At 44.7% G+C, this 72,089-nt stretch overlaps 2 protein-coding genes across 2 annotated transcripts; both read right to left on the reverse strand.

Annotated features, from left to right (window-relative positions):
• Positions 1-7,186: 7,186 nt before the first annotated feature.
• LOC137319266 (probable G-protein coupled receptor 139) lies at positions 7,187-36,633 on the reverse strand. The gene is made up of 2 exons (XM_067981559.1): positions 36,504-36,633; positions 7,187-8,097 (listed from the first exon to the last, which is right to left on the reverse strand). Exons 1-2 carry the CDS (start codon positions 36,631-36,633, stop codon positions 7,187-7,189), a joined length of 1,041 nt encoding a protein of 346 aa, XP_067837660.1.
• Positions 36,634-60,844: 24,211 nt separating this feature from the next.
• Positions 60,845-64,048, reverse strand: LOC137319267 (probable G-protein coupled receptor 139). The gene is made up of 2 exons (XM_067981560.1): positions 63,979-64,048; positions 60,845-61,746 (listed from the first exon to the last, which is right to left on the reverse strand). The coding sequence occupies exons 1-2, from the start codon at positions 64,046-64,048 to the stop codon at positions 60,845-60,847; spliced, it is 972 nt and encodes a 323-aa protein (XP_067837661.1).
• Positions 64,049-72,089: the final 8,041 nt, after the last annotated feature.

The following is a 72,089-nucleotide window of genomic DNA, read 5'->3' on the forward strand; positions in this document are numbered from 1 at the left end:
GACCCCACTCAATATCAGTAATAGAGAATCACAGACCCCGCTCAATATCAATTATAGAGAATCACAGACCCCACTCAATATCAATAATAGAGAATCACAGACACCGCTCAATATAAATAATAGAGAATTACAGACCCCACTCAATATCAATAATAGAGAATCACAGACCCCACTCAATATCAATAATAGAGAATCACAGATCCCGCTCAATATCAATAATAGAGAATTACAGACCCCGCTCAATATCAATAATAGAGAATCACAGACCCCACTCAATATCAATAATAGAGAATCACAGACCCCACTCAATATCAATAATAGAGAATCACAGACCCCGCTCAATATCAATAATAGAGAATCACAGACCCCACTCAATATCAATAATAGAGAATCACAGACCCCACTCAATATCAATAATAGAGAATCACAGACCCCGCTCAATATCAATAATAGAGAATCACAGACCCCACTCAATATCAATAATAGAGAATCACAGACCCCACTCAATATCAATAATAGAGAATCACAGACCCCACTCAATATAAATAATAGAGAATCACAGACCCCACTCAATATCAATAATAGAGAATCACAGACACCGCTCAATATCAATAATAGAGAATCACAGACCCCACTCAATATCAATAATAGAGAATCACAGACACCGCTCAATATCAATAATAGAGAATCACAGACCCCAATCAATATCAATAATAGAGAATCACAGACCCCGCTCAATATAAATAATAGAGAATCACAGACCCTGCTCAATATCAATAATAGAGAATCACAGACCCTGCTCAATATCAACAATAGAGAATCACAGACCCCACTCAATATCAATAATAGAGAATCACAGACCCCAATCAATATCAATAATAGAGAATCACAGACCCCGCTCAATATCAATAATAGAGAATCACAGACCCTGCTCAATATCAATAATAGAGAATCACAGACCCTGCTCAATATCAACAATAGAGAATCACAGACACCGCTCAATTGAGTTAGGGACTCACAGACTAGAGAAGGGTATATCTGTGGAAATAGTTAGGGACCCACAGACTAGAGAGGGGTGCAGCCTTTGATCGAGTTGGGGACTCACAGAATAGAGAGGGTTGTCACTGTTTACTGAGTTCGGGACTCACAGACTGGAGAGGGGTGTAACTGTGGACTGAGTTCGAGACACAGACTAGAGAGGGGTGTAACTGTGCACTGAGTTCGTGACTCACAGACTACGGAGTGGTCTAACTGTGAATTGAGTTAGGGACTCAGAGACTCGAGATGGGTGTAACTGTGCACTGAGTTCGGGGTTCACAGACTAGAGAGGGGTGCAACTGTGGATTGAGTTTGGGAATCATAGACGAGAGATGGGTGTAACTGTGGATTGAGTTAGGGACTCACAGACTAGAGAAGGGTATATCTGTGGAAAGAGTTAGGGACCCACAGACTAGAGAGGGGTGCAACTGTTGATTGAGTTTGGGACTCTCAGACTAGAGAGAATTTTAACTGTGCATTGAGTTAGGGACTCACAGACTGTAGAGGGGTGTAACCATGGATTGAGTGAGGGACTCAGACTAGAGAAGGGTGTAACTGTGCATTGAGTTACGGACTCACAGACTGTACGGGTGTGTAACTGTTGATGGATTTAGGTACTGTCAGACGAGAGAGTGGTGTAAATGTGGACTGAGTTAGGGACTCACAGACTGAACAGGGGTGTAACTGTGGATGGTGTTAGGTGCTGACAGACTAGAGAGGGGTGTAACTATGGACTGAGTTAGGAACTCACAGTCTCGAGAATGGTGCAACCGTGGATTGAGTTCGGGACTCACAGACTGGAGAGGGGTGTAACTGCGGACTGAGTTCGGGACTCACAGTCGAGCCAGGGGTGCACCCGTGGATTGAGTTAAGGACTCACAGACTAGAGAGGGGTGTAACTGTGCACTGCGTTCGGGGCTCACAGACTAGGGACTGGTGTAACTGTGGATTGAGTTAGGGACTCACAGACTGGAGAGGGGTTTATCTGTGCATTGAGTTCGTGGCTCACAAACTAGAGAGGGGTTCAACTGGACTGAGTTATGGACTCACAGACTAAAGTGGGGTGTAACTGTGGATTGAGTTAGGGACTCAAAGAGTATTGAGGGGTGCAACTTTGGATTGAGTTAGGGAGTTCGGTGAAGTGGGGGAAGGAGGTGCTGCTTTGCCTTGCTTTTCCAAACTTTTCCTGCAGAGCGGTAGTGAACCTGAGAGTAGAAGACTGAGATTGTGGAATAAAAGCAGCAGCAGACCTGCACCAAGAGACAACAACTGTGCGACATCACAGGGACTTAACTCCTGGACCCAAGATAAATAAGAAGCAAAAAGTAATCCAAGTGGGACGTCACCAAGGATGAGGTAAATGATTGGCTGGTGAGTATTTTCCTGCTGAATTTGTCTAAGGTTAGAGTTTGTGGATTCTCGGGTCTCTGTTGTGTAGTGGGGGACTGCTGTTCAGCAAGGGCTCTTGAGTATACCTTTTAATTGAAGTGAAATTGGTGGGATTCATTTAATTTGAATTAATTAGTTAAAGGGTAAGTCATGTCAGGACAGCCCAGCCCCGTGTTATGCTCTTCCTGCTCTATGTGGGAAATCAGGGACCCTTCCGGTGTCCCTGACGACCATGTGTGCGGGAAATGCATCCAGCTGCAGCTACTGACAAACCGCATTGCGGCACTGGAGCTGCGGATGGATTCATTAAGGAGCATTCGCGATGCTGAGAACGTCGTGGATAGCACGTTTAGTGAGATGGTCACACCGCAGGTAAAGGTTGTACAGGCAGGAAGTAATTGGGTGACTACCAGGCAGAGTAAGAAGAGCAGGCAGGCAGTGCAGGGGTCCCCTGTGGCCGTCCCCCTCTCAAACAAATATACCGCTTTGGATATTGTTGAGGGGGATGACTTATCAGGGGAAGGCAGCAGCAGCCAACTTCCTGGCACCAGGGGTAGCTCTGCTGCACAGGCTGGGAGGAAAAAGAGTGGAAGAGCGATAGTGGTAGGGGATTCTATCGTAAGGGGAACAGACAGGCGTTTCTGTGGCCGTAAACGTGACTCCAGGATGGTTTGTTGCCTCCCTGGTGCCAGGGTCATGGATGTCACTGAGCGGCTACAGGGCATTCTCAAGGGGGAGGGGGAGTAGGCAGAGGTCGTGGTCCACATTGGGACCAACGACATAGGTAGGAAGGGAGATGAGGTCCTGCATCAAGAATTTAGGGAGCTAGGTAGCAGACTAAAGAGCAGGACCTCAAAGGTTGTAATCTCTGGATTACTCCCAGTGCCACGGGCTAGTGAGTATAGAAATAGGAGGATAGAACAGATGAATGCGTGGCTAAAGAGTTGGTGCAGGAGGGAGGGTTTCAGTTTCCTGGATCACTAGGCCTGCTTCTGGGGAAGGTGGGACTTCTACAAGTCGGACGGGTTGCACCTGAACCAGAGCAGGACAAATATCCTTGCGGGGAGGTTTGCTAGCACTGTTGGGGGGGGTTTAAACTAACTTGGCAGGGGGATGGGATACAGAGTGGAGCTACAATAGGGGGTGATGTGCAGCCAAATATAGAGACAAAAACAAGTCAGCTTGGAAGACAGGGCAAATATGTGAGGGCAAGGCTGGATGGCATCTATTTTAATGCAAGGAGTCTTGCGAATAAGGTGGATGAACTGAAGGTGTTGATAAACACGTGGGAGTATGATATTGTTGCTGTCACAGAGACATGGTTGAGGGAGGGGCAAGACTGGCAGCTCAATATTCCGGGGTACAGAATCTTCAGGCGAGACAGAGGGGGAGGTATAAGAGGAGGGGGGGTCGCAATATTAATTAAAGAATCAATTACTGCCATCAGGAGGGATGATATATTAGCAGGTTCCTCTAATGAGGCCATATGGGTGGAGCTTAAAAACAAAAAGGGGGCCAGCACTTTGATGGGAGTGTACTATAGGCCCCCAAACAGTCAGGGGGAGATAGAGGAACAGATATGTAGGCAAATCTCAGAAAATTGTGCAAATAATAGGGTAATAATAGTGGGGGATTTCAACTTCCCCAATATTAACTGGGATACTCAGAGTGCAAAAGGCTTAGAGGGTACAAAATTCTTAACGTGCATCTAGGAGAGCTTTTTGAGCCAGCATGTCCTACAAGAGAGGGGGCGGTACTGGACCTAATTCTAGGGAATGTGGCCGGCCAAGTGGAAGAAGTGCTAGTAGGTGAGCACTTTGGTGACAGTGACCATAATTCGGTGAGATTTAAGGTGGTCATGGAAAAGGATAGGGAGGGGCCGGAAATAAAGGTTCTAAATTGGGGGAAGGCCGATTTTAATAGGATAAGGCAGGATCTGGCCAAAATGGACTGGGATCAACTGCTTGTAGGAAAATCCGCATCGGAGCAATGGGAGTCTTTCAGAAGGGAGATTGAGACCATACAATGGCAACATGTTCCCGTAAAGGTCAAGGGTGGTTCCAAGAACTCCAGGGAACCTTGGATGTCAGGGGATATACGAGAATGGATTAGGAAAAAAAGGAGGGCTTTTGGCAGATACAAAAGGCTAAGGACGGAGGAAGCCCTAGAGGAGTACAAAAAGTGCAGGGGGATACTTAAAAAAGAAATTAGGAGATCAAGGAGGGGCCATGAAATAACACTGGCGAGCAAAATAAAGGAAAATCCTAAGATGTTTTATAAGTATATTAAGGGTAAGAGGATGACTAGGGAAAAATAGGGCCCATTAGGGACAAAAATGGCAATCTGTGTGTGGAGCCGGCAGATGTAGGAGGGGTTCTAAATGAATTTTTTGCATCTGTTTTCACTATGGAGAAGGACGATGAAATACGACAGGGGGACTGTGATATACTCGAACATATTAACATCGAGCGGGAGGAGGTATTGGCGGTTTTAGCAGGCCTAAAAATGGATAAATCCCCAGGCCCGGACGAAATGTATCCCAGGCTACTGTGTGAGGCAAAGGAGGAGATTGCGGGGGCTCTGACACATATATTCAGAACCTCTCTGGCCACAGGGGATGTGCCAGAGGACTGGAGAACCGCTAATGTAGTACCATTGTTCAAAAAGGGGAGTAGGGAAAAACCGGGGAACTACAGGCCAGTGAGCCTAACATCAGTGGTAGGAAAATTATTGGAAAAAATTCTGAAGGACAAAATTAGTCTCCACTTGGATTAATCAGGGATAGTCAACATGGCTTTGTCAAGGGAAGATCATGTCTGACTAATTTGATTGAATTTTTTGAGGGGGTGACTAGGCGTGTGGATGAGGGTAACGCAGTGGATGTGGTATACATGGATTTCAGTAAGGCCTTCGATAAAGTCCCCCACAGGAGACTGGTCAAGAAGGTACGAGACCATGGAATTCAGGGTGCCTTGGCACTTTGGATACAAAACTGGCTTAGTGGCAGAAGGCAGAGGGTGATGGTCGAAGGTTGTTTTTGTGACTGGAAGCCTGTGGCCAGTGGGGTACCACAGGGATCGGTGCTGCGTCCCTTGCTGTTTGTGGTCTACATTAATGACTTGGATATGAATGTAAAAGGTATGATCAGTAAGTTCGCTGATGATACAAAAATTGGTAGGGTGGTAAATAGCGAGTAGGATAGCCTCAGTCTGCAGGACGATATAGATGGGTTGGTCAGATGGGCGGAACAGTGGCAAATGGAATTTAACCCGGAAAAGTGCGAGGTGATGCACTTTGGAGGGACTAACAAGGCAAGGGAATACACAATGAATGGGAGGACCCTAGGCAAGACAGAGGGTCAGAGGGATCTTGGTGTGCAAGTTCACAGATCCCTGAAGGCGGCGGAACAGGTCGATAAGGTGGTAAAGAAGACATATGGGATACTTGCCTTTATTAGCCGAGGCATAGAATATAAGAGCAAGGAGGTTATGATGGAGCTGTATAAAACACTGGTTAGGCCACAGCTGGAGTACTGTGTGCAGTTCTGGTCGCCACACTACAGGAAGGATGTGATCGCTTTGGAGAGGGTGCAGAGGAGATTCACCGGGATGTTACCAGGGCTGGAGCGCTTCAGCTATGAAGAGAGACTGGGAAGATTGGGTTTGTTTTCCTTGGAGCAGAGGAGGCTGAGGGGGGACATGATTGAGGTGTACAAAATTATGAGGGGCACAGATAGGATGGATACTAAGGAGCTTTTTCCCTTCGTTGAGGGTTCTATAACAAGGGGACATAGATTCAAGGTAAAAGGCGGGAGGTTTAGAGGGGATTTGAGAAAGAACTTTTTCACCCAGAGGGTGGTTGGAGTCTGGAACTCACTGCCTGAAAGGGTTGTGGAGGCAGGAACCCTCACAACATTCAAGAAGCATTTGGATGAGCACTTGAAATGCCATAGCATACAAGGCTACGGACCAAATGCTGGAATATGGGATTAGAGTAGACAGGGCTTGATGGCCGGCGCGGACACGATGGGCCGAAGGGCCTCTATCCATGCTGCATAACTCTATGACTCTATGAGAGTGGTGTAACTGTGGATTGAGTTAGGTACCCACAGTCTAAAGTGGGGTGTAACTGTTGACTGTGTTCGGGACTCAGACAAGAGAAGGGTGTAACTGTGCACTGAGTTCGCGACTCACAGACTAGAGAGGAGTGTAACTCTGGACTGAGTTCGGGACTCACAGACTGGAGAGGGGTGTAACTGTGGATTGAGTTCGCGACTCACAGACTAGATAGGGGTGGTACTGTGGACTGAGGTAGGGACTTACAGACTTGAGAGGGGTGTAACAGTGGACTGAGTTAGGGACTCACAGACTAGAGTGGGGTGTAACTTTGGACTGAGTTCAGGTCTCACAGACTAGGGATGGGTGTAACTGTGGATAATGTTCGCATACCGCAAACGAGAGTGTCTGAGGGTGAGGTCGAGACCTTGATTTGGTGCAATGAACAATATCTCTTTGCTGAATTCTTATGTAAACATTTTAACTTCGATTTATTTCATTTTGATTTTTTCGTCAAATAAAGAAACCGAGTCAAGAACCTTCAATAATAATTATTTAAGATGTTGAGCTTGCATGGTAAAGAGGTGGAATAAAATGGCCCCTGATTATTAACTGTTTCCGAATTTACATTGCCTCTCCCCTTCCAAAAGCTGTGGACAGTGTATTGAGAAATGTGCTCGAATCCTTTCCAATACTGAAATTGTTCAGCTGTTTCTATTATTTACGAATTTAATAATTACATTGAGTGGGTATTTCACCCCGTTCTTCAGCTCCTCTCTGAATTTATTCTGGGTCAGGACATAAATACACGTGTTTGTGCAGGAACTGAGAAGCTGCAGCATCACTCCGGCCCTTTCAGTGATATATGGAGGGTCGTTGCTGGAATAATCATAAGTGTTTGTAATCCGCTGATACGTATAAAATACAATTTCTGTTACCCAAAGCAGTATAAAACTTCCTGATATACTGAAGAGTAAAATGATGGATTTCCTTCGGTTTTCCATCTCTAAATCCTTATGATCCTCTCCGTTACTATGGCCCCGGAGTCCCCTGCGGACTCTACTGGCCGCTAAAATATGCCTGGCAGTGAGAACATTGAACAGTAAAACAAAAACAAAAGGGAGGCACGGAGTTACAAGATAAAAAGTTAATTCAAATGCTGCCCATGTGGCTGAGGTATAAAAGCTCGGTTTTCGCGTGCAACCCCATGGCACACTTCCAATTATATGCTGAGGTTCGTATGTGAAGTACCAGGGTATACATTTTAAAGAGCCCAGCACACTCACTGTTCCTATAACCACGGCCGCAGTTCTCTCGGTGCAATATTTTGCTTTCAGCTTCTCACAGCTGATGGCCACAAATCGATCAAAGGTGAATGTGACTGTGAGCCAGACAGAAATCACTGTCGTTGCAAAAACGAACACGACATTCAGAGAACACATTGGAGCGATGGAGAGGAAAGTCTGTGGGAAAAATATTTCTGCCATCCGCCACATTAACACCTCAGTGATGATGACCAGGAGATCGGCCACTGCCATCGCCACCAGGTAGCGACTGATGCATTTAGAGAGACCGCACTTTCCTCGGGACAGGATCACAATCGCCACCAAGTTAACTGTAAGAGACAGAAAAATAAAACGGAAATTACTGATCAGACACGCAACAGAATCATCAGATTGATGAGCTTGTATGTGCAATTCAGAGTCTAATTGTGACACCAAATGTAGTAAACTAATCCCTTTGTGGGACCGGCGCTTTCACAAGTGCAGGCAATTAGATCAAAGACACATTCCATCCCATTCTCCCAGAATCTCCTACATGACCAATAATGGGAGACTGAGGGGCAAATAGCGACAGGGATAGGTGGGAGACCAATGCAGACTCAGTAAGTTCAGGGGATCAATAAAGAATGAGGCGAGTGAAGGGACCAATGCAGATAGGAGAGGGTGAGGGGATCAATGAAGAAAGAGGAGGATGGGGGTCCAGGGAAGGGTGACAGAGTGACGCAACAGTGGAAGTGGGGATGCAGTGCAAACCAGGGGAAGGTGTCAGTCGGCGGGAAAATCCTGGAATCCATTATTAAGGAAGTGGTAACAGGGTACTTAGAAAATCGTAATATGATTAGGCAGAGTCAACATGGTTTTATGAAAGGGAAATCGTGTTTGATAAACTTATTAGAGTTTTTTGAGGATGTAACTAGCAGGGTTGATAAAGGGGAACCAGTAGGTGTAGTATATTTGAATTTTCAAAATGCATTCGATGCATAAAAGGTAAGGGCTAATGGGATTGGGGGTAATATGTTAGGATGGATAGAGGATTGTTAAAGGACAGAAAACAGAGAGTAGGGATAAACGGTTCATTCTCAGGCTGTAACTGGTGGGGTGCCACAGGATCAGTGTTTAGGCCTCAGTTAATTACAATCCATATTAATGACTAAGATGAAGGGACCGAGTGTAATGTATCCAAGTTTGCTAATGACATAACGCTAGGTGGGAAAGTAAGTTTTAAGGAGGACACAAACAGCCTGCAAAGGGATCTCGGCAGGTTAAGTGAGTGGGCAAGATGGCAGGTGGAGTATAATAGGGGAAGTGTAAGGTTTTTCGTTTTGGTAGGAACAATAGAAAAACAGAATATTTTTTAAATGGTGAGAAACTATTAAATGTTAGTATTCAGAGAGACATGGATGTCCTCGTACAAGAAACACAAAAAGTTAGTTTGCATGTACAGCAAGCAATTAGGAAAGCAAATGGCATGTTGGCCTTTATTCCAAGGAGGTTGGAGTAGAAGACTAAGGAAGTCTAACTACAATTATACAGGGCTTTAGTGACACCTTACTTGGAGTACTGCGTACAGTTTTGGTCTCTTATCTAAGGAAGGATATACTTGTCTTAGAGTGGGTGCAACGAAGGTTCACTAGATTAATTCCTGGGATGAGAGGGTTGTCCTATGAGGAGAGATTGAGTGGAATGTGCCTATACTCTCTGCAGTTTAGAAGAATGAGAGGTGACCTCATTGAAACATATAAGATTCTGAGGGGGCTTGAGAGGGTAGATGCTGAGAGGTTGTTTCCCCCGGCTGGAGAGTCTAGAACTAGGGGGCATAGTCTCAAGATATGGGGTCGGCCATTCAAGACTGAGATGAGGAGGAATTTCTTCACGCAGGAGTTTGTAAATCTTTGGAATTCTCTACCCCAGAGGGCTGTAGATGCTCAGTCATTGAATATATTCAAGGCTGTGATCAATAGATTTTTTTGACTCTAGGGGAATCAATGGATATGGGAATTGGGTGGGAAAGGTGAGTTGAGGTCGAAGATCAGCCATGATCTTATTGAATGGCGGAACAGGCTCGAGGGGGCTATTTCTTATGTTCTTATGTGATGGACTAATACAGAGGGTGGAGAGCGGGGGACCAATGCAGACCGGGGGAGAGTGGACGATCAATATAGTCCAGCGAGGAAGAAGGACAAATGCAGACCTGGAGAATTCTAATTTTGCAATGGGTAAAAAAGCAGGTTGGAAGTTTATGTGGCGCTGATGTCTCAGTACTTGTCCTTCACTGGTCCTCCGCCCCGACATGTTGTAAGGACTGTAGCAGGCAGTTAGAGACGGAAATGTTCAGAGCGAATCACAGCAACAAGCGGGGTAAGGAGCAGAAGATGTTTCCAGCGCCCCAGTCGGGTAGACAAGAGAACTGGAGATATGTGACAGAAAAATTAAAATCGACGAAAGGTGTTAAAGATTAGGAGCAGAAAGGAAAGTGACTACAACTGACAAGGTGATAATATCAGTGAACTGAAAGAAACTGGGCGTTAGCAGCTGTACAATAACATTGTACAAGTTAAAAATTAATGGGATCAGCTACAGAAATGTAATGGACGTAATTGATTTCTGAATAAATTCACTGCATTAATTCTTTAAATTTGGCAATACTTAATAATTAAAAGTAATCAAAAATGATTTCATTATTAAATCCATTCAGGGACTTAATTAGAAAGTTTCTGTATCGCACAGGTTTACTGAAAGTATGATCAGAAAATTAAGTATTTGGTGAAATCTGTAAGTGAAAGTCCAATTGATTTTCAGGCCGGATCATAAGCCCAAATGTTAAGTGTATAACATTATTGCTTTTATAACTTCCAGTAAAGAAGTAATTGGCACTTATACAGCACTTTTCACAACCATAAGATGTCCCAAAGTATTTCATAGAAAATGAAGCATTTCTGAAGTATAATCACTGTTTTAAAATAGGGAAAAGCTGCAGGAATTTTTCACACAGCCAGGTGACTTAAACTGCAATAAAATAAACACCCAGATAATCTGTTATTGGTGGTGTTGGTTGAGATGAATGTTGGCCAGGACATTGGTAGAAGTCCGAATTAATCAGTTTATCCCATGAAATAGTAATACTACTAATTGGAGTTTTCAGAAACAAAGCACAGAAAATACATGCTGAAATATGTCTTGCAGGTGAAGTCCAAATATCTCTGCTCGTCATTCGCTCATTCTTTACACAATATCATAAAGCGATTCAGAATGTAATATTACCAAAGTGTAAATCAGAAAATGTACCAACAAACCAGTAACGGTGCCCCTCATCACCTGCAAATCAGAACATGTACCAACACCACAGTGACAGTGCCCCTCAACACCCGTAAATCAGAACATGCACCAACACCACAGTGACGGTATGCCTCATCACCTGTAAATCAGAACATGCACCAACACCACAGTGACAGTATCCCCCATCATCTGTAAATGAGAACATGTACAAACACCACAGTGAAAGTGCCCCTCATCACCGAAAATCAGACCATGTAACAACACCAAAATAACAGTGCCCCTCATCACCTGTAAATCAGAACATACATCAAAACTACAGCGACAGTGCCCGCATCACCTGTAAATCAGAACATGTACCAACACCACAGTGACAGTGCCCCTAATCACCTGTAAATCACACAATGTATCAAGAGTACAGTGACAGTGTCCCTCATCACCTGTAAATCACAAAATGTATCAACACCACAGAGACAGTATCCCTCATCACCTGTAAATCAGAACACGCACCAACACCACAGTGACAATGCCTCTCATCACCTGTAAATGACAACATGAAGAAGTCCTGTTCGAACTTGTGCATGAAAATTTTGGCGTATTGGGGTGCAGATACATCGACGACATTTTCTTCCTATGGACCCACGGTGAAGAATCACTGAAGAGACTACACGATAACATCAACAAGTTCCATCCAACCATCAAGCTCACCATGGACTACTCCTCTGAATCGGTTTCTTTCTTGGACCCACGAATCTCCATTAAAGACGGGCACCTCAGCACCTCACTCTACCGCAAGCCCACGGACAACCTCAAGATGCTCTACTTTTCCAGCTTCCACCCTAACCACGTCAAAGAGGCCATCCCCTATGGACAGGCCCTGCGAATACACAGGATCTGCTCAGACGAGGAGGAATGCGATGGACACCTACAGACGCTGAAAGACGCCCTCGTAAGAACAGGATATGACGCTCGACTCGTCGATCGACAGTTCCGACGGGCCACAGCGAAAAATCGCATAGACCTCCTCAGAAGACAAACACGGGACACAACCAACAGAGTACCCTTTGTCGTCCAGTACTTCCCCGGAGCCTTCAACATGTCATCGATGACGAAGAACACCTCGCTAAGGCCATCCCCACACCTCCACTACTCGCCTTCAAACAGCCACCCAACCTCAAACAGACCATCGTTCACAGCAAATTACCCAGCTTTCAGGAGAACAGCGTCCACGACACTACACAACCCTGCCACGGCAACCTCTGAAAGACATGCCAGATCATCGACACAGATACCACCATCACACGAGAGGACACCACCCACCAGGTACATGGTTCATACTCCTGTGACTCGGCCAACGTTGTCTACCTCATACTTGCAGGAAAGGTTGCCCCGGAGCATGGTACATTGGCGAGACCATGCAGACACTGCGACAACGGATGAACGGACACCGCGCAACAATCGCCAGACAGGAGGGTTCCCTCCCAGTCGGGGAACACTTCAGCAGTCAAGGACATTCAGCCACCGACCTTCGGGTAAGCGTTCTCCAAGGCGGCCTTCGAGAAACACGACAACGCAAAATCGTCGAGCAGAAATTGATAGGCAAGTTCCACACCCATGAGGACGGCCTCAACCGGGATCTTGGGTTCATGTCACGCTACACGTAACCCCACCAGCGAAAAAAAGTTATCTGTTTTTAATAAAACGGGTCATTCTCTCTCTTTCTCTTCCTTTCCGATGTTTCTATCTCTCTGCCTTTTGTTCTGGCCGTTAGTATATTCGGTGGTCCTGTATGTAACATCTCTCTGTCTGAACACTTTGATTGCCTTGACAACGGGCAGTTGGAAAGATTATCTGTAATCACCGGGTATTGTTCTCTGACTATAAGTGCGGTAACCTTCAGGGAATCCCACACTTCACCTGACGAAGGAGAAAGCCTCCGAAAGCTTGTGATTTTCAAATAAAACTGGTGGACCATAACCTGGTGTTGTAAGATTCCTTACATTTATCAACCCCAGTCCATCACCGGCATCTCCACATCATGGAGGTAGAGACAATAATCCACTAACACTGCAACTATACTGGAGATAGATGGACAGTAACCCGGTAACACTGCTTCTATACTGGAGATACAGAGACAGTAATCAACGAACACTGATCCTATACTGCAGATAGAGAGACAGTAATCTACTCCTATACTGGAGATACAAAGACAGTAATCTGCTTACACTGCTCCTATACTAGAGATAGAGAGAAAGTAATCAACTCAAAGTGCTTTTATACTGGAGATACAGAGATATTAATCCAATAAGACTGATCATATGCTGGAGATAGAGAGACAGTAATCCACCAACAATGTTTCTATGCTGGAGATAGAGAGAAAGTAATCCACTGACACACCTCTTATTCTGCAGAAACAGAGACACTAATCAACTAACACTGCTCCTATACTGGAGATAGAGGGACAATAATCCGGTAACACTGCTCCTATACTGGAGATACAGAGACAGTAATCCACTAACAATGCTCCCAAACTGGAGAAACAGAGACAGTAATTCTCTAACACTGCTCCTATGCTGGTGATAGAGGGACAGTAATCCGCTATCTCTGCTCCTATACTGGAGATAGAGAGACAGTAATCCACTAACAATGCTCCCAAACTGGAGAAACAGAGACAGTAATCCACTAACACTACTCCTATTCTGGAGAGAGAGCGACATTAATCCACTAATACCGCTCCGAGACTGGAGATAGACAGACAGTAATCCACAAACACTGCTCCGAGACTGGAGATAGAGAGACAGTAATTCACTAACACATCTCCTACACTAGAGATAGAGAGACAGTAATACGCTAACACTGCTCCTCCACTGGAGATAGAGAGACAGTAATGAACTAACAGTGCTCTGACACTGGAGATACTGGGACAGGAATCCACTACCACTGCTCCTATACTGGAGATAGAGATACAGTAATCCGCTCAGTCTGCTCTAATACTAGAGATAGAGAGACAAAAATCGACAAACACTTCTTATACTTGAGATAGAGAGAGAGTAATCCTCTAACACTTCTCCTATACTGGAGATAGAGGGACGGTCATCCGCTAACACTGCTCCTATACTGGAGATACAGAGCCAGTAATCCATTAACACTGTTCCTATACTGGAGTTAGAGAGACAGAATTCCACTAAAACTGCTGCTATACTGGAGAGAGAGAGACAGTAATCCGTTAACATTGCTCCTATACTGGAGATAGAGATACAGTAATCCGCTCAGTCTGCTCAAATGCTGGAGATAGAGAGACAAAAATCGACTAACACTGTTCTTATACTTGAGCTAGAGAGAGAGTAATCCTCTAACACTTCTCCTATACTGGAGATAGAGGCACAGTAAACCGCTAATACTGCTCCTGTACTGGAGATACAGATACAGTAATCCATTAACACTGTTCCTATACTGGAGATAGAGAGACAGTATTCCACTAACACTGCTGCTACACTGGAGATAGAGAGACAGTATTCCACTAACACACCTCCTGTACTGCAGATACTCAGACAGTAATCCCCGAACATTGCTCCTAAACTGGAGATAGAGAGACAGTAATCCACTAACACTGCTTGAATACTGGAGAAACCGAGACAGTAATCGACTAACACTGCTCTTTTACTGGAGGTAGAGAGACAGTAGTCCACTAACAATACTCCTACACTAGAGATAGAGAGGGAGTAATCCACAAAAACTGCTCCTTTACAGGAGATAAAGAGACAGTAATCCACTAACACTTCTCCAATACTGGAGATAGAGAGACAGTAATACGCTAACACTGCTCCTCTACTGCAGACAGAGAGACAGCAATTAACTAACAGTGCTCTTATACTGGAGATACTGGGACAGGAATCCATTACCACTGCTCCTATACTGCAGATAGAGAGACAGTGATATGCTCATTCTGCTCTTACACTGGAGAGAGAGAGACAAAAATCGACTAACACTGTTCTTATACCGAGGATAGAGATAGAGTAATCCACTAAAACTTCTCCTTTACTGGAGATAGAGGGACAGTAATCCACTAACACTGCTCGTATATTGGAGATGGAGACACAGTAATCCACTAACACTGATCCTATACTGGAGATCGAGAGACAGTAATCCCCTAAAACTGCTCCTATACTGGAGGTAGAGAGACAGTGATCCGCTAACACTGCTCCTTACTGAAGAAAGAGACAGAAATCCACCAACTGTGCTCCTCCACCGGAGATACAGAGAGAGTAATCCACTAACACTGCCGCTATACTGGAGATACAGAGAATAATCCACAACACTGCTCCTAAACTGGAGATACAGATACAGTAATCCGCTAACACAGATCCTTTAGTGGAGATGAATAGACAGTAATCCAATAACACTGCTGCTATACTGGAGAAAGAGACAGTAATCTACGAACAGTGCACCTCGACGAGAGATAAAGTGAGAATAATCCACTAACACTACTCCTATTCTGGAGATAGAGAGACAGTAATCAGTTTACACGGCTTCTATACTGGAGATAGAGAGACAGTAATCCGCTAGCACTGCTCCTAACCTGGAGATAGAGAGACAGTAACCCACTAACACTGCTCCTATCCAGGAGATAGAGAGACAGTAACCCACTAACACTGCTCCTATACTGGAGGTAGAGAGACAGTATTCCGCCAACACTGCTCTTATATTTGAGATAGAGAGACAGTAACGCAATAACAGTGCTCTTATACTGGAGATAGAGATACAGTAACCCACTAACACTCCTCCTATACTGGTGATAGAGAGACAATAATCGGCTGACAGTGCTCCTATACTGGAGATAGAGAGACAGTGATCCGCTAACACTGCTCCTACACTGGCGAAAGAGACAGCAGTCCACGAACAGTGCTCCTCCACTGGAGATACAGAGAGAGTGATCCATTAACACTGCTCCTATTCTGGAGATAGAGAGACAGTAATCCACTAACACTGCTGCTATACTGGAGATAGAGAGACAGTAATCCGCTAACACTGCTCCTGTACTGGAGATAGATAGACGGTAATCCACTAACACTGCCGCTACACTGGAGACAGAGAGAGAGAAACACACTAACACTGCTCCTATACTGGAGATGTAGAGACAGTAATCCACGAACACTGATCATTTACTGGAGATGAATAGACAGTAATCCACTAACACTGCTGCTATACTGGAGAAAGAGACAGTAATCTCCGAACAGTGCTCCTCTAATAGAGATAAAGAGAGAATAATCCGCTAACACTGCTCCGATACTGGAGATAGAGAGACAGTAATCCCCTAAAACTGCTCCTATACTGGAGATAGACAGTAATCCGCTAATACTGCTCCTATACAGGAGATAGACATAAATCTGCTAACATGTTCCAACATGTGTGGTGTCGTGGACGCTGTTCTCCTGAAGGCTACGTAATTTGCTGCGAACGATGGTCTGTTTGAGGATGGGTGGCTGTTTAAAGGCGAGTAGTGGAGGTGTGGGGATGGCCATAGCGAGGTGTTTGTCCTCATTGATGACATGTTGAAGGCTGCGGAGAACATGGCGTAGTTTCTCCGCTCCGGGGAAGTACTGGACGACAAAGGGTACTCTGTTGGTTGCGTCCCGTGTTAGTCTTCCGAGGGGGTCTATGCGATTTTTCGCTGTGGCCCGTCGGAACTGTCGATCGATGAGTCGAGCGTCAAATCCCGTTCTTACGAGGGCGTCTTTCAGCGTCTGTAGGTGTCCATCGCGTTCCTCCTCGTCTGAGCAGACCCTGTGTATTCGCAGGGCCTGTCCATAGGGGATGGCCTCTTTGACGTGGTTAGGGTGGAAGCTGGAAAAGTGGAGCATCGTGAGGTTGTCCGTGGGCTTGCGGTAGAGTGAGGTGCTGAGGTGCCCGTCTTTGATGGAGATTCGTGTGTCCAAGAAAGAAACTGATTCTGAGGAGTAGTCCATGGTGAGCTTGATGGTGGGATGGAACTTGTTGATGTTATCGTGTAGTCTCTTTAGTGATTCTTCGCCGTGGGTCCATAGAAAGAAAATGTCGTCGATGTATCTGGTGTATAGTGTTGGTTGGAGGTCCTGTGCAGTGAAGAAGTCCTGCTCGAACTTGTGCATGAAAATGTTGGCGTATTGGGGTGCGAATTTGGTCCCCATGGCTGTTCCGTGTGTTTGGGTAAAGAACTGGTTATTGAAGGTGAAGACAGTGTGATCCAGGATGAAGCGGATGAGTTGCAGGATGGCGTCTGGAGATTGGCTGTTGTTGGTGTTGAGTATTGATGCTGTCGCAGCGATGCCGTCATCGTGGGGGATACTGGTGTATAGTGCCGAGACGTCCATCGTGGTGAGAAGTGTTCCTGGTTCAACTGGTCCGTGGGTACTGAGTTTTTGTAGGAAGTCTGTAGTGTCGCGACAGAAGCTGGGGGTTCCCTGTACGATGGGTTTCAGGATGCCCTCGATGTATCCAGAGAGGTTCTCACACAGGGTTCCGTTGCCTGATACGATAGGACGTCCGGATGTGTTGGCTTTGTGTATCTTTGGGAGGCAGTAGAATTCTCCCACGCGGGGAGTACGTGGGATGAGAGCGCGTAGGATGCATTGAAGGTCTGGATCGAAGGTCTTGATCAGTTTGTTGAGCTGGTGGGTGTGTTCTTTGGTCGGATCTGCGGGTAACCGTCTGTAGTGTTCCTGGTTGTCTAGTTGTCGGTATGCTTCTTTGCAATAGTCCCTTCTGTTCTGAATGACGATGGCTCCTCCTTTGATGGTTTGATGACGATGTTGCGGTTGGTCTTGAGAGCGTTGATGGTGTTGCGTTGTGCTCGGGTGACATTCTGGACTGTCTTCTGAGTGCGGCTGATGAATCTGGCATTGATGCATTTCCTGACAGCTTGGGCATACATGTCAAGCTGAGGGCAGCGACCCTCCGGAGGAGTCCAGTGAGACTCTTTCCTCTTCGGTTGCTGTTCCGGATCGTTGATTGTCTCATTGGGTTCGCTGCTGAAATCTTGGGGTTTGTGGAAGAATTCCCGGAGCCTCATTCTCCTGATGAATTCCTCTGTGTCCGCCGCGAGACTAGTGGGGTCCATTTTGGTAGTGGGGCAGAAATTGAGCCCTCAGCTGAGAACTTCGATTTCGTCTGGTTGAAGGGTGTGGTCGGACAAATTGACGATAGACTTCCCTGTGGTTGCAACCGTGGTACCAGGGGAAGCTTGGTCGATGCTGGAGGTGATGACGAGTTTCTCAAGCTTCCTGCTCTTGGTTTTCATATAGGCAGCGTAGTTCCGTTGCCTCGTCTGTTTGGCGGTATCTCGTAGCTGGTCTGCTGTGTCCTGAGTACAGGTTGAGAGTATGGACTCTATCTTAGTTTCGAGGTTGCGGCGTCTGCTGTAGAGTTGGTGTATGAGATGGTTGCGGAGTGTGCGAGAGGTACGACAGCAGAGTCTCTCAGCGTAATCCGAGTTGTATGTGGACTTGAGTGGGTCCGTGATCTGTAGTCCTTTCGGGATCTTGTCTGCTTTCTTGCAGCTCTGAAAAAACTTGATGTCTGTGTCTATATGCATGATCTTCTTGGATATCCTTTCCACTGTGAGCCGGCCGTTTGTGGTGTCGATGGTAGCCATGATGTGGAGATGCCGGTGATGGACTGGGGTTGACAATTGTAAATAATTTTACAACACCAAGTTATCGTCCAACAATTTTATTTGAAAATCACAAGCATTCAGAGGCTTCCTCCTTCCTCGGGTGAATATGGAAATGAAATCCTCGAACCTTTCGCATTTAAAAATCACAGAATAATACCATAGAGAGACAGTGATCCGCTAACACTGCTCCTATACTGGCGAAAGAGACAGCAATCCACGAACAGTGCTCCTCCACTGGAGATACAGAGAGAGTAATCCATTAACACTGCTCCGATTCTGGAGATAGAGAGACAGTAATCCGCTAACACAGCGCCTGTACTGGAGATGGAGAGACAGTAATACCTTAACACTGCTCCTCTACTGGAGATAAAGAGACAGTAATCCGCAAACACTGCTCGTATATTGGAGATGAGAGACAGTAATCCACTAACACTGCTCCGATACTGGAGATGCAAAAATGGTAATCCGCTCACTCTACTCCTATATTGGAGATGGAGAGACAGTAATCCCCTAACGCTGCCCCTATACTGGAAATGGAGAGACAGTAATCCGCAAACACGGCTCCTTTACTGGAGATAGAGAGACTGTAATCTGCAAACACTGCTCGTATATTGGAGATGGAGAGACAGTAATCCACTAACACTGATCCTATACTGGAGATCGAGAGACAGTAATCCGCTAACACGGCTCCTTTACTGGAGATACAGAGACAGTAATCCGCTAACACTGCTCCTGTACTGGAGATAGAGGGACAGTAATCCGCAAACACTGATTCCATACTGGAGATAGACACAGTAATCCGCGAACACTGCTCCTATACTGGAGATAGAGAGACAGTTATCCGCTCACACTGCTCCTATACTGGAGATAGAGAGAAATCTGCTCACATGTTCCAACACGACAGATAGAGAAACATTAAACTGCTAACATTGCTCCTATACTGGAGATAGAGGGACAGTAATCCGTTAACACTGCTCCTATACTGGTGATAGAGAGACAGTAATCCGCTAACAGTGCTCCAATCCTCGAGATAGAGAGACAGTAATCCGCTAACACTGCTCCTATACTGACGAAAAAGACAGTAATCTACGAACAGTGCTACTCGACTGGAGATACAGAGAGAGTAATTCATCAACACTGTTCCTTTTCTGGAGATAGAGAGACAGTAATCCGCTAACACGGCGCCTCTACTGGAGATAGAGAGACAGTAATCCGCTAAAACTGCTCCGACACTGGAGATAGAGAGACAGTAACCCAATAACATGCTCTTGTACTGGAGATAGAGAGACAGTAACCCAATAAAACTGCTCCTATACTGCAGATAGAGAGTCAGTAATCCGCTAACACTGCTCCTATACTGGAGATACATAGACAGCAATCTGGTAACACTGCTTCTATACTGGAGATACAAGAGACATCAATCCAACAACAGTGCTCCGATACTGGAGATGTAGACAGTAATCCACTAACACTGCTCCTATACTGGAGATAGAGAGAGAGTAATCCGCTAACACTACTCCTATATTGGAGATAGAGAGACAGTAATCCGCTAACACTCTTATTCTGGAGACAGAGAGACAGTAACCCAATAACGGTGCTCTTTTACTGGAGATAGAATGACAGTAACCCACTAAAACTGCTCCTATACTGAAGATAGAGAGACAGCAATCCGCTAACACTGCTCCTATACTGGAGATAGAGAGACAGTGCTCCGCTAACACTGCTCCTATACTGGAGATACATAGACAGTAATCCGCTAACAATGCTCCTATACTGGATACAGAGACAGTAATCCACAAACACTGCTCCGATACTGAAGATAGAGAGACAGCAATCCACTAACACTGCTGCTATACTGGAAATAGAGAGACAGTAATCCACGAACACTTATCCTTCACTGGAGATGGATAGACAGTAATCCACTAACACTGATCATTTACTGGAGATGAATAGACAGTAATCCACTAACACTGCTGCTATACTGGAGAAAGAGACAGTAATCTCCGAACAGTGCTCCTCTAATAGAGATAAAGAGAGAATAATCCACTAACACTGCTCACATTCTGGAGATACAGAGACAGTAATCCACTAACAATGCTCCCAAACTGGAGAAACAGAGACAGTAATCCTCTAACACTGCTCCTATGCTGGTGCTAGAGGGACAGTAATCCTCTATCTCTGCTCCTATACTGGAGATAGAGAGACAGTAATCCACTAAAAATGCTCCCAAACTGGAGAAACAGAGACAGTAATCCACTAACACTACTCCTATTCTGGAGAGAGAACGACATTAATCCACTAATACCGCTCCGAGACTGGAGATAGACAGACAGTAATCTACAAACACTGCTCCGAGACTGGAGATAGAGAGACAGTAATTCACTAACACATCTCCTACACTAGAGATAGAGAGACAGTAATACGCTAACACAGCTCCTCCACTGGAGATAGAGAGACAGCAATGAACTAACAGTGCTCTTATACTGGAGATACTGGGACAGGAATCCACTACCTGCTCCTATACTGGAGATAGAGATACAGTAATCCGCTCAGTCTGCTCTAATACTAGAGATAGAGAGACAGAAATCGACAAACACTGTTCTTATACTTGAGATAGAGAGAGAGTAATCCTCTAACACTTCTCATATACTGGAGATAGAGGGACGGTCATCCGCTAACACTGCTCCTATACTGGAGATACAGAGACAGTAATCCATTAACACTGTTCCTATACTGGAGATAGAGAGACAGAACTCCACTAAAACCGCTGCTATACTGGAGAGAGAGAGACAGTAATCCACTAACACTGCTCCTATACTGGAGATAGATGGACAGTAATCCATTAACACTGCTCCTATACTGGAGATAGAGAGACAGTATTCCACTAACACACCTCCTATACTGGAGATAGAGAGACAGTAATACGCTAACACTGCTCCTCCACTGGAGATAGAGAGACAGTAATTAACTAACAGTGCTCTTACACTGGAGATACTGGGACTGGAATCCACTACCAATTCTCCTATACTGGAGATAGAGAGACAGTAATCCGCTAACACTGCTCCTGTACTGGAGATACAGAGACAGTAATCCATTAACACTGTTCCTATACTGGAGATAGGGAGACAGTATTCCACTAACACTGCTGCTACACTGGAGATAGAGAGACAGTATTCCACTAACACACCTCCTATACTGCAGATACTCAGACAGTAATCCCCGAACATTGCACTTATACTGGAGATAGAGAGACAGTAATCCACTAACACTGCTTGAATACTGGAGAAACCGAGACAGTAATCGACTAACACTGCTCCTGTACTGGAGGTAGAGACAATAATCCACTGACACTGCAACTATACTGGAGATAGATGGACAGTATTCCACTAACACTGATCCTATACTGGAGATAGAGAGACAGTAATCCACGACCACTACTCCTATACTGGAGATAGAGAGACAGTAATCCACCAACAATGTTTCCATACTAGAGATAGAGAGACAGTAATCCACTCACAGTGCTTTTATACTGGAGATAGAGGGACAGTAATCAACTAACACTGCTTGTACACTGGAGAAACAGAGACAGTAATCCACTAACGCTGCTCCTATACTGGAGATAGAGAGAATAATCCACTAACACTGCAACTATACTGGAGATAGAGGGAGAGGAATCCGGTAAAACTGCTCCTATACTGGAGATACAGAGACAGTAATCCACTAACACTGCTCCTATACTGGAGAAACAGCGACAGTAATGCACGAACACTGCTCCTATGCTGGAGATACAGGGACAGTAATCCGCTATCTCTGCTCCTATACTGGATAAAGAGAGACAGTAATCCATTAACACTACTCCTATTCTGGAGAGAGAGCGACATTAATCCACTAACACTGCACCTATATTGGAGACAGACAAACAGTAATCCACTAACATTGCTTCTATACTGGAGAAAGGGAGACAGTAATCCACGACCACAACTCCTACACTGGAGATGCAAAGACAGTAACCTGCTTACACTGCTCCTATACTAGAGATAGAGAGGCAGTAATCCACTAACAATTCTCCTACACGAGAGATAGAGAGAGAGTAATCCACAAAAACTGCTCCCTAAAGGTTCTAAATTGGGGGAAGGCCGATTTTAATAGGATAAGGCAGGATCTGGCCAAAATGGACTGGGATCAGCTGCTTGTAGGAAAATCCGCATCGGAGCAATGGGAGTCTTTCAGAAGGGAGATTGAGACCATACAATGGCAACATGTTCCCGTAAAGGTCAAGGGTGGTTCCAAGAACTCCAGGGAACCTTGGATGTCAGGGGATATACGAGAATGGATTAGGAAAAAAAGGAGGGCTTTTGGCAGATACAAAAGGCTAAAGACGGAGGAAGCCCTAGAGGAGTACAAAAAGTGCAGGGGGATACTTAAAAAAGAAATTAGGAGATCAAGGAGGGGCCATGAAAAAACACTGGCGAGCAAAATAAAGGAAAATCCTAAGATGTTTTATAAGTATATTAAGGGTAAGAGGATAACTAGGGAAAAAATAGGGCCCATTAGGGACAAAAATGGCAATCTGTGTGTGGAGCCGGCAGATGTAGGAGGGGTTCTGAATGAATTTTTTGCATCTGTTTTCACCATGGAGAAGGACGACGTGGACAGAGAAATACGACAGGGGGACTGTGATATACTCGAACATATTAACATCGAGCGGGAGGAGGTATTGGCGGTTTTAGCAGGCCAAAAAATGGATAAATCCCCAGGCCTGGACGAAATGTATCCCAGGCTACTGTGTGAGGCAAAGGAGGAGATTGCGGGGGCTCTAACACATATATTCAGAACCTCTCTGGCCACAGGGGATGTGCCAGAGGACTGGAGAACCGCTAATGTAGTACCATTATTCAAGAAGGGGAGTAGGGAAAAACCGGGGAACTACAGGCCAGTGAGCCTAACATCAGTGGTAGGAAAATTATTGGAAAAAATTCTGAAGGACAAAATTAGTCTCCACTTGGAGAAGCAAGGATTAATCAGGGATAGTCAACATGGCTTTGTCAAGGGAAGATCATGTCTGACTAATTTGATTGAATTTTTTGAGGGGGTGACCAGGCGTGTGGATGAGGGTAACGCAGTGGATGTGGTATAAATGGATTTCAGTAAGGCCTTCGATAAAGTCCCGCACAGGAGACTGGTCAAGAAGGTACGAGCCCATGGAGTCCAGGGTGCCTTGGCACTTTGGATACAAAACTGGCTTAGTGGCAGAAGGCAGAGGGTGATGGTCGAAGGTTGTTTTTGTGACTGGAAGCCTGTGGCCAGTGGGGTACCACAGGGATCTGTGCTGGGGCCCTTGCTGTTTGTGGTCTACATTAACGACTTGGATATGAATGTAAAAGGTATGATCAGTAAGTTCGCTGATGATACAAAAATTGGTAGGGTGGTAAATAGCGAGGAGGATAGCCTCAGTCTGCAGGACGATATAGATGGGTTGGTCAGGTGGGCGGAACAGTGGCAAATGGAATTTAACCCGGAAAAGTGCGAGGTGATGCACTTTGGAGGGACTAACAAGGCAAGGGAATACACAATGAATGGGAAGACCCTAGGCAAGACAAAGGGTCAGAGGGATCTTGGTGTGCAAGTTCACCAAGTTCACAGATCCCTGAAGGCGGCGGAACAGGTAGATAAGGTGGTAAAGAAGGCATATGGGATACTTGCCTTTATTAGCCGAGGCATAGAATATAAGAGCAAGGAGGTTATGATGGAGCTGTATAAAACACTGGTTAGGCCACAGCTGGAGTACTGTGTCCAGTTCTGGTCGCCGCACTACAGGAAGGATGTGATTGCTTTGGAGAGGGTGCAGAGGAGATTCACCAGGATGTTACCAGGGCTGGAGCGCTTCAGCTATGAAGAGCGACTGGGAAGATTGGGTTTGTTTTCCTTGGAGCAGAGGAGGCTGAGGGGGGACATGATTGAGGTGTACAAAATTATGAGGGGCACAGATAGGATGGATACTAAGGAGCTTTTTCCCTTCGTTGAGGGTTCTATAACAAGGGGGCATAGATTCAAGGTAAATGGCGGGAGGTTTAGAGGGGATTTGAGAAAGAACTTTTTCACCCAGAGGGTGGTTGGAGTCTGGAACTCACTGCCTGAGAGGGTTGTGGAGGCAGGAACCCTCACAACATTCAAGAAGCATTTGGATGAGCACTTGAAATGCCATAGCATACATGGCTACGGATCAAATGCTGGAATATGGGATTAGATTAGACTGGGCTTGATGGCCGGCGCGGACACGATAGGCCGAAGGGCCTCTATCCGTGCTGTATAACTCTATGACTCTATGACTCTAGATAAAGAGACAGTAATCCACTAACACTTCTCCAATACTGGAGAGAGAGAGACAGTAATTAACTAACGGTGCTCTTATACTAGAGATACTGGGACAGGAATCCATTACCACTGCTCCTATACTGCAGATAGAGAGACAGTGATATGCTCATTCTGCTCTTATACTGGAGAGAGAGAGACAAAAATCGACTAACACTGTTCTTGTACCGGTGATAGAGAGAGAGTAATCCACTAACACTTCTCCTTTACTGGAGATAGAGGGACAGTAATCCACTAACACTGCTCGTATATTGGAGATGGAGAGACAGTAATCCACTAACATTGCTCCTACACTCGAGCTACAGAGACAGTAATCCACTAACACTGCGACTATACTGGAGATAGAGACACTGCAATCCACTAACGTTGCTCCTATACTGGAGATGAAGAGACAGTGATCCATTAACACTGCTGCTTTACTGGAGACAGAGAGTTAGTGATGCCCAGCACTGTTCCTTTACTGGAGACAGAGAGACAGCAATCCGCCAACACTGTTCCTATACTGGAGATAGAGACATTAATCAACTAACAGTGCTCCTAAACTGGAGATAGAGAGACAGTAATCAACTAAAACTGCTCCTATACTGGAGATAGAGAGACAGTAATTCGGTAACACTGCACCTATACTGGAGATACAGAGACATTAATCCGCTAACAATGCTCCAAAATGGAGAAAGAGACAGTAGTTCACTAACACTGCTCCTATACTGGAGATAGAGAGACAGCAATTCACTATCATTGCTCCAATAATGGAGATAAAGAGACAGTAATCCGCTAACACTGCTCCAATACTGGAGATAAAGAGACAGTAATCCGCTAACACAGCTCCTGTACTGGAGATAGGGAGACAGTAATTCGCTAACACTGCACCTATACTGGAGAAAGAGACAGTAATCCACTAACACTGCTCCTATACTGGAGATACAGAGAGAGTATCCATTAACACTGCTCCAATACTGGAGATAAAGAGATAGAGATGCACTAACACTGCTCCTTTACTGGAGATGAAGATACCGTATCCACTAACACTGCTGCTTTACTGGAGATAGTCATTGATCACCAGCACTGTTCCGATACTGGAGATAGAGAGACAGTGATCAGCTAACAATGCTCCGAAACTGGAGATAGAGACATTAAACCACTAACTGTGCTCCTCTTCTGGAGATAGAGAGACAGTAATTTGATAACACTGCTCCTAAACTGGAGATACAGAGACAGTAATCCGCTAAGACTGCTCTTATACTGGAGATAGACAGTAATCCGCTAACAATGCTCCTGTAATGGAGAAAGAGACAGTAATCCACTAACAGTGCGCCTGGACTGGATATAGAGAGACAGTAATCCGCGAACACTGCTCCTTTTCTGGAGATAGAGAGACAGTAATCCACTAACACAGCTCCTGTACTGGAGATAGGGAGACAGTAATCCACTAACACTGCTAGTTTACTGGAGATAGAGAGACAGTAATTCGGTAACACTGCTCCTATACTGGAGATGGAGAGACAGTAATCCGCTTACACTGCTCCTATACCGGATACAGAGACAGTAATCCATTAACACTGCTCCTATACTGCAGATAGAGAGACAGTAATCCGCTTACACTGCTCCTATACTGGAGATAGAGAGACAGTAATCCACTAACACTGCTAGTTTACTGGAGATAGAGAGACAGTAATTCGGTAACACTGCTCCTATGCTGGAGATGGAGAGACAGTAATCCGCTAACACTGCTCCTATACTGGATACAGAGACAGTAATTCACTCTCACTGCTCCTATTCTGGAGATAGAGAGGCAGTAATCCGCTAACACTGCTCCTTTACCGGAGATACAGCGACAGTAATCCGCTAACTCTGCTCCTATACTGGAGATAGAGAGACAGTAATCCACTCTCACTGCTCCTATTCTGGAGATAGAGAGGCAGTAATCCGCTAACACTGCTCCTTTACCGGAGATACAGCGACAGTAATCCGCTAACACTGCTCCTATACTGGAGATAGAGAGACAGTAATCAACTGACACTGCTCCTATACTGGAGATACAGAGACATTAATCCGCGAACAATGCTCCAAAATGGATACAGAGTCAGTAGTTCACTAACACTGCTCCTATACTGGAGATAGAGAGACAGCAATTCACTATCATTGCTCCAATACTGGATATAAAGAGACAGTAATCCGCTAACACTGCTCTCATACTGGAGATAAAGAGACAGTAATCCACTAACAGTGCTCCTATACTGGAGATACAGAGAGAGTATCCATTAACACTGCTCCAATACTGGAGATAAAGAGATAGAAATCCACTGACACTGCTCCTTTACTGGAGATGAAGATACCGTAATCCACTAACACTGCTGCTTTACTGGAGATAGTCATTGATCACCAGCACTGTTCCGATACTGGAGATAGAGAGACAGTGATCAGCTAACAATGCTCCGAAACTGGAGATAGAGACATTAAACCACTAACAGTGCTCCTCTTCTGGAGATAGAGAGACAGTAATTTGATAACACTGCTCCTAAACTGGAGATACAGAGACAGTAATCCGCTAAGACTGCTCTTATACTGGAGATAGACAGTAATCCGCTAACAATGCTCCTGTAATGGAGAAAGAGACAGTAATCCACTAACAGTGCGCCTGGACTGGATATAGAGAGACAGTAATCCGCGAACACTGCTCCTTTTCTGGAGATAGAGAGACAGTATTCCGCTAACTCTGTCCCTATCATGGAGATAGAGAGACAGTAATCCATTCACAATGCTCCCATACTGGATACAGAGACAGTAATCCATTAACACTGCTCCTATACTGCAGATAGAGATACAGTAATTCGGTAACACTGTTCCTATACTGGAGATGGAGAGACAGTAATCAGCTAACACTGCTCCTATACTGGAGATAGAGAGACTGCAATCCACTATCACTGCTCCGATACTGGAGATACAGAGACAGTAATCCGCTAACACTGCTCCGATACTGGAGATACAGAGACAGTAATCAGCTAACACTGCTCCTATACTGGAGATAGAGAGACTGCAATCCACTATCACTGCTCCGATACTGGAGATACAGAGACAGTAATCAGCTAACACTGCTCCGATACTGGAGATACAGAGACAGTAATCCGCTAACACTGCTCCGATACTGGAGATACAGAGACAGTAATCCGCTAACACTGCTCCTATACTGGAGATAGAGAGACAGTCATTCGGTAACACTGCTCCTATACTGGAGATACAGAGACAGTAATCCGCTAACAATGCTCCAAAATGGATTCAGAGACAGTAATTCACTAACACTGCTCCTATACTGGAGATAGAGAGACAGCAATCCACTATCATTGCTCCAATACTGGAGATAGGGAGACAGTAATCCGCTAACACTGCTCCGATACTGGAGATAGAGGGACAGTGATCCGCTAACACTGATCCTATACTGGAGAAAGAGACAGTAATCCACCAACAGTGCTCCTATACTGGAGATACAGAGAGAGTATCCATTAACACTGCTGCAATACTGGAGATGAAGAGATAAAAATCCACTGACACTGCTCCTATGCTGGAGATGAAGAGACAGAGATGCACTAACACTGCTCCTTTACTGGAGACGAAGAATCCGTAATCCACTAACACTGCTGCTTTACTGGAGATAGAGAGTCATTGATCACCAGCACTGTTCCGATACTGGAGATAGAGAGACAGTGATCAGCTAACAATGCTCCTCTTCTGGAGATAGAGAGACAGTAATTTGATAACACTGCTCCTATATTGGAGACGCAGAGAGAGTAATCCGCTAAGACTGCGCTTATACTGGAGAAAGACAGTAATCCGCTAACAATGCTCCTATAATGGAGAAAGAGACAGTAATCCACTAACAGTGCTGCTATACTGGAGATAGAGAGACAGTAATCCGCTAACACTGCTCCTTTTCTGGAGATAGAGAGACAGTATTCCGCTAACTCTGTCCCTATCATGGAGATAGAGAGACAGTAATCCACTAACACAACTCCTGTACTGGAGATAGGGAGACAGTAATCCGCTGACAATGCTCCTATACCGGATACAGAGACAGTAATCCATTAACACTGCTCCTATACTGCAGATAGAGAGACAGTAATCCGCTTACACTGCTCCTATACTGGAGATAGAGAGACAGTAATCCACTAACACTGCTCCTATACTGGATACAGAGACAGTAATTCACTAACACTGCTCCTTTTCTGGAGATAGAGAGACAGTAATCCGCTAACATTGCTCTTATACTGGAGATAGAGAGACAGTAATCAGCTAACACTACTCCTATCCTGTAGATACAGTGGCAGTAATCCGCTGACACTGCTCCTATACTAGTGATACAGAGAAATTAATCCGCTGACACTGCTCCTAAACTGGAGGTACAGACAGAGTAATGCACAACACTGTTCCTATGCTTGAGATACAGAGATATGAATCCAATAACACTGCTTCTATACTGGAGATGCAGAGAGACAGTAATCCGCTAACACTGCTCCTATACTGGAGATAGATGGACAGTAATCCACTGACACTGCTCCTATACTGGAGATACAGAGACAGTAATCCACTAACACTGCTCCTATGCTGGAGATAGAGACATTAATCAACTAACAGTGCTCCTAAACTGGAGATAGAGAGACAGTAATCCACAAACACTGCTCCTATACTGGAGATAGAGAGACAGTAATCCACTCTCACTGCTCCTATTCTGGAGATAGAGAGGCAGTAATCCGCTAACACTGCTCTTGTACTGGAGAAAGAGAGAGTAATCCGCAAACAGTGCTCCTATACTGGAGATACAGAGACAGTAATCCACTATCACTGCTCCTATTCTGGAGATAGAGAGGCAGTAATCCGCTAACACTGCTCCTATACTGGAGATAGAGAGACAATAATCCACTAACACTGCTCCTATACTTGAGATAGAGAGACAGAAATCCACTGACACTGCTCCTATACTTGAGATAGAGGGACAGTAATCCACTGACACTGCTCCTATACTTGAGATTGAGACAGTAATCCACTGACACTGCTCCTATACTGGAGATACAGAGACAGTAATCCACTAACACTGCTCCTATACAGGAGATACAGAGACATTAATGTGTAAAGTTTCAATGACTAAATGTATTTTAATAAATCATGAAAATTCATAAAAATCATAAAAATTCGGAAGCGATTGTTTGAGAAGCATGGCAGGAAACCTTGCTCCATCATTGGACATGCACCACCACTTATTCACACAACTAACAACTACCAAAAACGTACCGACAACTCCAAAGATGCTGAGAACAGGGTAGTAAATGGACTCTGTGAGGCGAACAGTGATAAATATTTGATCCATTTTCTTTGAGAAGTGATGGCTTGTTCTGATTCTGACTCTCACTTTCACATTCACTGTGAGGCAATACATTGAGAGGAGTTCTGATTTATGCAGTGAGAAATGTCCGCTGAGACACTGAGCTTGCACCATCTGTTCATTAGCAGCAGGCGTTCAATAAATTTACTTTGCACATTCAATTAAAAGTAAGCTAAAATGTATTAATTAAATTGGCTTTGTTCTTTATTGAATTAAGCTGATACACAATTTTTAGAATACAGTATCTTAATCATTCATTACGGTCAAAAAATGTTTGATTCTATTAATTATTAGATTTCAATTCTGTTTATTTATTCACACATTAAATAAGAAAAAAGGAACATTCACATGAACAGACTAACGACTCGAGTGCAATAAAACTCTCACATTCTGACAACATTCTAATAACACTTTCAAGTCACATTTCCTCTTCATAATTGTACTGTAAATTTCAGCAGTTCATTCAGATGAGTTATTCACCCCACTGCTGCTCTTTCTCTCTATCTATCTTTCTTTCTCTCGTTCCTTCTCCCCTTTCTCTCGTTTTCCTTCTCAGTCTCTTTCTCTATCGCTCCTCTTTATCTCTCTACTCTCCACTCTCTTTTTCAATGCCCCTTTTCACATCCGAGTAAACCCTAACATCGTGCACCTGCATTCTATTCACCTGCCTGGTGTTCCAACGATCCTATTCTTCGTGTAAGTTTGTCAAATGCTGAAGTCTGTATGAATAGTTTAATGTTTCTACAGATTATCCAAGTCTCCAACTGTACACCTACACTGTTCACTTCATCGACATGCATGAAATAGACAGAATCCAATAATTGAAAATCCTTCTCCTCCAATTATCAAGTTATATGGCGGCATTTTTCAATTAACAAAAATGCAACATCACCGCTGTTACTTATGCTGGCTGGTGAGATGGTGCAAGAGGGAGGGCTTTAGATTCCTGGGACATTGGGACCAGTTCTGGGGGAGGTGGGATCTGTACAGGACGGACATGTTGCACCTCAACAGGGCCAGGACCAATATCCTCACGGGGAGGTTCGCCAGCGCTGTTGGACGGAGGGTTTAAATTAGCTTGGCAGGGAGATGAGAACCTGAATGTAGATTCAGATGGGACAGAATGACAACTGGAGATAGAACGCAGAAAATTAGTAAATTAGTTTGGAAGGCAGAGGAAACAAAGGTTCGAAAATAAACAACAAGGGAGTTTGGCACCGCTTAAAGCAAGGACCTCAATTCAGGGAGTCTAATGAATAAGGCGGATGAGCTGAGGGCACAAATAGACACGTGGAAGTCGCGGGTTTGGGAGGTGCTGTCGAAGAAGCTTTGGCGAGTTGCTGCAGTGCATCCTGTGGTGGTGAAGGGAGTGAATGGTTAGTGTGGTGGATGGGGTGCCAATCAAGCGGGCTGCTTTGTCCTGGATGGTGTCGAACTTCTTGAGTGTTGTTGGAGCTGCAGTCATCCAGACAAGTGGAGAGTATTCCATCACACTCCTGACTTGTGCCTTGTAGATAGCAGAAAGTCTTTGGGAAGACAAGAGGTGAGTCACTCGCCGCAGAATACCCAGCCTCTGACCTGCTCTTGCAGCCACAGTTAAGTTTCTGGTCAATGGTGACACCCAGGATGTTGATGGTGGGGGATTCGGCGATGGTAATGCAGTTGAATGTCAAGGGGAGGTGGTTAGACTCTCTCTTGTTGGAGATGGTCATTGCCTGGCACTTGTCTGGCGCGAATGTTACTTGCCACTTATGAGCCCAAGCCTGGATGTTGTCCAGGTCTTGCTGCATGCGGGCTCGGACTGCTTCATTATCTGAGGGGCTGCGAATGGAACTGAACACAGTGCAAGCATCAGCGAACATCCCCATTTCTGACCTTATGATGGAGGGAAGGTCATTGATGAAGCAGCTGAAGATGGTTGGGCCTAGGACACTGCCTTGAGGAACTCCTGCAGCAATGCCCTGGAGCCGAGATAATTGGCCTTCAACAACCACTACCATCTTCCTTTGTGCCAGGTATGACTCCAGCCACTGGAGAGTTTTCCCCCTGATTCCCATTGATTTCAGTTTTACAAGGGCTCCTTGGTGCCACACTCGGTCAAATGCTGCCTTGATGTCAAGGGCAGTCACTCTCACCTCACCTCTGGAATTCAGCTCTTTTGTACATGTTCAGACCAAGGCTGTAATGAGGTCTGGAGCCGAGTGGTCCTGGCGGAACCCAAACTGAGCATCGGTGAGTAGGTTATTGGAGAATAAGTGCCGCTTGATAGCACTGTCGACGATACCTTCCATCACTTTACTGATGATTGAGAGTAGACTGATGGGGCAGTAATTGGCCGGATTGAATTTGTCCTGCTTTTTGTGGACAGGACATACCTGGGCAATTTTCCACATTGTCGGGTAAATGCCAGTGTTGTAGCTGTACTGGAAAAGCTTGGCTAGAGGCGCAACTTATTCTGGAGCACAAGTCTTCAGCACTACAGCCGGGATGTTGTCGGGGCCCATAGCCTTTGCTGTATCCAGTGCGCTCAGCCATTTCTTGATATCACGTGGAGTGAATCGAATTGGCTGAAGACTGGCTTCTGTCATGGTGGGGATATCGGGAAGCGGCTGAGATGGATCATCCACTCGGCACTTCTGGCTGAAGATGGTTGCAAACGCTTCAGCCTTGTCTTTTGCACTCACGTGCTGGACTCCGCCATCATTGAGAATGGGGATGTTTCCAGAGCCTCCTCCTGCCGTTAGTTGTTTAATTGTCCACCACCATTCACGACTGGATGTGGCAGGACTGCAGAACTTTGATCTGATCCGTTGATGGTGGAATCGCTTAGCTCTGTCTGTGGCATGTTGCTTCCGCTGTTTAGCATGCATGCAGTCCTGAGTTGCAGCTTCACCAGGTTGGCAGCTCATTTTTAGGTACGCCTGGTGCTGCTCCTGGCGTGCTCTTCTACACTCCTCATTGAACCAGGGTTGATCCCCTGGCTTGTTGGTAAAGGTAGAGTGAGGAATATTCCGGGCCATGAGGTTACAGATTGTGCTGGAATACAATTCTGCTGCTGCTGATGGTCCACAGTGCCTCACGGATGTCCAGTTTTGAGCTGCTAGATCTGTTCTGAATCTATCCCATTTAGCACGGTGGCAGTGCCACCCAACACGTTGGATGGTGTCCTCAGTGCGAAGAATGTGCGGTGGTCACTCCTGCCAATAATGTCATGGACAGATGCATTTGCGACAGAAAAATTTGTGAGGACGAGGTCAGGTAAGTTTTTTCCCTCGTGTTGTGTTGCTGCATGCCCAGTCTAACAGCTATGTCCTTTAGGACTCGGCCGGCTCGATCAGTAGTGGTGCTACCGAGCCACTCTTGGTGATGGACATTGAAGTCCCCCTCCCAGAGTACATTCTGTGCCCTTGCTACTCTCAGTGCTTCCTCTGAGTGGTGTTCAACATGGAGGAGGACGGATTCATCAGCTGAGGGAGGGCAATAGGTGATAATCAGCAGCAGGTTTCCTTGCCCATGTTTGACCTGATGCCATGAGATTTCATGAGGTCCAGAGTCAATGTTGAGGACTCCCAGGATCACTCCCTCCTGACTCTATATCACTGTACTGCCACCTCTCGTGGGTCTGTCCTGCTGGTGGGACAGGATGGAAGATGGAAAATGGAAGAGTCTGGGACATTGGCTGAAAGATATGATTCTGTGAGTCTGGCTCATTGCTTGACTAGTCTGTGGGACAGCACTCCCAATTTTGGGACAAGCCCCCAGATGTTAGTGAGGAGGACTTTGCAGTGTCGACTGGGCTTGGATTTGCCTTTGTCGTGTCCGGTTTTATTCTTATTGTGACCTTTTTGTAAGCGAGATTTTACAATTGTGTGTGACTTATTAGGCCATTAAGAATCAACCACATTGCTGTGGGTCTGGAGCCACACTAGACCGGGTAAGGGCAGCAGGTTTCCTTCCCTAAAGGACATTAGTGAACCAGATGGGTTCTTACGACACTCCGGTAGTTTCATGGCCACCATTCCTGATACCAGTATTTTAATTCCAGATTTTATTTAATTAATTGAATTTAAATTCTCCAGCTGCTGTAGCGGGATTTGAACTCATAACTCCGGATTATTAGTCCAGTAACATAACCACTATGCTACAATACCACAGGGTCACCTTCGGGTGTAACAATACAAAGATTTTACATAGAATTTACAGTGCAGAAATAGGCCAGTTGGCTCAACTGTTCTTTGCCGGTGTTTATGCTGCGCACAAGATTCCTCCCACCCCACCTAATCTAAGCCTATCAGCATATCTTTCTATTGCTTTGTCACTCATGTTTGTCACTTTAGTTTCCCCTTAAGTGCATCTATGTTAATCACCTCAACCATTCCATGTAGTTGCAAGTTCCACATAGAATCATAGAGTGGTTACAGCACAGAAGGAGGCCATCCGGCCTATCAAGCCAGTGCCAGCTCTTTGTAAGAGCAATCCTGTTAGTCCCACTCCCCTGCTCTTTCCCCGTAGACCTGCAAATTTTCCCTTCAAGTATTTATCCAATTTCTTTTTGAAAGCCACTATTGAATCTGCTTCCACCATCCTTTCAGGCAGCGCATTCCAGATCATAACTACTCGCTGCATAAAAAAGCTTTTCCTCACGTCGCCTTTGGTTCTATTGCCAATCACCTTAAATCTGTGTCCTCTAGTTCTCGACCATTTGGCCAAAGGGAACAGTTTCTCCTCATTTTCTTTATCTAAACCCGTCATGATTTTGAACACTTCTAACAAATCGTCTTAGCCTTCTCTTCTCTCAGGTGAACAAACCCAGCTTCTCCAGTCTATTCACATAACTGAATTCCCTCATCCATCGAACCATTCTAGTAAATCTCCTTTCCATCCTCCCCAATGCCTTCACATCCTTCCTCAGGTGCGGTGTTTTATAAAGGTTCAACATAAATCCTTGTTTTAGTATTCTATTAATCTATAAAGGCCAGGATCTCATATGCATTTTAAACTGCTTTCTCAACCTGCCCTGCTAACGTCAACGATTTGTGCACATATACACCCAGGCCTCTGTGTTCCTGCACCCCGTTTAGAATTGTACCATTTAGTTTATATTGCCTCTACTCGTTCTTCCTGCCGAAATGTATAATTTCACACTTCTCTGCGTTAAATTTCATCTGCCATGTGTGCGCCCATTACACCAGCCTCTCTATGTCCTCTTGAAGTCTATCAGTATCCTCTTCACTGTTTACTACACTAGTAAGTTTTGTGACATCTGAAGATTTTTAAATTGTGCCCTGTATACCCAAGTCCAAGTCATTAATATACATCCATGAGCTTCGAGTCTGTGGACAAACGTATTAGGTGGCGCTTTATCAAACGCCTTTTAAAAGTCCAAATACACCATATCAACTGTATTGCCGTCGTCTACCCTCTCTGTTACCTTATCAAAAAACTCTATCAGGTTAGTTAAACAGAATTGCCTTTAACAAATCCGTGCTGGCTTTCCTTTATTAATCCACGCTTGTCTAAGTGACTGTTAATGTTGTCCCAGATTATCGTTTCTAAAAACTTCCCCAACATTGAGGTTAAACTGACTGGCCTGTCGCTGCTGGGTTTACCGTTACACCCTTTTTGAACAAGGGTGTAACATTCGCAATTCTCCAGTCCTCTCGCACCACCCCTGTATCTAAGGATGTTTGGAATATTATGTCCAGCACCTCTGCAATTTCCACCCTGACATCTCTCAGCAACCTAGGATTCATCCCATCCAGACCGAGTGACTTGCCTACTTTAAGTACAGGTAGCCTTTCTAGTACCTCCTCTTTATCAATTTTTAGTCCATCCAGTATCTCAACTACCTCGTCTTCTACTGTGACTTTGGCAGCATCTTCTTCCTTGATAAAGACAGATGCAAAGTACTCATTTACTACCTCGGCCTCCATGTGTAGATCTCCTTTTTGGTCCTTAATCAGCCCCACCACTCCTTTTACTCCCAGTTTACTTTTGATATGCCTATAGAATACTTTGGGATTCCCTTTTATGTCAGCCACCAGTCTATTCTTGTACTCTCTCTTTACCCCTCATATTCTTTTTCACTTCTCCTCTGAACTTTCCATATTCAGCCTGGTTCTCACTTGCATTATTAGCCTGATGTCTGTCATAAGCCAGACTTTTCTGGTTCATCTTACTCTCTATCTCTTTCGTCATCCAGGGCGTTCTGAATTTGGTTGCACTATCTTGGCCCCTCATAGAAATTTGCTTAGACTATACCCGAACCATCTCCTCTTTAAAGGCCCCCCATTTTTGATTACAGTTTTACCTGCCAGTTTTTGATTCCAATTTACCCGGGCCAGATCCGTTCTCAAGCCACTGAAATGGGCCCTCCTCCAATTGAGTATTTTACTCTAGATTGCTCCTTGTCCTTTTCCATAACTAATCTAAACCTTATGATACTATGATTGCTGTTCCCTAAATGTTCCCCCACTGACACTTGCTCCAATTGACCCAACTCATTCCCTAGAACCAGATCCAAATATGCCTCCTTTCTCGTTGGGCCGGAAACGAACTGATCAAGAAAGTTCTCCTAAACACATTTCAAAAATTCTTCCCCCTCATTGCCCTTTACACTGTTACTATCCCAGTCTATGTTAGGACATTCTAACCACTCTCTAGAGTAATAAAGTGCCTCCTAAATTCATTATTGGATTTATCAGCGACTATCATATATTGATAACCCTTAGTTTTGGACTGCCTCGCAAGTGCAAACATTTTCTCGGCTTCTACCCTATCAAACCACTTGATAAGTTTAAAGACCTCTATTAGGTCACCCCTTAGCCTTCTCTTTTCTAAAGGAAAGGGCTACAGCCTGTTCAATCTTTCCTGATAGTTATAAGCTCTAAGATCTGCTATAATTCTTGTGAATATTTTTGCACATTCTCAAGTGCCTCTATGTACTTTTTATAACATGGAGACCAGAACTGTGCACAGATCTGAAACGTTAACTCTGTTTCTCTCCCAACAGATGCTGCCTGACCTGCTGAGTGTTCCCAGAACTTTATGTTTTAATTGCAGTGTTCTAAGTGTTGTCTAACCAAGGTTCTACACAAGTTTAACTTTTCTGCTTTTCAATTATATTCCCCTAGAAACGAACCCCAGTGCTTTGTTTGCATTTTATGGCCGTGTTGACCCGCGTTGTTACTTTGAATGCTTTGTAAATCTGTACTCCTAGATCCCTTCGTTCCTCTATCCCATTTACATTCTTATTTTACAGAATATCGGGCCATATGGCCTACTCCACCTCTTAATTCTTTTGTTCAATGTTCTTATGTGACCCTCTAGTACCCCATAACCTATTTTGTTGGCAAAAACTGTCTACTCGAACACTTTCTTTACTCCCTTCAATTTCCTTCATCATCTTATACACCTCCATCAAATCACCACTAAGTCTACGCTTCTCGATAGTGTAGAATCCCAGCTGTTTTAGCCTATCTTAATAACAAAGATGCTTCCAATTGGGAATTTGTATAGTGGCCCTCCTCTGCACTTTTTGCAAAGCCTCAATATCACTTACCATGTGGGGAGACCACAACTGGACGCAGTATTCAAACTGAGGCCTGACCAAGCCCTTGTACAAGCAAAAAATAATAGACTTTGTCTTAGAGTCATTTGGAGTCCAATGTGGGAAAGTTTGAGGTCATCCACTTTTGATCTAAGAAGGATAGATCAGATTATTTTTTTAAATGGCAAGAAGCTAGTAACTGTGGATGAGCAGAGAGGTTTAGGTACAGAAATCACTAAAAGCTAATGGACAGGAACAAAATAATTAAAAAGGCTAATGGAATTTTGGTCTTTATCTCAAGGGGTGGAATACAAGGGGCTGGACGTTATGTTATAGCTGTACAGAGCTCTAGTTAGAACCTTTCTGAAGATACTGCATTCAGTTCTGGGCAACGCACCTCAGGAAGGAGATAATTGTCCTTGGAGAAGGTGCACCGCAGCTTCACCAGGATGATACCGGGGCTAAAAGGGTTAAATTATGAGGACAGGTTGCATAGGCTAAACTTGTAATCCCATGAATAAAGAAGATTACTAGGTTATCTAATTGAGGTGTTTAAGATAATTAAAGGGTATGATGGGGTAAATAGTGAGAATTTATTTCCTCTCTTGGGGGAGTACAGAACAAGGGGGCATAACCTTAAAATTAGGAGTGATGCCAGGAAGTACTTCTTCACACAAAGGGTAGTGGGAATCTGGAATGTTCTCCCCAAAAAGTTGTTGAGACTGGGGGTCAATTGAAAATTTCCAAACTGAGATTGATATATTTTTAATAGGTAAGATTATTAAGGGTTATGGAACGAATGTGGGTAGATGGAGTTCAGATTCATATCAGCCACGATCTAAATGAATGGCAGAACAGTTTCGAGGGGCTGAATGGCCTACTCCTTTTCCTATGTTCCTTTGTCCTGTCAATGCACCCTATTCACTCTAGCTATCGATTCACGGCACTGCTCATGAATCTTTGGAGATCTATGCACTAGAATGCCCAGAGCTTTTTCATTCTACACCTGCCTCAATGCTTTCACCTGAAGGGTGTATGTATGTTGAGCATTCACCTTGCCCACATGCACTTTTCAAAGTTAAACATCATTAGCCTGTCACGACCCCAATCCCCTAATGCATCAAGATCCGCCTGTAACAGTCCAGCATCGTCCACTCGGACAAATCTTTGTATCATCTGTAACATTGCAGACTTTGCCCCCGATACCTATATTAATAAAACAAGTAAAAAGCAATGGTCCTAACACTGATCTCTGGGGGACAGCACTGATGACTGGTCTCCCAACAGATGCAAATCCAACAATAACTACTTTCGGCCTATGGCCGTCCAGCCAGTTCTCAATCCAGATCAATATATTACCACTAATACCGTAAGCTTCGATCTTGTAGAGAAGTGTCTTGCACGGTACCTTGTCAAAAGATTGTTTGGAAGTCTAAGTGGACATTGTCTACTGGGCTTCCCTAATCCAACATCTTGAAAGCATGTTGGGTGCAACTAATATTCCCAATCTAAGCAGTCATATATTGCACCCCTATTGATTCCCTCAAGCAGCTTCTCTAACTCTCTCATCAAATAGTTATCCTGGTCCGTCTTACCTATTTTTTTAAAGATGGGGACTACTTTGGATTCCTTTCTGTCTAAGGAAAGCGTCCTAGAGTGCAGCGAACTATTAAAGATATGGATACGAGTTTCACAGAGCACCTGCCCCATCTCCCTAAGGGCTCATGAATGGATATCATTCGGATCGGCTGCCCTATCTATTTTAAAGTTCCTCATTCATTCTAAAACAATATGTTCAAATTTGTTGACATTAACAGTGTTATTATTGACAACATCATTAAAATCTAACAGTCGAGCATCATCTTCAAGAGTGAAGACCAATGCAAAGCACTCATTTAGTATCACCGTCATACCCTATGAATCCTTCATAATGTGTGCACGAGCAGCCTTCAATGACCGAATACAGTCCTTGACAGTTCTCTCACTCATCACATAACTGAAAAAACATTTCCCATCAAATGCACAAATATGCACGAATATTTTTCGCATTATCCTATACATAGAATCATGGATTGATACAGCACTGAAGGAGGCCATTCAGCCCATCCTACCTGTGCCGGCTCTTTCATAGAGCTATCCTATTAGTCCCATTCGCCTGCTGTTTTCCCGTAGCCCTGTTATTTTTTCCCTTCCAGTATTTATCCAATTCCCTTTAGAAAGATAACACTGAATCTGCTTCCACCACACTTTCAGGTAGTGCAATCCAGATCATAACAGCGTGCTGGGTAAAAAATGTTTCCTCGTGTCGCCTCTGGCTCTTTTGTCAATCACCTTAAATCTGTTTCCTCTGGTTACCGACCCCTTTGCCACGGGAAACAGTTCTACCTTATTTGCTCTATTAAAACCAGTCATGATTTTGAAAGCCTCTATCAAATCTCTTCTTAACCTTCAATACGCATTCTCCATTCTCTCCACATAACTGAAGGCGCTCATGCATGTTACCATTCTAAGAACATATGAATATAAGAAATAGGAGCAGGAGTAGGTCATCCGGCCCCTCGAGCCTGCTCCGCCATTGATTAAGATCATGGCTGATCTTCGACCTCAAGGGGGACATGATTGAGGTGTACAAAATTATGAGGGGCACAGATAGGATGGATACTAAGGAGCTTTTTCCATTCGTTGAGGGTACTATAACAAGGGGACATAGATTCAAGGTAAAAGGCGGGAGGTTTAGAGGGGATTTGAGAAAGAACTTTTTCACCCAGAGGGTGGTTGGAGTCTGGAACTCACTGCCTGAAAGGGTTGTGGAGGCAGGAACCCTCACAACATTCAAGAAGCATTTGGATGAGCACTTGAAATGCCATAGCATACAAGGCTACGGACCAAATGCTGGAATATGGGATTAGAGTAGACAGGGCTGATGGCCGGCGCGGACACGATGGGCCGAAGGGCCTCTATCCGTGCTGTATAACTCTATGACTCTAAGACTCTAACTCCACTTTCCCGCCCTGTCCCCATATCCCTTGATTCCATTCGTGTCCAAAAATCTGCTGATCTCAGTCTTGAATATAATCAACGACTCAGCATCCACAGCCCGCTGGGGCAGAGAATTCGAAAGATCCAAAACCCTTTGAGTGAAGAAATGTTTCCTCATCTCGGTCCTAAATGGCCGACCCCTTACTTGGACACTTTGACCCCTAGTTTTATATTCTCCACCAGGAGAAACAGCCTCTCAGCATTTACCCTCTAAGAATTTTATATGTTTCATTGAGATCACCTCTCATTCTTCTAAACTCCAGAGAGTATAGGCCCATTCTACCCAATCTCTCCTCATAGGTCAACCCTCTCATCCCAGGAATCAATCTCGTGAACCTTCGTTGCACCCCCTCTAAGGCAAGTATATCCTTCCTTAGATAAGGAGAACAAAACTATACGCAGTACTCCAGGTGTGGTCTCACCAAAGCCGTGTACAATTGCAGCAAGACCTCTTTATTCTTATACTCCAACCATCTTGCTATTATTATTTGCCTTCCTTCTTGCTTGCTGTACCTGCATGTTAACTTTCTGTGATTCATGTACAAGGACACCCAAATCACTCTGACTGTCAACATTTGATAGTGTCTCACCTTATAAAAAATATTCTGCTTTTCTATTCTTCCTACCAAGTGGATAATTTCACATTTTCCCACATTATACTCCATGTGTCACCATCGCAGCCATTCACTTAAGCTGCCTCTAACATTTTGGAGCCTCCATGCATCCTCCTCAGAGCTTACTTTCCCACCTGTCTGTATCGTCGGCAAACTTGGATACATTACAATCGGTCCTTTCATCCAAGTCATTAATATAGATTGTAAATAGTTGAGGCCCAAGTACTGATCCTTGCGGCGCCCCACGAGTTACATCCTGCCAACTCGAGAATGACCCATGTTTTCCGACGCTCTGTTTTCTGTCCATTAACCAATACCCAATCCGCACTAATATATTATCCCCAACCCCATGAGCCCTAATCTTGTAACAACCTCTTGTGTGGCACCTTATCGAATGACTTTTGGAAATCCAAATATACTACATTCACTGGTTCGCCTTTATCTACCCTACTAGTTATACCCTCAAAAAACTCTAATAGATTTGTCAAACACAATTTCCCTTTCCCGTGTTGACTCTGCCTAATCATATTATGATTTTCTAAGTGCCCTGATATTGCGTCCTTAATAATAAATTCGAACATTTTTCCTACTGCTGATGTCAGGCTACTTGGTCTGTAGTTCCCGATTTTCTCTATCCCTCCTTTCTTGAATAACGGGGTTACATTTGCTACCTTTGCAATCCAATGGGGGCCGTTCGAGAATCTAGTCAATTTTGGAAGATCAATTCCAATCCATCCACTATTTCTGCAGCCACCTCTTTTGGAACCCTAGGATACATGCCATCAGGTCCAGGAATTTTGTGACTTTTAGTTCCATTAATTTCTCCAGTACTTTTTCTTTACTAATCTTAATTACTTTAAGTTCCTCACTCCCATTAGACCCTTGGTTCTCCATTGTTTCTGATATGCTGCTTGTGTCTTCTACTGTGAAGACAGATACAAAATATTTGTTTAACCTCACTTCCATTTCCTTATTCCCCATTATAATTTCCCCTGTCTCAGCCTCTAAGGGACCCACGTTTACTTTCGCTAATATATTCTTTTTTACATATTTGCAGAAGTTCTTACAATCTGTTCTTATATTTCTTGCTAGTTTATTCTCATATTCAATTTTCTCTCTCTTTATCAATTTCTTGATCACCTTTTTATGATTTCTAAAACCCTCCCATCCTAGAACCATAGAATCATAGAAAAGATACAGCACAGAAGGGGGCCATTCGGCCAATCATGTCCGCGCCGGCTCGAAGAACAACCAGATGCCGATTCGAATCCCACCTTCCAGCACCCGGTCCGTAGCCCTGCAGCTTACAGCACTTTAGAAGCAGGCCCAGGTACTTTTTAAAAGAGTTGAGGGTCCCTGCCTCTACCACCAATTCGGGCAGCGAATTCCATTCACCCACCACCCTCTGGGTAATAAAGTTTTTCCTCATGTCCCCTCTAATCCTTCTGCCAATCAGCTGAAATCTACGACCTCTAGTTCTTGAACTCTCCGCTAGGGGAAACAGGTACTTCCTGTCTACTCCATCTCGGTCCCACATAATTTTGTACACCTCAATAAAGTCTCCCCTTAGCCTCCTCTGCTCCAAGGAAAACAAAACCAGCCTATCCAATCTCTCCTCGTAGCTGCAATTTTCAAGCCGTGGCAACATTATTGTAAATCTTCTCTGCATTCTCTCCAGAGCAATTACGTTCTTCCTGTAATGTGGTGAGCAGAATTGCACACAATACTCCAGCTGTGGCCTTACCAGCGTTTTATACAGTTCCATCATTACATCCCTGCTTTTGTATTCAATACCTCGGTTAATAACGGAGAGCATTCCGTATGCCTTCTTCGCAACCTTATCTACCTGTACTGCCACCATCAGGGACCTGTGCACATGCACTCCAAGGTCTCTCACTTCCTCCACATATTCCCGTTTACTGCGTATTCCCTTTTACTGTTTGCCCTCCCTAAATGCATTAGGAACATAGTAACATAGGAACCGGAGTAGGCCATTCAGCCCCTCGTGCCTGCTCCGCCATTTGATAAGATCATGGCTGATCTGTGATCTAACTCCATATTCCTGCTTTTGGCCCATATCCCATAATACCTTTGGTTGACAAAAAGCTATCGATTTCAGATTTAAATTTAGCAATTGAGCTAGTATCAATTGCCGTTTGCGGAAGAGAGTTCCAAACTTCGACAACCCTTTGTGTGTAGAAATGTTTTCTAATCTCGCTCCTGAAAGGTCTGGCTCTAATTTTTAGACTGTGCTCCCTACTCCTAAAATCCCCAACCAGCGGAAATAGTTTCTCTCTATCCAACCTATCTGTTCCCCTTAATCTCTTAAAAACTTCGATCAGATCACCCCTTAACCTTCGAAACTCCAGAGAATAAAACCCCAATTTGTGTAATCTCTCCTCGTAACTTAACCCTTGAAGTCTGGGTATCATTCTAGTAAACCTACGCTGCACTCCCTCCAAGGCCAATATGTCCTTCTGAAGGTGCGGTGCCCAGAACGGCTCACAGAACTCCAGGTGCGGTTTAACCAGGGTTTTGTATAGCTGCAGCATAACTTCTGCCCCCTTGTACTCTAGTCCTCTAGATATAAAGGCCAGCATTACATTAGACTTCTTGATAATTTTCTGCACCTGTTCATGACACTTCAATGATCTATGTACCGCAAAGACTATGGGCCCCGACAACATCCCAGACGTAGTGCTGAAGAATTGTACTCCAGAACTACCTGCGCCTCTAGCCAAGCTGTTCGAATACAGCTACAATTAGTATCTACCCGACAATGTGGAAAATTGCCCAGGTATGCCCTGTCCACAAAAAGAAGGACAAATCCAATCCAGCCAATTAACGCCCCATCAGTCTACTCTCAATCATCAGCAAAGTGATGGAAGGTATCGTCGAAAATGCTATCAAGCAGCACTTACTCACCAATAACCTGCTCACCGATGCTCAGTTTGGGTTCCGCCAGGACCACTTGGCTCCAGACCTCATTACAGTCTTGGTCCAAACATGGACAAAAGAGCTAAATTCCAGAGGTGAGCTGAGAGTTACTGCCCTTGACATCAAGGCAGCATTTGACCGAGTGTGGCACCAAGGATCCCTGGTAAAATTGAAGTCAATGGGAATCAGGGGGAAAACTCTCCAGTGGCTGGAGTCATGTCTAGCACAAAGGAAGATGGTAGTGGTTGCTGGAGGTCAATCATCTCAGTCCCAGGACATTGCTGCAGGAGTTCCACAGAGCAGTGTCTTAGGCCGAAGCACCTCCAGCTGCTTCATCAATGACCTTCCCTCCATCATAAGGTCAGAAATGGGGATGTTCGCTGATGATTGCACAGTGTTCAGTTCCATTCGCAACCCCTCAAACAATGAAGCAGTCCGAGCCCGCATGCAGCAAGACCTGAACAACATCCAGGCTTGGGCTCATAAGTGGCAAGTAACATTCGCGCCAGATAAGTGCCAGGCAACGACCATCTCCAACAAGAGAGAGTCTAACCACCTCCCCTTGACATTCAACGGCATTTCCATCGCCGAATCTCCCACCATCAACATCCTGGGGGTCATCAATGACCAGAAACTGAACTGGACCAGCCATATAAATACTGTGGCCACGAGAGCAGGTCAGAGGCTGGGTATTCTGCGGCGAGTGATTGACCTCCTGACTCCCCAAAGCCTTTCCACCATCTACAAGGCACAAGTCAGGAGTGTGACGGAATACTCTCCACTTGCCTGGATGAGTGCAGCTACAACAACACTAAAGGATCTCGACAACATCCAAGATAAAGCAGCCCGCTTGATTGGCACCCCATCCACCACCCTAAACATTCACTCCCTTCAGCAACGGCGCACAGTGGCTGCAGTGTGTACCATCCACAGGATGCACTGCAGCAACTCGCCAAGGCTTCTTCGACAGCACCTCCCAAACCCGCGACCTCTACCACCTAGAAGGACAAGAGTAGCAGGCACATGGGAACAACACCACCTGCACGTTCCCCTCCAAGTCACACACTATCCCGACTTGGAAATATATCGCCGTTCCTTCATCGTCGCTGGGTCAACATTCTGGAACTCCCTTCCTAACAGCACAGTGGGAGAACCGTCACCACACGGACTGCAGCGGTTCAAGAAGGCGGCTCACCACCACCTTCTCGAGGGCAATTAGGGATGGGCAATAAATGCCGGCCTCGCCAGCGACGCCCACATCCCGTGAACGAATAATATAAATAAAACCTGAAACCCTAAGTCCCTTTGGACATCCACTGTTTTTAACTTTTTTACCATTTAGAAAGTACCCTGTTCTATCCTGTTTTGATCCAAAGTGGATGACCTCACATTTGCTTACATTGAATTCAATTTGCCACAGTTTTGCCCATTCACCTAATCTATCAATATCGCTTTGTAATTTTATGTTTTCATCTACACTGCTTACCATGCCACCAATCTTTGTGTCATCGGCAAACTTAGATATGAGACTTTCTATGCCTTCATCTAAGTCGGTAATAAATATTGTGAATAATTGAAACCCCAAGACAGATCCCTGCGGGAGTCCGCTAGTCACACCCTGCCAATGTGAGTACCTACCCATTATCCCTACTCTCTGTCGCCTTTCGCTCAGCCAACATCCTAACCAAGTCCGTACTTTTCACTCGATTCCATGGGCTTCTACCTTAGCAATACCTCACACTTCTCCGGGTTGTGCTCCATTTGCCACTTTTCTGTCCACTCCACCAACCCATTGATATCTTCTTGGAGTCTACAACTATCTCTTCACTATCAACTGCACGGCCAATTTTTGTGCCGTCTGCAAATTTGCCAATCATGCCCCCTACATTCAAGTCCAAATCATTAATATGTACCACAAACAGCAAGGGACCCAACACTGAGCCCTGTGGCACACCCCTGGAAACGGATAGTTGAAATCCTCAGGCATACTACTCTTTTTGCCAATATTGTAGGCCTCTTCTTTTAATGAATGCTATCCTCAACTTCTCCAGTTAGCCACGGTTGGATCACTTTACCCGTGGAAAATTTATTCCTCAAGGAAGTGTATATTTGTTCAATTGCCTTCACTACTCCTTCACCTTCTCATTATCCCCTCCTCTTCCAAAGACATAGGTGTTAACTGGTGAGATGAACAAGTTTATTCGTTTTTTTTACTTGTGAGATTAATTAATTAGCAAGAAAAATGTCGCTCTGCTTTTTTCAATCTCTGAGGGAAATGATCGCTGTCTCTCTCACCCCTCTCTCTCTGCCCATACTCTTTATCATTGACTTTCAATTTAAGGTCATTTCTCCAATTTATTCAAATTGAACACAAACGACAACAAATGGTGAATCAGACAGTTCTATTTCAGTTTGCTTCATTCTTTTGCAATTCATCATAATATGAAAAAAGTCTCTTTGTCGTTTTTCTATCTCTCACCTTCTAACTCTCTGATCATTGTCTTTCTTACACCTATTCTCCTGGACCGTACTCTTTATCTCTCTCTCTCTCTTTGTTTTTTTCTCTCTCAAGTTTTCTCTAAAACAGAAGTGACAACATATGTGTAATCAGGAAACTTCCATTATGTTTCTCAGCCGTACATAATCAACGCACCGACACAAACACACAGTCATACACACATACAGACTTTGTGTATAAAAATACTTAATGAATTTTATCTAAATAAAGCTTTTAGAATTTGTCCTTTAATATAAAAAATTTTTTTTGAATAACAACTGAACAGAAAGCTCAGAAAACATGTTCTGCAGTGTAGCTGACCGATTGGTGCTGATGTATCCTGGGAAATGAGGTACATTGGACATGCTCAGACTGCACACAGCAAATACAGATCATCGCATCACAGCGTTTGGCAACAGGTTCAAGTACAAGTGCAGGAATTTTGGAGAGTCCGAAGCCTTCAAAGGAAATCTTTAATGTAGCCCATAAATAACAGAAGTATCGAAGTATCTTTTTTGTTTTAATTTTATTTTGTTTAGCTTGTTTTTTGGACTCTGTACAATTGTCGGATGAAATTAATTGCAGCAATCATTTTGAGAGAATTGTTGGAACCTTGAGTCCAGGTTACAGAAGGTGGTGCCTCATCGCTAGAGGATTAAATTGAAAATATTAATTGGTAATCTGTATTTAACCGAATCACGGTCCTTGCCTGGGAACTGTTTACATTCCTGAGAATTAAATATGAACCCTGGAGTGGAATTAATCAACTCACAGGATGAGAAATGTAAATGATGCTGCATCGCTTTCAACTATATTTTAAGTGTCTGGATACACAACTGACCTGAGTCCCCAAATGGTAAATGTGGTGAAGAGTCCGGGGATTGGATAGAAGCCGCAATTGTTTTCTTGTGCTGGCCAGGTGAGGCTCCAGTCGGTCCCTGTGTGACAGACTGCGGCATAGAGGGCTGCTCGGCTGTGGGAAGCAGAGCGGGTTGGTGGCACAGATTGCTGGTCCCCACAGTGCCAGCTGCAGTCTCAAGAGGCCAGTGGGTAGAAGCATTGTTATCCGTGGGTGGAGTGGCGGTGATGACCTCCTCATGACCTACAATGAGATGGACAGAGTGGGCAGTGGTAGTTGGAAATGCAGGGTCCGCGCCCTCATCAGGCACTTCAGACAAGGTCACTGAGTGGGTCCTTGACTCGGCAGTGACGCCACAACGTCCAGCTCAGGTTCTACCTCTTTCTCCTACTTGTCAATCTTTTGATGAAACCGTTCCACCTCCCCGTGGACTGGTCTGTCCATCACTGGCTCAGGGGGAACTGCAGGTAATCCCATTCCACGCTTCCCATGGACCAGTCTGTTCATCACCCGCTCAGGAGGAACTGCAGGTAATCCCATTCCACCCTCGGCCTGGACCGGTCTGTCCATCACTCGCTCAGAGGGGAACTGCAGGTAATCCCATTCCACCCTCCCCATGGACTGGTCTGTCCATCACCCGCTCAGGGGGAACTGCAGGTAATCCCATTCCACCCTCGGCCTGGACCGGTCTGTTCTTCACCCGCTCAGGGGGGAACTGCAGGTAATCCCATTCTACCCTCCCCATGGACTGGTCTGTCCATCACCTGCTCAGGGGGAACTGCAGGTAATCCCATTCCACCCTCCCCATGGACAAGTCTGTCCATCACCCGCTCACGGGGAACTGTAGGTGATTCCATGGGTCGGATGTAATTCGGAAATTCTCATTGCTGGCGAAGGGGCGTGGCCGGGCTTCAGTTACAACTTACAGTCCATTCGCTTCAGATATATTGAATCAGCCGTGGCTTGAGCCCATAATCTTGGCTGATACTCCCAGTGCAGTACGAAGAGAGTGCTTCACTATCAGAGGTGCCACCTGGCTTCTCAGGTAAAATATCCCACAAAACTCTTCGAAGAAGAGAAAGGGAATATCGGCTGACATGGCCAACCTTCCTTTGTTATTGTGTCATTTCACTGAGATAATCTTTTACACCACTCTCTCCGTGGTTCATCTTTTGCTTTGTATTTTTTGCATATGCAAACATATTTTATTCGTTCATGGGACGTGGGCGTCGCTGGCGAGGCCAGCATTTATTGCTCATCCGTAATTGCCATTGAGAAGGTGGTGGTGAGCCGCTTTCTTGAACCGCTGCAGTCCGTGTGGTGAAGGTTCTCCAACAGTGCTGTTAGGAAGGGAGTTCCAGGATTTTGACCCAGCAATGATGAAGGAACGGCGATATGTATTTCCAAGTCGGGATGGTGTGTGACTTGGAGGGGAACATGCAGGTGGTGTTGTTCCCATGCGCCTGCTGCTCTTGTCCTTCTCGGTGGTAGAGGTCGCAGGTTTGAGAGGTGCTGTGGAAGAAGCCTTGGCGAGTTGCTGCAGTGTATCCTGTGGATGGTACACACTGCAGCCACAGTGCGCCAGTGGTGAAGGGAGTGAATGTTTAGGGTGGTGGATGGGGTGCCAATCAAGCGGGCTGCTTTGTCCTGGATGGTGTCGAACTTCTTGACACTTCCAGGCAAGTGGAGAGCATTCCATCACACTCCTGACTTGTGTCTTGTAGATGGTGGAAAGGCTTTGGGAAGTCATGATGTGGAGATGCCGGTGATGGACTGGGGTTGACAATTGTAAACAATTTTACAACACCAAGTTATAGTCCAACAATTTGATTTGAAATTCACAAGCTTTTGGAGGCTTCCTCCTTAAATGAAATTTCATTTCTACATTCACCTGAGGAAGGAGGAAGCCTCCGAAAGCTTGTGAATTTCAAATAAAATTGTTGGACTATAACTTGGTGTTGTAAAATTGTTTACATTTGGGAAGTCAGGAGGTGAGTCACTCGCTGCAGAATACCCAGCCTCTGACCTACTCTTGTAGCCACAATATTTATGTGGCTGGTCCAATTAAGTTTCTGCTCATTAGTGAACCCCAGGATGCTGATGGTGGGGCTTCGGAATGGTAATGTCGCCGAATGTCAAGGGGAGGTAGTTAGATTTTCTCTTGTTGGAGATGGTCATTGCCTGGCACTTGTCTGACGTAAATTGCCACTTATCAGCCCAAGCCTGGATGTTGTCCAGGCCTTGCTGCATGCGGGAACGGATTGCTTCATTATTTGAGGGGTTGCGAATGGAACTGAACACTGTGCAATCATAAGCAAACATCCCCATTTCTGACCTTATGATGGAGGGAAGGTCATTGATGAAGCAGTTGAAGATGGTTGCGCCTAGGACACTGCCCTGAGGAACTCCTGCAGAATATCCTGGAACTGAGATGATTGGCCTCCAACAAATACTACCATCTTCCTTTGTGCTTGGTATGACTCCAGCCACTGGGCAGTTTCCCACCGATTCCCATTTACTTCATTTTTACTAGGGCTCCTTGGTACCAAACTCGGTCAAATGCTGCCTTGATGTCAAGGGCAATTACTCTCACCTCACCTCTGGAATTTAGCTCTTTTGTCCATGTTTGGACCAAGACTGTAATGAGGTCTGGAGCCCAATGGACCTGGCGGAACCCAAACTAAACATCGGTGAGTAGGTTATCGGTGAGTGCTTGATAGCACTGTAGACGACACCTTCCATCACTTTGCTGATGATCGAGAGTAGACTGATGGGGCGGTAATTGGCCGGATTGGATTTGTCCTGCTTTTTGTGGACAGGGCATACCTGGGCAATTTTCCACATTGTCGGGTAGATGCCAGTGTTGTAGCTGTAGTGGAACAGCTTGGCTAGAGGTGCAGCTAGTTCGGAAGCACACGTCTTCAGCATTACAGTTGGGATGTTGTCGGGGCCCATAGCCTTTGCTGTATCCAGTGCACTCAGCCGTATCTTGATATCACGTGGAGTGAATCAAATTGGCTGAAGACTGGCTTCCGTGATGGTGGGGATGTCGGGAGGAGATCGAGATGGATCATCCACTCGGCACTTCTGGCTGAAGATGGTTGCAAACGCTTCGGCCTTGTCTTTTGCACTCACGTGCTGGACTCCGCCATCATTCAGGATGGGGATGTTCGTGGAGCCTCCTCCTCCTGTTAGTTGTTTAATTGTCCACCAACATTCACGTCTGAATGTGGCAGGACTGCAGAGCTTTGATCTGATCCATTGTTTGTGGGATGGCTTAGCTTTAAGGCTGCTTCCGCTGTTTAGCATGCATGTAGTCTTGTGTTGTAGCTTCACCAGGTTGGCATCTCATTTTTAGGTACGCCTGGTGCTGCTCCTGACATGCTCTTCTACACTCCTCATTGAACCAGGATTGAACCCCTGGATTGTTGGTAATGGTAGAGTGAGGAATTTGCCGGGCCATGTGGTTACAGATTGTGTTGGAAAACAATTCTGCTGCTGCTGATGGCCCACAGCGCCTCATGAATGTCCAGTTTTGAGCTGCTGGATGTCTTCTGAATCTATCCCATTTTGGATGGTGGTAGTGCCACACAACACGTTGGATGGTGTCCACAGTGTGAAGACGGGACTTTGTCTCCATGAGGACTGTGCGGTGGTCACTCCTACCATTACAGTCATGGACAGATGCATCTGTGACAGGTAGGTTGGTGAGGACGAGGTTAAGTAGGTTTTTCCCTCGTGTTGGTTCACTCACCATCTGCCGCATTCCCAATCTGGCAGCTATGTCCTTCAGGAGTCGGCCAGCTTGGTCAGTCGTGGTGCTACTGAGCCATTCTTGCTGATGGACACTGAAGTCTCCCACCCAGAGTATATTCTGTGCCCTTGTTACCCTCAGTGCTTCCTGCAAGTGGTGCTCAACATGGAGGAGGACTGATTCATCAGCGGAGGGAGGACTGTCGGTGGTAATCAGCATGAGGTTTCCTTGCCCATGTTTGACCTGATGTCATGAGATTTCATGAGGTCCGCAGTCAATGTTGAGGACACCCAGGGCCACCCCCTCCTGACTGCATATCGCTGTACTGCCACCTCTGGTGGGTCTGTCCTGCCGGTGGGACAGGACATACCCAGGGATGGTGATGGAAGAGTCTGGAACGTTGGCTCAAAGGTATTATTCTGTGAGTATGGCGATGTCAGGCTGTTGCTTGACTAGTCTGTGGGACAGCTCTCCCAATTTCGGCACAAATCCCCAGATGTTAGTGAGGAGGACGTTGCAGGGTTGACTCGAAGGTCCGTTCAGTTTGGTTCTTGTTATGACTTTCTTAATGAGATTGTCCAATGGAGGGGCTTGTTCGGCCATTTCAGGGGGCAATTAAGATTCAACCACATTGCTGTGGGTCTGGATTCACATATAGGCCAGACCGGGTAAGGATGGTGGGTTTCCTTCCCAAATGGACATCAGTGAACAAGATATGTTTTTACGACAATCCAGTAGCTTCATGGCCACCATTATTATTACTAGTTTTTATTTATTCCTGATATTTATTTATTGAATTGAATTTAAATTCCCCAGATGCCGTGGTATGTTTTGAACTACAAGACTCTGGATTACTAATCCAGTAACATAACCACTATGCTATTTATATATAGCAACTAGCAGGGCAAAAGGTATGTGAACCTTTATTGATGTGGTTTGAAGTACAAGAGTAAGGAGTTCTTGCTGTAATTATATTGGGCTCTGGTGAGACCTCAACTGGAGAACTATGTACAGTTTTGCTCTCCTTACATAAGGAAGGATATACATTTCTTGGGAATCAGGAGGAAACTATTCAGTGGCTGGAGTCATACCTAGCACAAAGGAAGATCGTAGTGGTTGTTGGAGGCCAATCATCTCAGCACCAGGGCATTGCTGCTGCAGTTCCTCAGGGCAATGTCTTAGGCCCAACCATCTTCAGCTGCTTCATTAATGACCTTCGCTCCATCATAAGGTCAGAAATGGTGATATACGCTCATGATTGCACAGGGTTGAGTTCCATTCACAACCCCTCAAATAATGAAGCAGTCCGAGCCCGCATGCAGCAAGGCATGGACAACATCCAGGCTTGGGCTCATAAATGGCAAGTAACATTCGCACCAGACAAGTGCCAGGCAATGACCATCTCCAACAAGAGAGAGTCTAACCACCTCCCCTTGACATTCAAAGGCATTACCATCGCCGAATCCCCCAAAATCAACATCTTTGGGGGCACCATTGACCAGAAACTTAACTGGACTAGCCATATAAATACTTTGGCGTCAAGAGCAGGTAAGAGGCTGGGTATTCTGCAGCGAGGGACATGGCAAAATCGGAACAGGAGTAGGCCATTCAGCCCCTCCTGCCTGCTCCGCCATTTGATAAGATCATGGCTGATCTGTGATCCAAATGCATAGACCTGCCTTTGGCGCATATCCCTTAATACCTTTGATTGCCAAAAAAGATATCCATCTCAGATTTAAATTTCACAATTGGGCAAGTATCAATTGCCATTTGCGGAAGAGAGTTCCAAACTTCTACAATACTTTTCTAATCTCGCTCCTGAAAGGTCTGGCTCTAATTTTTAGACTGTGCCCCCTACTCCTAAAATCCCCAACCAGCGGAAATAGTTTCTCTCTATCCACCTATCCGTGCCCCTTAATATCTTATAAACTTCGATCAGATCACCCCATAACCTTCGAAACTCCAGACATAAAACCCCAATTTGTGTAATCTCTCCTCGTAACTTAACCCTTGAAGTCCGAATATCATTCCAGTAAACCTACGCTGCACTCCCTTCAAGGCCGATACGTCCTTCCGAAGGTGCGGTGCCCAGAACTGCTCACAGTACTCCAGATGCGGTCTAACCAGGGTTTCATATAGCTGCAGCATAACTTCTTCCCCCTTGTACTCTAGTCCTCTCGATATAAAGGCCAGCATTCCATCAGCCTTATTGATTATTTTCGGCACCTGTTCATGAAACTTCAATGATCGATATACCTGAAACCCTAGGTCCCTTTGGACATCCACTATTTTTAACTTTTTACCATTTAGAAAGTACCCAAAGTGGATGACCTCACATTTGTCTACATTGAATTCAATTTGCCAAAGTTTTGCCCATTCACCTAATCTATCAATATGGCTTCATAATTTTCTGTTTTCATCTACACTGCTTACATTGCCACCAATCTTTGTGTCATTGGCAAACTTAGATATGAGACTTTCTATGCCTTCATCTAAGTCGTTAATAAATATTGTGAATAATTGAGGCCCCAAGACAGATCCCTGCGGGACTCCACTAGTCACATCCTGCCAATGTGAGTACCTACCCATTATCCCTACTCTCTGTCGCCTTTCGCTCAGCCAACTTCCTAATCAAGTCCGTACTTTTCCTTCGATTTCATGGGCTTCTATCTTAGCTAACAGTCTCTCATGTGGGACCTTATCAAATGCCTTCTGGAAGTCCATATAAATAACCTCCATTGACATTCCCCTGTCCACTACTTTAGTCATCTCTTCAAAAAATTTAATCAGGTTTGTCAGGCACGACCTACCTTTCACAAATCCATGCGGGCTCTCTCTGATTAACTGAAAATGGTCGAGGTGTTCAGTCACCCTATCCTTAATTATAGACGCCAGCATTTTCCCCACAACAGATGTTAAGCTAATATTTTCCCGGTTTCCCTCTCTCTCCTTTCTTCAAAAGCGGAGTGACATGTGCAATTTTCCAATATGGAGGGACAGTTCCTGAATCTAGAGAACTTTGAAAGATTATAGTTTGGGCATCGCAATGTGCTCACCTACTTCCTTTAAAACCCTGGGATGGAAACAATCTGGTCCTGAAGATTTGTCACTCTTTTGTGCCATTATTTTCTTAATTAATGTTGCTTTACTTATAATAATTTTATCGAATCCCTGTCCCCGATTCAATATTAGTTTTCTAGGGATTTCATGCTATCTTACTTTTCATGCTATCCTCTTTTTCTTCGGTAAATACTGACGCAAAGTAATTGTTCAACATGCCCACCATTTCCCCATTGTCAATGACAATATCCCCACTTTCAGATTTTAAGGAGCCAACACTGCTCCTGACCACCCTCTTTTTCCTAATGTAACTATGAAAGTTCTTTGTATCGTTTTGATATCCTTTGCAAGTTTCTTTTCATACTCTCTTTTTGTTTCTCTTACTATCTGTTTTGTGACCCTTTGCTGATCTTTGTATCTTTCCCATTCGCCAGGATCTGTGCCATTTTTTTTGCCTTTTTGTATGCCCTTTCCTTATGTCTTATACTGTCCCTTACCTCTTTAGTTGTTCCTGGCTGTTTTTTTTTTTGGCAAGTAGAGTTCTTGCCCCTCAGGGGTATAAACTGATTCTGTGTCACGTCAATATTTCTTTAAACATTTCCCACTGATCATCAGTCGTTTTACCCATTAACAGATTTGCAAAGTTAATGTGGACAGTCTCTGTCTCATCCCATTGAAGTCGGCCTTACCCAAGTCTAGAATCTTAGCAGCTGACTCACTTTTTTCCCTTTCCATTACATTGAACTCGATCATGTTATGATCGTTATTGGCTCGATGTTCACGTAGGGTTAAGCCGGTAGATAAATCTGGTTCATTACTCATCACTAAATCTGGTATGGCTTGCCCCCTTGTTGCCTCCAGGACTCCCCAAAGTCTTTCCACCATCTACAAGGCACAAGTCGTGAGTGTGATGCAATACTCTCCTCTTGCCTGGATGAGTGCAGCTCCAACAACACTCAAGAAGCTCGACACCATCCAGGACAAAGCAGCCCCCTTTATTGGCACCCCATCCACTACCATTAACATTCACTCCCTTCACCACCGGCGTACAGTGGCTGCAGTGTGTACCATCCACAGGATGCACTGCAGCAACTCGCCAAGGCTTCTTCGACAGCACCTCCCAAACACGCGATCTCTACCACCTAGAAGGACAAGAGCAGCAGGCACATGGGAACAACACCACCTGCACGTTCCCCTCCAAGTCACACACCATCCCGACTTGGAAATATATCGCCGTTCCTTCATCGTCGCTGGGTCAAATTCCTGGAACTCCCTTCCTAACAGCACTGTGGGAGAACCTTCACAACACGGACTGCAGCGGTTCGAGAAGGCGGCTCACCACCACCTTCTCAAGGGCAATTAGGGATGGGCAATAAATGCCGGCCTCGCCAGCGACGCCCACATCCCATGAACGAATAAAAAAGCGAAGTTTCACTGGATTGATTTCTGGGATGAGAGGGTTGTCCTATGAGGAAAGATTGAGTCGTATGGGCCTATATTCTGTGGAGTTTGGAAGAATGAGAGACGATCCCATTGAAACTTATAAATTTCTTAGAGGGCTTGACAGGGTAAATGAAGAAAGGCTGTTTCCCCTGGCTGGGGAGTATAGAGCTAGGGATCATAGTCTCAAGGTAAGGGATCGGCCATTTAGGACGGAGATGAGGAATCGTTTCTTCCCTCAGAAGGTTGTGAATCTTTAGAATTCTCTCTCTCGGAGGGCTGTGGATGCTCAGTAATTGAGTATTTTCACGATTGAGATCAATTGATATTTGGACTTTAAGGTATCAAAGGGTATGGGGAGAGGGCAAAGAAGTGGATTTGAGGTAGACGATCAGCCGTGATCTTAATGAATGACGGAGCAGGCTCGAGGGGCCATATGGCCTACTTCTTATGTTCTTATAGATAGCCCCCTTCTATGTTTCTGATTAGTGAATACGTCTGTCCGTGTCTCTAATTTGTAGTGAAGACGATTGTCCACACCTGAAACGATATAGTTTATTTTTCTTCCACAGATGCTGCCTGGCCTGCTGTGTGTTTCCAGCATTTTCTGAGTTTTATTTCAGAGTAAGAGTATTTTACTTTTTGTTACAGAAGTGCTGGAATCTGTCCCATTCGTAACACGGCGGAAGGGGTAAGAGTACATTCTGATTAATTGCAGAATACAGCAGATCACTGGGAAAGTTACATATCTTACAGAGAAGCTGGGAAACCCCTGCAGTAATTAATGGTCAGGGTCAGTTACACAAGACTGAGTGACTTTATTGTGCAGCCTCCAGGCATCACCTTTGATACTGTCAAAATTAATCCCAAAAGTATATAACATCAGAACAGATATTAACTGGCTCGCCTCGTTCATCTGTTGCCTCCACTCACACACCCCAGGCTGATTACAATGAGTTCTTTGTTTATTCTTATTTAGTGCTTTCTGCATGCTAATCTCATTCATGTCGCTGCAGTCCTGTTTTTATTTGTAACTGTCTGTCTTTAATTATCTCTGTCTCTCTGTGTATATCTTTCATTCTCCAGACTTCCATCTTGTGTTTTGCTTAGGTACTTCACACCTCTTTTAATTTCTCTCTCTATTACTGTTTTATATTCCGTTTTTTAATTCACACTTTTCTTTCTCTCTATGTGTTCCTCTATCTCTGTGTTGCTGCATTTCTTCTCTGTCTCTGCCTTCTTTGTCTCCTCTTTCCGTTTGTCTCATTCTCACTCTGCCTCATTTTCTGCTATCTCTGTCTATCTCTGTATTCTTGCCTTTCCACCACATCCACTACTCTTGCTCTCTCATTCGGTCTGTCTCTTTCTGTCTGCCTTTGAATATCTCTCAGTCTCTGTGTGTATCTCTTCCTCTTTTTCCTTCTTTCTCTTTGCCTTTTTATCTCGTCTTTCTGCACCATCCTGTTTGTCTCTCATTCTGATTGGCACTGATTTGTTGATATCTTTCTTTTTGTTACTAGTTTTATTTCTCTTTCTATATCTCTTCTTTTCACTTGTCGCTGTATTACATTTCATGTTTTTCTCTCTCTCTGTCTGTACTTTTCTCCATCTCTCTCTGAGTCTTCATTTCTGTGTTCCGTCTCTCCATTTGCTCTCCGTGCCTTTCTCTCTCTCTAATGTTTCTCTTTTTCTCATTGTTTTATCTCATTCTGTGTGCCTTTGTCTCTCTCTCTGTTCTGTCTCTCCATTTCTCCCTTTCTGTCTTTCTCGCTCTCTTATGTCACTTCTTTCCTCCATTTCTTTCTCTGTTTTGTCTCAGTTTCTCAATGTATTCCTTTGTCTTCCCCATCTCTTTCTATCTTAGAATTCACAACGAACTTTAATTATTTGTTCACAGACAATATATATATATATATATATATATATATATAAAGGTTGCAGCTGATACTAAACTTGAAAAATAGTAAACAGTGAGGAGGATAGTAACAGACTTCAGGAGGATATAAACATACTGGTGAAATGGGCAGACACATGGCAGAAGAAATTTAATGCATGGAGAAGTGTGAAGTGATGCATTTGGAAGGAAGAACGAGGAGAGACAATATAAATAAATGGTACAATATTAAAGAGGGTGCAGGAAAAGGGAGAGCTGGGTGTTTACATACAGAAATCTTGGAAGGTGCTGATAAGGCTGTTAGGAACATCGGAACATAGGAACAGGAGTAGGCCTTCAGCCCCTCCTGCCTGCTCCTCCATTTGATAAGATCATGGCTGATCTGTGATCTAACTCCATATACCTGCCTTTGGCCCATATCCCTTAATACCTTTGGTTGCAAAAAAGCTATCTATCTCAGATTTAAATTTAGCAATTGAGCTAGTATCAATTGCCATTTGCGGAAGAGAGTTCCAAACTTCTACCATCCTTTGTGTGTAGAAATGTTTTCTAATCTCGCTCCTGAAAGATCTGGCTCTAATTTTTAGACTGTGCCCCCTACTCCTGGAATCCCCTACCAGCGGAAATAGTTTCTCCCTATCCATCCTATCTGTTCCCCTTAATATCTTATAAACTTCGATCAGATCACCCCTTAACCTTCGAAACTCTAGAGAATACAACCCCAATTTGTGTAATCTCTCCTCGTAACTTAACCCTTGAAGTCCTTGTTGAAAAAGCTCACGGGGTCCTTGCCTTTATAAATAGAGCTATAGGGTACAAAAGCAAGGAAGTTATGCTAAACCTTTATAAAACACTGGTTAGGCCTCAGTTGGAGAATTGTGTTCAATTCTGGGCACTGCACTTTAGGAAGGATGTCAAGACCTTTTGAGGGTGCAGAAGAGAATTACTGGAATGGTACCAGGGATGAGGTGCTTCAGTTATGTGGAAAGACTGGAGAAGCTGGGGTTGTTTTATTAAGAGCAGAGAAGATTAAGAGGATATTTAATAAAGACTTCAAGATTATGGTTTTTGATAGAGTAAAGAAGGGTAACTGTTTCCACTGGCAGAAGGGTCGGTGACCAAAGGACACAGATTGTCAAAAGGGCCAGAGGTGAGATGAGGAGATATTTTTAACGGTGATTTAATATGATCTGGAATGCACTGCCTGAAAGGGTGGTGGTAGCAGATTGAATAGTAAGCTTCAGAAGGTAAATGGATAAATAGTTGAAGGGGAGAAAAATGCAGAGCTATGGGGAAAGAGCAAGGAAGTGGGACTGATTGGATAGCTCTTACAAAGAACCAGCACAGGCACGATGGGTCGAATGGCCTTTTCTGTGCTGTAAGATTCTATGATTCTATAATTCTATGACTACGCAAATGCATTACTTATTATTGCATATTTGTCGAACCTTATCTTTTAACAAGTAAAAAACTTAACACTAAATTAGAAATTTGGATATCAATATAAAAACACTGCCTTCATCTGTTCAGACACATGTAAAACAGTTACATTCATTAAAACATTTGCCTACATAACTCTCTCCACACTTCAGAAGTAATTCATTGTGTGAAGTGTTTGATGTATGTTAATTTAAAAGGCACTGTACACATTCCTTGTTAATTAATTACGTTGGACATTTGTAGACCAGAAGATATCTGCACCTTCGTTTTGTTGTCTCATTTTGTTTCTTTTGCTGTCTATCGCTCTCCTGCACTGATTCTTTCTTTGTTTCTAGTTCTCTTTGCTTGACTGATTATGTCATCCATCTCGCTTTGTCATTTTCCATGTGTGTCTGTCTCACTTTATGCCTAACTTTTCCTCTGCCACTCTCAGTTTCTTTCTCAAGTTGTGTCCCCATTTCTCTCAACTTCCTTTCGCTCACACATTCGCACTCTTTCTCTTATTCTTAATCTGTGTGATTCATTTCAGGCTTTGTTATTTGAATATATCCATGCTCCTTTCCTGTTTGTGCTTTTTCTCCATGTATTTCTTTCTCAATATATTTTACTCCTTATATTTTTCTCCATCTCTCTTGTTTTTTCTATTTCTCTTTCAGCCTGCTGAGTGCTCTGATTTTTGCTCTGTTTATGGCTTTCACGGTCTCATCTATCTATCTAATCTATCTATCTATCCATCTATCTAGCTGTCTGTCTTTGTCTGTTTATCTATCTACCTATCAATATATCTGTCTGTCTATCTGTTTGTCCGTCTGCCTATCTATCTATCCATCATCTTTCTATCGACCTGTTTGCCTGTTTGGATGTCTCTTTCCAACTATCTACCTATCAATATATCTGTCCGTCTGTCTGTACATACATCTAGCTATATGTCTGTCTGTCTGACGATCTATCTATCCATCTAAATCTATCTATCTATCTATCTCTGTCCTTTTTCTCTCTTCAGTTATATGGAGTGCACACATTCTGATGAGGCCCACAGCATTGACTTTGATTGGCAGGTTTGCCCATTTTGCCTGGCGGCCATTTAGTTGAAGTCCAGCTGAGCTCTTTAGTGCCGCCTTTACATAAACAATTCATTTATCATCCGCAGAACAAGTCCTGCCACAATCGGTCAGATTATCAAAAAATATAACATCAGAACCAGATTCAAGGTCATTTCAGGATTCAGTGCTGTAATATAAAATGTACTTTCCGTCCACTGGGAAGTGTAGGTGATGGAGTATGAAATGGGATTTAGTTCCAATGTTTGAAACCCTTCATCTCTTTCTATGATTTCACTAATTTAACAATTAGATTGAATGGGTATTTCACCGCGTTCTTCAGCTCCTCTCTGAATTTAGTCTGGGTCAGAACATAAATACACGTGTTTGTGCAGGAACTGAGAATCTGAAGCATATTTGCTGTGTATTCTGTAATAAAAAGAGGATCATTGACGGAGTAATGATAAACCTTTGTAATCCTCCGATAGATGTAAAATACAACCAGAGTCAACCAAAACAAAATAAAACTGCCCGATATACTGAAGAGTAAAATTATGGATTTCTTTCGGTTCTCCATCTCTGGGTCCTTGTGATTCTCTCCATTGCTGCGGCCCCGGAGTCCTCTGCGGACTCGACTGGTCGCCAAAATGTGTCTGACCGTCAGACTATTGAACAGTAAAATCAGCAAGAACGGGAGACAAGGGGTTAAAATGCGGTGAAGCATGTCAAATGCAGCCCACGCGGGTGAAGTATAGAAGATCGGTTTAACCAAACAATTCCAGGGAAAATTATCAATTATATAGACAGCTTCAATTGCAAAGTACCAGGGAACACTCTCTAAGCAGGCCAGCACACTCACTGTTCCCAGAACTACAGCCGCCGTTCTCTCGGTACAATATTTAGTTTTCAGCTTCTCACAACAAATGGCCACAAATCGATCAAAGGTGAAAGCGACTGTGAGCCAGACAGACACTTCTGTGGTTGCAAATACCAGGAAGTAAACGAGACTACACACGGGAGTAATTCTCATGAATGAAATTGGGAAATACATCTCACCAATCCACCTTAACATGGGATCAGCGATAACGACCAGGAGATCCGCCACTGCCATGGCCACCAGGTAGACACTGATACATTTGGAGAGACCGCACTTTCCTCGGGACAGGATCACAATCGCCACCAAGTTAACTGTAAGAGACAAAAACGGAAGCAGAGATATTATTGATCAGACCCGGAGCAAAGCAGCAGTTTATGAGGATCTAGAGTGAAATTTCCAGCTTTGTTGCTGCATCGAAGGGTGGAAAGTGATTCATTGACCTGGGCAGTGCTCTCAGGCAGAGAGATGTTTTTAAAACACAATGATAAACAATGAATTGGGAGATGGATACAGAAAGTGAATAAAGTGAGCAGCGGATCCACTAGAATGACTGAGTGAGGGCGCAGTGTCGGTGGGGAAGGGAGAAGGGGTTTTACACACCTGGAATTCAGCAGATTAAAGCCGGATTTGGGCTCCAGACGGACGGGGAAAGATCTCGAAGGTGAGGGGACAGAGAGAGGTGCAGCTGGTTTGTTGCTCTGGGTTAAGAGAGCCGACAGGGGCTGGCACTAAACGGGAAAGGCAATGGGAGATCGAGCCAGTGACTGAGACTGGGAGGGAGACAAGTAAAAGGACATGTAGGAGCTGGAGGAGTCTCAGAAGCAGATGGTTTGGGAAAGAGGATAAACTGAAGCAAGGGATGATGAGACAGAGGATTCAATGCAGTGGGAGGAGAGGCTGGGATTCACAGGGAGAGACGGCAGCAGAGTGTTAGAGGAAATCTAATCTCTCGGTCCCACTAACACTATCCAAATAATACACTCAACAGTTCATTTCTGGGGTTCTTGGTGTCAGGGAACCTGTGTTGGGTATAACATATGTTCAATAAATTTACTTTGTACATTCAATTAAAATTAAATTTAACAATATTAATTAAATCAATCTCCTTGTTTATTGAATGCAGCCGAGCTTTAAAAATACACAATCCTAATAATTCATTATGATCGATAAATTACTGATTCTAAGTTTTAACTACATTTTAATTATGTTTAATGATATGTTGGAAAAACAAGGAACATTCACAAAAACAGACTGAGGACCTGACAGGGATAAAAACATGAGGAGCGAGTCCCACAATAAAAACTCCCCCAATCTGACCACATCATAATAAAACCTTCAATTCACATTTTCTATGTTTAATTCCACTGGAAGGTTCAGCAGTTCATTCTGATGAATTATTCACACCACAGCCTCTCGCTTTCCCTCTCACTCACCCTCTCTATCACTCACTCTACTCTCTGTCACGAGTCCATTTTCATATCCGATTAAATCCTATCATCCTGCGCCTTCATTCTGTTCACCAGCCCCGTGTTCCACCGATCCTATTCTCAGTGTAAGTTTGTTTAATAGTGAAGCCTCTGTGGGATATTTTAATGTTTCTACAGATCATCCAAGTCTCGATCTGTTCACCTACACTGTTCATTTCATCTGCAAATCATGGAATAAACAGAATCAAATGCCTCTTCCAGACAGATCTCAAAATAACTGAGATTCCTTCTCCTGTAATTATAAAGTAAAGCGATAAATGGTGGGGTTTTTCAATTAACACAATGCCAACATCATACTTATAATCTACAGATAAATAGAAGGGCTCCTGATTCCACAGATACAGTGAAAACTGAGACAACATAACATCAAACCATTTCATTTTACAGTGTCCAGTGTTAGTCAGTGAATTTTTCCACAGTGAAGCAGAGAAGGAGATGTGAAAGAATCAGCAATAAACTCAGTTCAGAAGCCAGACATCTGAATCAGCGTCAGATGCACATATAATGAAATGATATTTCATAACAGTGATAACCAATAAATACATTGAAATCCCAGTTAAACTGAAACATGTTATTGGGGAGCAAGGACACCTGATTCCAAATAATAACAATATATAGTAACAATATATAAAGGTCACTACAGATATAAAGTAACTCCTACAAGACCGAACGTTTACAAGCTAATGGCACACCATTATTAAACAATACATTAAGTACACAGAGTAGTCCAGTAACAATGCCAGGGTTGGATATAAAATAACATTACAGATATAATGCAATTGCTACAAGACCGAACGTTTAGAAGTTAAGGAGATATCATTATCCAACAGTCAATTCAGTACAGCTAATTATGCTGTGGCATTGCGGATACACAAAGATAATTACAAATATACATCAGCTCCAACAAGATCGAAAGAGCAGAGACTTTACTCATTCTATCATTCAATGATAGAGCAGAACAGGTGACTGTTTAAAACAAGCACGGAGAAAAAATAATTTGCCAAGCACAACATAAGAGTTAACACCGATTTACCCCATTAACAGATAATGGCTTACCTGGAACTCCAATGGCTGCAAGAACAGGATAATAAATTGCTTGTATCTGAATAATTACTGGATATCCCATTTCTGTGAGAAGCAGTGACTTCTGTTGGTCTGGAAACCACAGCTCCGACAACCACTCTGAGCTGAACCATTCCAATGAGCCCTGATTTATACAGGGGATAAATCTCCACTGACACAGTTATACTCCTGATCATCGCTGTTAGTTACAGTCACTGGAACAAACACATTACATCAGCAGCTTTGACTCTGATGTAAATAATATGGTGGATAAAACACAAACATCTCAAAGTCCAGGACATTATCTTAATCAGACCTCTCTCGGGAATAAAGTTAAAATCCGTGCTCATACAGGAATGATCCAATAATAATGAGCGGTTCATTTACAGTTTCCATATAATTGCATTGACCATGTTCACTCCTGGAGATTCATTTATAATTTATACCGATTCTCCGCAGTGTACACTGAATCCAGGGACAGAAGCAAACCCGTTTCACTCTGTTCCTGCAGTTTCTCAGTTAAAATATGAATATTGAGTCTCTGACACGAGGACAGTTAAAGGTAAGGTTGAGGATTGCAGACTAGAAATGACTGTGGGTGATATTAGGAGGCGGACACTAAACGTGTACAATTGACATTCCTCTCTCCGCTATTTTACTGCAGATGTTTACCCGTTTATTCTCCATTGGTTAACGGCTCCAGTAAAATTGGTCCCGTGTAACACCGAGCTGAGCTCATGACCCGATTTAGGAACATAGGAACATAGGAGTAGGCCATTCAGCCCCTCGTGCCTGCTCCGCCATTTGACAAGATCATGGCTGATCTGTGATCTAACTCCATATACCCGCCCTAGGCCCATATCCCTTAATACGTTTGGTTGCCAAAAAACTAACTATCTCAGATTTAAATTGATCAATTGAGCTGGTATCAATTGCCATTTGCGGAAGAGAGTTCCAAACTTCTACCATCCTTTGTGTGTAGAAATGTTTTCTAATCTCGCTCCTGAAAGGTCTGGCTCTAATTTTTAGATTGTGCCCCCTACTCCTCGAATCCCCAACCAAAGGAAATAGTTTCTCTCTATCCACCCTATCTGTTCCCCTTAATATCTTATCAACTTCGATCAGATCACCCCTTAACCTTCGAAACTCCAGAGAATAAAACCCCAATTTGTGTAATCTCTCCTCTAACTTAACCCTTGAAGTCCAGTTATCATTCCAGTTAACCTACGCTGCACTCCCTCCAAAGCCAATATGTCCTTCCGAAGGTGCGGTGCCCAGAACTGCTCACAGTACTCCAGATGCGGTCTAACCAGGGTTTTGTATAGCTGCAGCATAACTTCTGCCCCCTTGTACTCTAGTCCTCTCGATATAAAGGCCAGCATTCCATTTGCCTTCTTGATTATTTTCTGCACCTGTTCATGACACTTCAATGATCTATGTACCTGAACCCCTCAGTCCCTTTGGACATCCACTGTTTTTAACTTTCCACCATTTAGAAAGTACCCTGTTCTATCCTTTTTTGATGACCTCACATTTGTCTACATTGAATTCAATATGCTACAGTTTTGCCCATTCACCTTATCTATCAATATCGCTTGGTGATTTTATGTTTTCATCTACACAGCTTACAATGCCACCAATCTTTGTGTTATCGGCAAACTTAGATATGAGACTTTCTGTGCCTTCATCTCAGTCGTTAATAAATATTGTGAATAATTGAGGCTCCAAGACAGATCCCTGCGGGACTCCACGAGTTCCATCCTGCCAATGTGAGTACCTTCCCATTATCCCTACTCTCTGTCGCCTTTCACTCAGCCAAATTCCTAACCAAGTCCGTACTTTTCCCTCGAAACCATGAGCTTCTATTTTATCTAAAAGTCTCTTATGTGGGATCTTATCAAATGCCTTCTAGAAGTCCATATAAATAACATCCATTGACATTACCCAGTCCACTACTTTAGTCACCTCTTCAAAAAATTTAATCATGTTTGTCAGGCACGACCTACCTTTCACAAATCTATGCTGGCTCTCTCTGATTAACTGAAAATTCTCGAGGTGTTCAGTCACCCTATCCTTAATTATAGACGCCAGCATTTTCCCCACAACAGATGTTAGCCTAATTGATCTATAATTCCCTGGTTTCCCTCTCTCTCCTTTTTTAAAATCAATTTTCCAATCTAGAGGGACAGTCCCTGAATCTAGAGAACTTCGAAAGATTATAGTTAGGGCATCTGCAATGTGCTCACCTACTTCCTTTAAAACCCTGGATGGAAACCATCTGGTCCTGGGGATTTGTCACTCTTTAGTGCTATTTTTTTCTTCATTACTGTTGCTTTACTTATGTTAATTTTATCGAGTCCCTGTCCCCGATTCAATATTAGTTTTCTTGGGATTTCCGGCATGCTATCCTCTTTTTCTACTGTAAATACTGACGCAAAGTAATCATTCAACATGTCCGCCATTTCCCCATTGTCAATGACAATATCCCCACTTCCAGTTTTTACGTGGCCAACTCTGCTCCTAACCACCCTCTTTTATCCTAATGTAACTATAAAAGTTCTTCGTATTGGTTTTGATATCCCTTGCAAGTTTCTTTTCATACTGTCTTTTTGTAGCTCTTACTATCTGTTTTGTGACCCTTTGTTCATCTTTGCATCTTTCCCATTCGTCAAGTTCTGTGCCATTTTTTGCCTTTTTGTATGCCCTTTGTATGCCCTTTCCTCCATCACAAAGGCCGCGTGATCCACTCGCCCGCCTCCATTCCTTCCTCAGCCCATTGCCATTGAAACGCTTATACATCCCTCCACCAGATTCCATTACTCCAGTTCACTCCTGGTTGGCCGCCCATCCACCACCTTCCTACCAGGACTAGGTCCTGCTCGGCAGCACTGACCATCACTGACCCGCAGTTCCAAATCGCATTAATTTTAAAATTCTCATCTTTGGGTTTAAATCCGTCCATGGCCCAGCCGTCAACATCCCCCGCACAGAAAATCATAGAATCATACAGTACAGAATTCACCTAATGGGGGTTATTTTAGGATGCAAATGCGGGTGTGTTGGGTCTCCAAAAATCACGGAAATCCCGTTCGGGTTTGGAAGTCGGCTCCAACCCGCCGACTTCTGAGATCCCAGGGATCCAACTGTGCAATTAAAGCCGGCAGGATGACAGTTAAAGAGCAAAATGTACCTCATTGAGGTACTTAAGGCACTTTACCTGGAACAGAGTAAGTGAATTTTTGGGCTTCGAATGCTGCCCTGATGAACTTACTAACTATAAGACTGATAAGTGGATGTCCATGTGATATAGCCCATAACTCTGCAGAACAAATTTACGAAATCTAATTTTATTTTAAAATTTAAAGAAGGCACCACATAGACAGATTTTTTGGAGCTTTTGCATTGTTTGCAAACCAATATAAGTGGGATGAAGAACTTTGGGCAAAAGCCCGCTCCTGTCATTTAATATTAATACACAGAGTATGCATTCAAGTGTAAATCTAAGGAACAGTGTCGATTGCCATATTGTAAAATGAGCAATTCTCACTGCATTTGGTTTGTTGACATAAGCATATATGCTTTAAAAGGCTATTGAAAGCTCAGAGAGGTACTTTCAGAGTACTGGTAATAGAAATAGAGGATATATGGCAATTGTGAATAGAGAAGGAGAATGTACAGATTGCAAGGAACTTAGCTAATTAATGCCAAGAGCTTAGTTTCTGGAAACAGTTAAAACAATTTCAGGGCATGGATCCTTGGCCAGTCCTGACTCAGTTGCCGAGTAGGCCAATCATTTTGTGGCATCCTGAGTAGAGGGAAGGCAACATGCAGTTGAGAAGGCAAATGCTCCATGTCAACCATCCGGCAGATGACCGACTGACCCAATAGTTGCACCTTGTAGCCTGTTGTCTCAGCCAAATAGTTTGCAGAGGGATCATGCAAGCTAAACTAAATGTGATAGAAGCAATAAGGTAAGGCACAAAGCAAACGACTGCTGGTCTGAAAGAGTCTGGAACATTATCAGGGACATTGAGTGCTGCTGTGAGACATGAGTGTGCACTGACCCTGAAAGTAGGGAATCTGGTTCCATTCTTGCACCCAATCATGGCAAATGATTGGCCAACAGAAGGTTTGTGTGATATAAACATTTAAAAAGGGAGAAAGGGATAGACCGAGTAAGTACAGGCCAGTCAGCCTAACCTTGGTGGTGGGCAAATTATTAGAAACAATTCTGAGGGACAGTATTAATAGTCATTTAGAAAGGCACGTATTAGTCATGGACAAACAGCATGGGTTTGTTAAGGGAAGGTCGTGTCTGACTCACATGATTGAATTTTTTGAGGAGGTAACACGAATGGTCAATGAGGGTCGCATGTTTGATGTAGTCTACATGGATTTTAGCAAGGCTTATGACAAGGTCCCACATGGCAGACTGGACGGAAAAGTAAAAGCCCATGGGATCCAAGGGAAACTGACAAGTTGGACACAAAATTGGCTCAGTGGCAGGAAGCAAAGGATATTGGTCGACGAGTGTTTTTGCGACTGGAAGGCTGTTTCCAGTGGGGTTCCACAGGGCTCAGTACGAGGTCCCTTGCGTTTTGTGGTATATATCAATGATTTATACTTAAATGTAGAGGGCATGATTAAGAAGTTTGCAGATGATTCAAAAATTGGCCGTGTGGTTAATAGTGAGGAGGAAAGCTGGAGGCTACAGGAAGATATCAATGGACTGTTCAGGTGGGCAGAAAAGTGGCAAAATGGAATTCAATCCAGAAAAGTGTGAGGTCATGCATTTGGGGAGGGCAAACAAGGCAAGGGAATAGGCAATAAATGGGAGGATACTGAGAGGTGTAGAGGAACAGAGGGACCTTGGAGTGCATGTCCACAGAAGGTAGCAGGACAGGGAGATTTTTTTGGTTAAGAAGGCATACGGGATATTTTCCTCTATTCGCCAAGGCATAGAAAATAAGAGCAGGGAGGTTATGCTAGAACTGTATAAAACACAAGTTAGGCCACAGCTAGAGTACTGCGTGCAGTTCGGGTCACCACATTACAAGAAAGGTTTGATTGCATTAGAGAGGGTACAGAGGAGATTTATGAGAATGTTGCCAGGATTGGAGAATTTTAGATATGAGAAAAGATTGGATAGGGTGGGGTTGTTTTCTTTGGAACAGAGGAGGCTGATGAGAGATTTAATTGAGGTCTATAAAATTATGAGAGGCCTAGATAGAGTGGATAGGGAGGACCTATTTCCCTTAGCAGAGGGGTCAATGACCAGGGGGCAGAGGTTTAAAGTAATTGGTAGAAGGATTAGAGAGAAGCTAAGGATTTTTATTCCACCCAGAGGTGGTGGGGGTTTGGAACTCACTGCTTGAAAGGGTGGTAGAGGCAGAAACTCTCATCACATTCAAAAAGTACCTGGATGTGCACCTGAAGTGCCGCAACCTACAAGGCTACGGACCAAGAGCTGGAAAGTGGGATTAGGCTGGATGGTTCTTTTTCAGCCCTTGTGGACACGATGGGCCGAATAGCCTCCTTCTGTGCCATAAATTTCTATGATTCTAATCATAATTTCTATGATTAGAACGATTTTTAACTTACCTGGGTGGCTTGCCCACCGCTTTTTATTCATGCCTGGAAGGGCTGGAGCAGGGTAAAAGAAACTAAATAGATTAAATAAAACACCATAGAAGGAAGTCAAAACATAAAATGCACCCACCTTTTAAACCTGTTCCGATATCCGATGTCTCCCTCTCCGATGTCCGCATCTTCCCCCCCCCCCCACCGATGTCCCCCTAACTTACCCCGATCTTCCCCTCTCCCTCACGATCTTCCACTCTCCTAATGATCTTCCACTCTCCCCCCGATCTTCCACTCTCCCCACGATCTTCCCCCTCTACCTCCGATCTTCCCCCTCTACTCCCGATCTTCCCCTCTCCCTCACGATCTTCCAGTCTCCCCCCGATCTTCCACTCTCCACCCGATCTTCCACTTCCCCCCGACCTACCCCCTCTACTCCCGATCTTCCCCCTCTACTCCAGATCTTCCCCTCTCCCTCACGATCTTCCACCTCTACTCCCGATCTTCCCCTCTCTCCCGATCTACAACTCTCCACCCGATCTTCCCCTCTCCTCCTGATCTTCCCCCCTACTCCCGATCTTCCCCTCTGCCCCACGATCTTCCCCTCCCCCGATCATCCCCTGTCCCACGATCTCCCCCTCTCCCCACGATCTTCCCCTCTCTCCCCCCAAACTTCCCTTCCCCCAATCTTCCCCTCTTCCCCCCGATCTTCCCCTCTCCCCCCGATCTTCTCCTCTCCCCCCCGATATACCTCTCTCCCCCCGATCTTCCCCTCCTCCACGATCTTCCCCTCTCCCCCTGATCTTCCCCTCCGCCACAGGATCTTCCCCTCTCCCCCCGATCTTCCCCTCTCCCTCCAATCTTCCCCTCTCCCCCCGATCTTCCTCTCTCCTCCTGATCTTCCCCTCTCCCCCCGATCTTCCCCTCTCCATCCCAATCTTCTCCTCAGCCCCCGATCTTCCGCTCTACTCCGATCTTCCCCACACCCCAACGCTCTTCCCAACACCCCCTCCCCGATCTTCCCCTTTCCCCCCATAAGATCATAAGGGATAGGAGCAGGAGTAGGTCATTCGGTCCTTCGAGCCTGCTCCCCCATTCAATGAGATCATGGCTGAACTGATTTTTACCTGAACTCCACTTTCCCGCCCTTTCCCCATATCCTTTGGGCCCGATTTTAGCACCCGCTCTCGGGTGCGTTCTCCGCGGGGGCGGGGGGGGCCTCGAAAATCGCGAAATGGAGGACCCCGACCGGATCCCGCCTCGATCCCGCCCACTTCCGGGTTCCACGCTGACGCGCCGGCGTGCCCGCGCAGCCCCCGCTGGTGGGAATCCCGCAGGCAATTAAAGCCAGCGGGATGTAACTTGACTATTTATTTAGCTATTTCAGGTCATTAACTGACCTGATTGAGCTGTTTTATTAGGAAGTGTGGGATTTTACCTTGAACTGAGACTGTTTCACATACTGGGGGAAACACTCTCACTCCAAACGGACGTGTTGCAGCCAGCAGCCTGTGGCAGCTGCCAAGGTGCATTCCACAGGTGGGGGGGGGAGAGCCTTCACCAACGCAGGAGGACACTCCGTAACATTGGGCAACGCTTGCCCTCCACCACCCTCCTCCAAGCAAGAAGATTCACCGACATGGAACCACAACCCCTGTGCGAGGACACACTTTTCTACCGTGCACAACCCCTCAGACCTACAGCTGGCAGATGGGGGCTGCCTTGACATCCTCGGAGGACGAACAGCATGACCAGCCTCAGCAGCCTCGCAGTCCACGCCGTCCGCCTCAGAGACGTGGATCCCCACAACACGGTGCTGTGGCACATCCACCTGCACAGCAGGAGGGAGGGCAACCGCAGAGAGACATGCGTCGCAGGAGCACTACCCTCCGCACAGGGTTTACACACCGAGGCTCAGCTTCATGGGCCTCTCTGAGCAGCAGTGCATACGTAGGCTCAGAGTCACTCGCCAGTTAGTCGCCGACATCTGCAGCCTCCTTAATGACGAGCTGCTCCCGGATGGACCAAGCAGCATCTTCTTACCCGTCGCCGTCAAAGTCACCACTGCCCTCAACTTCTTCGCCTCCAGATCCTTCCAGGGTGCCAAGGGGGACATCACCGGGGTCTCTCAGTCGTCTGCACACAAGTGCATAAAGCAGGTCACCGATGGGTTGTTCCACAGGGCCTCACACTACATCAACTTCGCCATGGATGAGCGCAGCCAGACGGAGAGGGCGGTTGGATTCCATGCTGTGGCTGGCTTCCCACGGGTGCAGGGTGTAATCGATTGCACCCACATAGCAATACGGGCACCTCCACATGAGCCAGGGCTGTTCATCAACAGGAAGGGGTATCACTCCATGAACGCCCAGCTCATTTGTGACCACCGCCAGAGATTCCTACACGTGTGCGCCAAATACCCCGGCAGCTGCCACGATGCGTTCGTCCTCAGGGAGTCCACCGTCCCGCCCCTCTTCCACGCACCCAACACCGGCAACGGCTGGCTCCTCGGTGACAAGGGATAT

The sequence above is a fragment of the Heptranchias perlo genome, unplaced genomic scaffold (genome assembly GCF_035084215.1).
Source record: "Heptranchias perlo isolate sHepPer1 unplaced genomic scaffold, sHepPer1.hap1 HAP1_SCAFFOLD_79, whole genome shotgun sequence".
NCBI lineage: Eukaryota > Metazoa > Chordata > Chondrichthyes > Hexanchiformes > Hexanchidae > Heptranchias > Heptranchias perlo.

Bases quoted from the DNA above. Each gene is read 5' to 3' on its own strand.
- LOC137319266 (XM_067981559.1), bottom strand. From the start codon at position 36,633: ATGACGAAAGAGATAGAGAGTAAGATGAACCAGAAAAGTCTGGCTTAT. The intron at 8,098-36,503 runs GTAAAGAGAGAG...TGTCTCTTACAG, and splicing joins AGTGAAAAAGAATATGAGGG to TTAACTTGGTGGCGATTGTG.
- LOC137319267 (XM_067981560.1), bottom strand. From the start codon at position 64,048: ATGGGATATCCAGTAATTATTCAGATACAAGCAATTTATTATCCTGTT. The intron at 61,747-63,978 runs GTAAGCCATTAT...TGTCTCTTACAG, and splicing joins TGCAGCCATTGGAGTTCCAG to TTAACTTGGTGGCGATTGTG.